Source organism: Mesoplodon densirostris, chromosome 11 (genome assembly GCF_025265405.1).
Source record: "Mesoplodon densirostris isolate mMesDen1 chromosome 11, mMesDen1 primary haplotype, whole genome shotgun sequence".
NCBI lineage: Eukaryota > Metazoa > Chordata > Mammalia > Artiodactyla > Ziphiidae > Mesoplodon > Mesoplodon densirostris.
The window spans coordinates 71,064,421-71,133,802 of record NC_082671.1 but is presented as its reverse complement, the minus strand read 5'-3'; the positions used below and the strand labels follow the sequence as shown (position 1 = coordinate 71,133,802).

Below are 69,382 nucleotides of genomic sequence, written 5' to 3'. Positions count from 1 at the left end.
GGGCTTGCGGAGGTGATGACATTTGGTTCTGCTATAGCCCCTGTGCCCCAAGACCTCGAAGCCCAGTGGGCAAGGCTAATAACTGATAAGCACTGTGATCAGGGATCACTCAGGGCCAAGGCTGTCCCCCAAGTCTGAGAAGTCTTCCTAGAACCAAGATACCCTGGCCAAGGAAGATAGCCGCACCTGATGATGTGGATGGAGGGCTTTGATGAGAAATGAACCAGCAGTGCTCTTGACCACTTCTCCCCGGCCACAACACTTCTGATCTCACTCGGGAGTTCAGCCTAGACCCTTGGGGCTCACAGGCAAATCTTGCTTCCCATCGTCCTGTTCTCCTTCCCAGGGGTTGGGTTAGTTGTGGTCATATGATCAGTTCTGGCCAATGAAAAGTGAGCAGGTGCTGCTGGGTGAAAGAATCTCTAGCTCTGTGGGAACGGATGTATATGTATGACTGATTCACTTTGTTATAAAGCAGAAACTAATAATAATTAAAAAAAAAACATAAAGAAAAAAAAAAAAAGAATCTCTAGCTCTTCTTTCACTCCCCCTCGTGATGCCTGATGTGACACCTGGACAGCCATCTTGTGGCCACCACCTTGTGGCTGCCATCCAGTGGCCCTGAGGGAAGCTGGCTTGAGAACAAAGCTGTTGCACTAAGTGGGCCAAGTGGAAATATGGGACAGATCAGGGTCCTCAGTGATTTTGCTGAGCTGCTGAATTAACCAGCCCCAGAGCTGCCCCACCCTGGGATTTAGGGTTATTTTTCCTTTTTTTTGTTTTGTTTTGTTTTGTTTTGTTTTTGCGGTATGCGGGCCTCTCACTGTTGTGGCCTCTCCCGTTGCTCAGCACAGGCTCCGGACGCGCAGGCTCAGCGGCCATGGCTCACGGGCCCAGCCGCTCTGCGGTATGTGGGATCTTCCCAGACCGGGACACGAACCCGTGTCCCCTGCATCGGCAGGCGGACTCTCAACCACTGTGCCACCAGGGAAGCCCTATTTTTCCTTTTTTGAAGCTCTGTGTTCAATATGTGTTCCCTGCACCCAAGATCATCCTAACAAACACAGCAAGGATATGTAACAAAAAGCAGAGAGAGGAAAGGAGTCTTGTCCAGGTACGTGTGTTTCAAAATAAGAAGTAAAGAGCTGCATTCCCAGCCAAGAGCTTTGGGGTAGGATGCTCTGAGTAGACACATGGTCCCCTCTACCCAAACACCCAAGATGCCCCTGGAGGAGGCAGGCAGAGGGGAGGAAAGGAGTGTCAGTGTTGGGGTTCCTGGTGAATGTGGATCCTGGCCCCTCCTTCCCAGCTGAGCCTGGCAAGGGCTCCAGGGAAGACCCCCCAGCAGGTCTGGGGCATCTGAGACTCAGAGGGGCCGTTCCTCTCTTCCCAGGTAGAACCCCGGGGAGGTGGCTGAGACCCCAGGGAAGAAATGGCCAGATAGTGCATCCAGGCAGATAGGGCTGGGCTCAGACGGCCCTCTGAGGGATACAGAATTTGTGAGATAAGCACGCGTGCAGAGAGGACCCAGATGTCCCAAGAGGAATGAGGACCCAGGAGGCTCTGCGGAATGGGCGTAGTTCAGCGGGTGTGTAGGCGGAACGGGGAGACTGGAGCAGAGGGGATATTGACACACTCAACAAATGTCCTTTGGACTTGCACTGCCAGGTGACCCCTCCCGCTGCTGGGATGTGGCGCTCAGATGCAGCCCCCCAGGAAATGTGGTAAGAGAAGAACCCCAGCTGGCCAAAGTCACATTTCTTCAACTTCAGCAGAATGGAAATTAAGCTTAGTCATGGAGAGATAAAGCAAGTTCTATTCTGTGTACATCTGAGTTTGCGGCATCAACTCATTCCCCGCAGCGGTGAAGAGCAGTCAGCCAGATGAAGGTCAGCCACCAGCGACCCCACCACCACCAACACTGCTGCTTCCCTGCAGAGGGTCCCCTGTTTCCTCCATGTGCCTGCACCCCAATGACTACTTCCTCCTGTCCACGCCACCACCTGCAGGCGACCTCACACCTCATCCGGACCCTGAGCTGCAGCCCCAAGCCTTGTTGCTGGCCACCCAGCCTCCCATCTTCCTGGGTTTGCAGACCAGCTGCTCCCAGCCACGCTGGCTTAGCTCCGTGCCTTCTTGACTCATGTCATGGAAATCCCTCCTTCCTTTCTGGCGCCTGCAGCCACCCGCTGGCCCCAGCTCTCCCCAGCTCGGCCCCACCCATGATGTTCTTGACGTCTGTTTCTGATCTCTTGAGTTTCTGCCCGTGTTTTTCCCTTCCTCCAGATGTACACGTGGCAGCATGTGGCTACTGGGACAGGCCTGCGGAGCTGGCCGGAGGGGAGGGAACAGGAGAGTCGCAGGATTTTGTCCCCTGGCCCAGGATTCCTGGTTCTTGCTTCCCGCTGCTCCTCTCCCCCTATGCTCAGTAAAAGTCATTCATCCAACAAACGCTCTCCGCTCTTCAAGGACCCACATGCCAGCTGCTGCTAATGCACAAACACCATTACAGTTGGTCCTCACTCAGGACAAGAAAGGGATGGTCCCCGGGGTGGGGAGGCGGCTACACAGGCATTTCGCTAGCTCGCTGGGGTCACCAGGACTACACGTTGCAGATCCCGGGGGGATGTTGTCCCCACAGACCTGGCAGCGGGCTGAGGGGGGCCTCCAGTTTCCCAGGGCCCTTGCCGAAGGACCTTCACCAAGAACTTACCTGTTGGGAGAGTCTCCATAACAAAGATCTAGTGGCTCTTACCACCCCCACTGACCATATGCCTCCAAGTTAGGAACTGGGATTTCATGGGAACTACTGGCCCAGACAGACCAGAGGCCGCCTCTGAAGCACGGATGGAGAAGTGTTTGTAGCAGGTCCAATTAGACAACGGAAGGCTGCCAGTCTTGGAGCCCTGAACTAATGTGGCCTGGAAATGTCTGGGGCCTTTGGCCTCAGCTTGCGAAGGGCAAGCTTCAGTCCTCCTGCAGGTGCTTGGCAAGTAGTGTCAAAAGCTTTTCTGCCTCAGTAATCAGCAAATCAAGTCCTCATGAAGTCCATGACCAAAGGCTACTGCCTGGCACTGGAGGTGACCTTTACCACCAATGTCGGAGCAGGGGTACTGGTGAGGCCAATGATACTTCAGCAGATCCTGGGCCAAAAGTGGGCGGTGGGATGGCTCCCCTGAGTAGCCTCTGACCTGTTAGGGCCTCTTGGGTGAGAGCTGCGAGAACTTCAGGTGTGGTAGGAAACCTCCTTCGGGGGCCAGATGGGCTCCAAGGAAACTAAGACTTATGTCTCCCCCTGCCTGGGTGGCTGCAGGCTCAGGTGAATCCTGGGGCAGTTATGGTGGATTTGTCTTTATAGCATCCTCTTCCACGTGGTACCCAGAGAGCCATCAAACACAGGCACACAGGCAGGGCAGATGCCCCCATCAAGCCAATAAGAGGAGTCGCCACGGATTACATTAGGTATTTTTATGTGAGTAGCTACTATGCTAGCTTAGAAGTCAGAACCCACCAAGACTGCCTGTTGTAGGACGTGGAGCTCTTTCCACCAGAGAATATCCAGCTGTTCTCTGGCAAACATTACACACAAAACATGAGACAGGAGCCCCAAGTGAGGATCTGTGGTTTGTTCAGCACGTCCAAGTGCCTCACTAGAACATAAACTCCATGGGTGTTCTCCATGGGGAGGTGATGGGTTGTGCCTCCAATTGCATCCTCTAAGCCTAGCGGCGTGGCCAGCACACAGTAGGTGCTCAGTAGTTGTGGTTCAAAGGATGAATTCAGGGACTTCCCTGGTGGCGCCATGGTTAAGAACCTGTCTGCCAATGCAGGGGACACGGGTTCGAGCCCTGGTCCAGGAAGATCCTACATGCCACGGAGCAACTAAGCCCGTGCGCCGCAACTACTGAGCCTGCACTCTAGAGCCCGCGAGCCACAACTACTGAGCCCGCGTGTCACAACTACTGAAGCCCACGTGCCTAGACCCCATGCTCCGCAACAAGAGAAGCCACCGCAATGAGAAGCCCATGCACCACAACGAACAGTAGCCCCCACTCGCCGCAACTAGAGAAAGCCGGCACACAGCAACGAAGACCCAACGCAGCCAAAAATTAATTAATTGATTGATTGATTTTTTTTTATTTTTTTATTTTTTTTTTGCGGTAAGTGGGCCTCTCACTGTTGTGGCCTCTCCCATTGCGGAGCACAGGCCCCGGACGCGCAGGCTCAGCAGCCATGGCTCACGAGCCCAGCCGCTCCACAGCATGTGGGATCTTCCCGGACCAGGGCACGAACCCGTGTCCCCTGCATCGGCAGGCGGACTCTCAACCACTGCGCCACCAGGGAAGCCCAAATTAATTAAAATTGTTTAAAAAAAGGATGAATGCAGTGCTCACCGGGCAACCTCTCTTCTAATCCTTGTGGCCACCCCATGAGATAGATGATCATCATTCCCATTTTACAGACAAGGAGACTGAGGCTCCGAGATGTGAGGACTTTCCCAGGGCCACAGCCAGGGCACGGCACAATAGCCCCTGAGCTGGTTCCACTGCCATCAAGGCACACCAGCTGAGTGAGTGACCGAGGCCGGCTGGTTCTTTTGTGGGTGGCGAGCACTTGGAATGGACCCCTGGGCTGCCTTGGTCCCTCTGGGGCCCTGAACCTGGGCCCAGCAGAACAGGATGGGCTGCCCTCCCAAGGTGGGCAAAGGAAACCTAGCAGAAAGAGCCAGGCTGAATTGCCAAGAAGACGCACAACTTTTAATCATGCTGGACAAGCAGGGCTGGGGTGAAGTTGGGCTGGGGGTGGTTGTACAGGACCAGCCTTCACGGCACCGGGTCAGGCCCTGCTGCCATCCCCCAGCCGTGCAGCCATGGCTCCCCTGGCTATGAGTAAGCACCAGAGACCACCACCGGGGCCACCTCTGCCCCGGAGCCCGCATAAGCACCAATGGGCGGAGGCCGTCTCCCTCTGGGGAGAGGTTCGGGCCACCTGGGGTTGTGGAAGGGGAAGGCTGGGGGCCACCAGGCTGTCCCACCCTGGGAGAGGGGGAAGGGACAGAAGTCCTGATGTCCCTCACTTGGCCTCAGCCTTGCCCAGCGCCTCCCTTGGCATCATGGCTCAGAGGAGGGTCCCCCAATTGACCTGGAATGTTGCTCGCTTTGGTTCCCCAGACCTGCTGAGGGGTCCAAAGCCCGGTGCCCTCTGTCCTGGCTCATTGCCCGGCAGCGTTTGTAAAGCCAGCAGCACGCCAGAGGCGGCTCTGCTGAGCAGGAGCTGCCCGCTCGGGGCCTCAGCACCTGGAGAGCCGGAGGCACTGGGCTGGTGAGAGACACCAAGGAGGTCAGAGCACCTGGGGACAGACGTCAGTGTCTGACAGTGGCTGGGAGCCTGGGAGAACTGAGGCCCAGGCACCTTTGACAAAACGGGCTGAGCACGGCCCTGACAGCCGCCCGGCAGCAGGGGAGGGAGGGCATGTGCTGAGGAGGGTAGGAGCCCTCACAGGCTTCCATCCCAGCCGTGTGGGGAGCTATGGGTCTGGGCCCCCTTACCCCAAAATGCCCCCTAACCCCTGGGTCCTCTCCTCACAGCACCTTTCCCCTGACCAAGGCCCCCCTGGGTTTGCTTTAATGATGGGCATTGGGCACAAGAGAAAGGAACAGGCAGAGGATACCCCCCACCTGGGGTACCCTATCCTGCCAGCCTTGGGGAGTGGTGGGTAATGGGGGGCCACAGTGCCTGAATGCCCAGAACACAGACTTGTGTGATCAGAGACACATGTGTTTCTCCGGGTCTGGTTTCAGAATCTGTGTCTCCCCACCCTGGCTGGACTGGGTGCTCACCGAGAGCAGGGCCTGTGTCTGGTTCACCTCAGCCTTCCCAGAGCCTGGCACAGAGCGGGCGCTCAGTGAGCGTTTGATGACTGAATAAATGAACTGCGGCTGCACAAGTCGGGGCACAGACAGGAGGTCAGAGAGACGGGAGAAGGCGCAAGAGAAAGAGGAGGGGGTGTCCTAGAAGGGTGAGAGAATTTAAGGATGTTGGGAAGATTCTAGAATGTTTGGAAGATTCCAGAATGTTGTGAAAGTTATAGGACCTGGTTACTCAAGTGGGGTCCATAGACCAGCAGCACCAGCATCACCCAGGAACGTCCTAGAAATGCAAAATCCTGGGCCCGTGCCACACCTGCTGAATCAGAACCAGCATTTTAGCACAATCCCCAGGTGATACAGATGCACATTCAAGCTTGAAAAGTGCTGGTCTAAAAGGTTGGGAAAGTTCTAGAAGATTTAGGTTAAGAGGTTTCTGAAAATGTCCAAGAGAGGAGAGAGGCAGGAACAGACTGGGAGGGGTGATGGAGGGAAGGAAAGAGGAGGAAGGCTGCCCAGAATGCCAGGTCCCAGGGCCAAATTTACAGACAGGCAAACTGAGGCCCCACAGGGGACAGACCTGCCCGTGGCCACCCCAGGCCAGAGCTGCCCCATGGGAGGCACTAATCGTCCTCGGGCTTGATGAGGTGGCCGCTGAAGGTGATGTAGGTGTCGATGTCGTCGCTGTAGACGGCATTCTCGCGCTCACGCTTGAAGAGCCGTGCCCAAACACGGTCGCCGGGTGCCAGGGCCAGCATCACACTCTGGCTCTGCATGATGCTGCGGTCGCTGGGCTGCGCGTACAGGATGACGGCTGCCTCGTCGTTGTGCACGACGTGCACGTAGGTCTCCTTGAAGTTCCAGCTGTGCACGTTGAGGCTGAAGAAGTAGAGGCCGCGCAGGGGGGCGACGAAGTGGCCGGCAGCCAGGTTGAAGTGCCCGTCTGGGTTCACGAAGACCGTGTCGAAGAGCAGCGGCTGGAAACCCTCGCTGCTGTGCAGGGCTGTCTTGCGGCCCACCGAGAAGGCTGAGAAGCGCATCTGGCACGGGCCGCCAGGGCTGCCTGCTTGCCCCTTGGCGCCCTTGGTGCCCTGGGGGCCGCGCTCCCCCCGGGGGCCCTCCCTGCCCAGCTTCCCGGGCGAGCCCAGCAGGCCTCGGTCCCCTTTGTCACCTGCGGAGACAAAAAGGAGAAAAGTCAGGGCAGGCACCCACGCCTGCACCCAGGGGGCTCCTAAGCATTTGCAGAAGGCTCGCCCCTGCCCAGAGACGGCAGGCCAGAGAAGAGCCAGCACCTACTGAGCACCTACTGCATGCCAGGCATCGCCACCCCGAGCACCCCTCTAAAGGAGACACCATGTCCACCTCCACTCACAGAGAGGTGAAGGGACTCTCCTGGTGGCACAGCTTGGGAGCAGGACTCCAACTGTGGTCTGTCTCCACGCCAGCCTGCTCCCTCCTCAGCAGTGAGGGTCTGACTGTGGTCTCTGCCAGACCAGGCCTGGACCCCAGGTGTCACTGCACCCAGCAGGACTCCAGGGGGATGTGGGCGTGGCATTTCTGCCCCAGAGAAGGGATCACCCGGAAGGAAGTGTCCAGAGTCGGAGCCAGGCAGCCCTTGGTGGGCGTTACCGCCCCTCTGCACGACCTGGGGCCTTCATGTTGGTGTCTTGGGATTTTTTTGTTTGTATCTTGAAGAGGATCATGCGCACCTCACAGGGGTGTTCCTGAGCCCTCTGGGAAAGCACCGGGTGAACTCTGCAGATACGAAGCAGGACGATTCACCCAGCGCTGCCCAGCCCACCTCCCCCTGCTCTGGGCTCCGACAGCATCTGCCCTGGTTCCCAGGCAGGCACGCCTCTGGCCAGCCCTTGTTCCAGGCTGACCTTGAATGCAAGAAAAGCAGGTGACCACCTACTTTTTATTTTTTTACCACCTACTTCTTGAGGGACCAGATCCCAAATATTTCCCTGCTGCCTGTCACAGAGCCTGCAATCACACCCTTAGCCACGTCCCTCTGAATGAACTAGACAGCCCTGTGTTGTCCCGGGGTCCCCTATGACCACGGCAATGCTGCTGGGAAGAGGGGAAGAAGGGGCAGAAAAGAGGGCACAGGTCCTCGGAGGAGAAGCCTGGAGAGAAGCAGGGAGGAGGGAGTCCATGGCTCTGTGGAGGTCTTCCTCACTGGCCTCGTTGGTGAACTACCTACCTCATCATGTGCCCTGCACTTTATAGTTTGCAGAGCACTTGCTTCGCCCCAGCCCCGAGGAAGGGCGTGAAGGGTAGTTATAAGAGGGGGTTACCTTCTCCTTTTTACAAATGAGGCAGCAAGCCCAGGGAGGGAGAGACAAGCCTGCCCCACACAACAAGGGAGCTGAAGAGCTGGGGCTGGGACCCAGGACTCATGACACCAGCCAGATGCCTTCTGCCCAGCAGGCAGCTAGCCTGGCCCAGGAGAGGTGACATGGGGTTTTAAGGGGGATAGTGAGGGGGGAGTACAGTCAGCATCCAAGCACCTCGTCAACCTCACACAGAGGGCTCTGTTGGCCTTGGGGAAGCGGTGATGTGTGAGGTGGTGGGCAAAGTAGGGAGAGGACAAGAGGGGTCCTCAACCACAAAATCTGAAGGCCCGAGGGTCTCAGGTGCCAGCTGACCCTCTGGAGTCCTCAGCGACAAATCCTAGCTCTGCCCCTAACAGCTGTGTGACCCCAGGAGAGCTCCTCCCCTCTCGGAGGCTCAGTCTCCCCACCTGCAAAGTGGGAGGAATGACAACATACCGAACTTGCGGGGTTGTCGTGAGCAAAGACAGAGGTTAAGGATGTCAAGGTCTGGCCCCAGGACCAGCCATTCACAGCCCCCAACAGCAGAAGTAGCTTCCTTGAGATTTGGTTTTAGAGGACAGGCAGCCAGCTCTCGCCTGGGCGGCCCTAGTGGCCCCCACGGCTCTCCCTGATTCTACCCTTGTCTATTCTCCACAGAAATTAGAGTGATCCATTTGAAACCTAAGCTGGGCCAGGTCCCTCCTCTGCTCAAACCCTCCCCCACTCCCCATCTCACTCAGAGGAGGAGCCCCCATCTGATCTGTTTTGTCTCCAACCTAGCTCCTCCCCTTGCCCCCTGTTCCTTAAACACATGAGGTCTGCTCTGGCCCCAGGGCCTTTGCACCTGCTATGCACTCTGCCTGGAATGCTCTTCCCCAGATATCCACGTGGCTTCTCCCCACCTTCTCAGTGAGACCTACACTGACCACCCCCATTTAATATGCAACCTGCCCCCCACAGCTGCACTCCAGACACCCCTTACCCTGCTCCACCTCGTCACTTCCATAGCATTTATCACCATCCATCTCATTAACTTGGGTGATATGTTTACTGCTCACTGTCTGCCTCCCCCACTAGAACAGAAGCTCCACAGCGGTGGCATCTCTGTCTGATGTGTACACGCTCCATCCCAGAATTCAGAATGGTCCTGGTATGCAGTAGGTACTCAATAAATGTGTGAATGAAAGAAAAGGTCTGGGACAGTTTTTTGTCCTGGTTTCTTCTGCTCCTTCCACCTCACCTCCCTGAGCCCAGGAAGAGATCCCCACGCCCTCCCTGTCCCCGACCAGGCCAGTCCAGCCCAAGCCACGTGTGGGTCCTCACCCTTCAGGATGGTGATGTTAATGTAGGGCCTGACCTCAGGCAGCATGTACGGGAGGGCGGACGGAGAGGCCAAGGACGCATGTGCAGCATCAGCAAGGACCAGGGGGTCCTCAGAGTCACAGCACCGTCGACAGAGCCCAGGGGAACTAGAGGCCACGGCTTCCCCAGAGGTGGGCTCCTCGGTGGGGATTCCAAACACAGAGAGAGGGAGCACGAGCACTGCCCAGAGGAGGCCCAGGGCAGCTATCCCCATGGCGACCTGGAGCAGGGAAGGAGGGACAGAAATATATTACCTTGACATCTACACTCTGCTGATGCCCACCGTGGATGCCACCACCCACAGCATGTGTGTTCCTGACATAACTCCGGGAGGGGGCTTTAGTGCCCCCATTTAACATATGAGAAGACAGAGGCCTACCCAGGGAAGCAGGTTCTCCAAGGTCACAAAGAGACTTGTGGTAGTGCAGGGCCTGGAGGCTGAGTGTCCTGGAACCCAGTCCCTGGGCATCTCTGGCACACATGGGCCCACGAAGAAGACGAGGGTCCTGGGAGGCCTTTGCTGGGGTGGGTGAGGAAGATGCCCTGCTGCCCATGTGTGATAGCCAGTAAGACTGTAAAATGCTTTTCCCACCCTCCCAACCTCCCTCTGGCTTGTTTTCTTGCCCCAGACTCCACCATCACTGGAGGGCAAGGTAGAGGAAAGTGCCCCTCAGGACGGACAAATTAGAAACAAACAAACAAAAGAAGTCCCTGCAAAAATGCACGCTGAAGGTGTGTAGCTGGTGTCAGCCCACCTCCTCTCTCAGCATGTTTGTGCAGTCAACAACCTACCAACTCAACCTCACACAAGAAGCCCTGCAGGGAAGGGAGCAGGAGGGAGTAAATTCATTGGAAGGTGATTGTGTCAATCATCATAGACCTGCCAATCAGCTGCCAAGGTGGTCAGTTGGAACTAAGGGGCAGGACCCAGGAGGTCTGGAAAATTCAAAAGGAACAGGGAAGCCCAACGGTTTGTGAGGATCTGTCTTTGGCCTTGGCCAAGAAGGGATCCAGAGTTCACGGAGAGGGGCAGAAAGCAGCCTGGACAGCAGTGACTGGAGACAAGCTGGGGCTGGGTGGGCAGGAAGCCAGGCAAAGAGCCTTTGAGGTGGTGGCAGTCTTTGGGGGCTGGCACCGAGTTATCGCAGGATCAGAAACACTTTTGAAACCAGACTGGTTTTTACACTTCTGGTGTTCTTTGTTTATTTCCTTTTTGTTCTCCTTTAACATTTAGTACAATGCAAAAATATTTTTCTGTGGTTAATACGTGTAGAGAAGGTAAAATTATTTTTTTTTAAATGCCATTCTAACCTAACCTGAACACTGAGGTAGGAGTTGGGTTTTAAAGGGGCAGGAGCCCTCCCCCCGCAACAACCCCCTCCCCGCTCCCTGGGGGCTGGGTAGTAGCAGGAGAAGAGAGGGGTGGGCAGGCAGTCTCCAGAGCCATCACCCCTCTCCTGAAGGTGACCGTTCCCAAGCCTCCCCCGCCTCCCCGGCCCCTGTTCTGCTTTCCTGGTTCTGATCAATAAGGCACGTCAAATCTTCAGAGATCAACATCCCTTCTGTCCGAGATTATGACCCTTAGCTTTTATTTGTAAATTACACAACCCAGTGGTTTTGAGAAGAGCAAAATTCCCTCTTTTTCTTCCCACAGATGTGACCTCATGGGAAAAGATGAGGCTTTGGAGTCAGACTTGAGATCCCAGAATAGTTTACAAGCTGTGTGACCTAGGGCTAGTGGCTTAACGTCTCTGGGCTTCTTGCTCCTTGACATTTACAAGGAGGAGACAACACCACCTTCCTCCCCAGGTTATTTGGGAGGATTTAAATGCAGGGAAATTGCCTGACTTGTAAAAGACTCTTGTTCCTTTCTCTGCTGCCCAACACGACCTCTCCCCGGGGCCTGCATGGGATAGGAAGAGCAGAACTGTTCCCAGAGGATTAAAACTGTTTGGGGACATTTCTGTTGGCCTAGCCAGCTGAGAGTCAAAAAATCTGTGACACAGAACTGTGACCTGGTGGGGGTGGGGGGTGGGGAGGGGGGATGCAGGAAGCAGGAAGCAAAGCAGCCTTTAACAAAAGTAATAATAACCACAGCCATGGTCACTGACTGTCCCTAGAGGAAGGTGTCACACAGGGATCAACTGAGTGAGGGACACGCCCTTGGGGGTGATTTGGGGGTCCCTGCCGCCTCCATGAGGGAGCTGGGGCCTCTTTGGGGTGGGGGAAGGGCCAGGCCCTGCTGAGCTGAGTTGGTGCCTGTCCAGGCAGGGGTGGGCCCAAGACAGGAGCATCGGAGGGCAGCCCTTCACCAGGGCTAAGTCTCAGTCAAAGGAGGGAATGGGGAAGGGAGACCGTAGAGGGGCTGGCCGGGGTCAGAAGGAGAGAGCAGGGCCCCGAGCTGTGAGATGTGTCCAGGAAGAGAGGAGAAAGGAGAGGAATTCCAGGCTCTGACCCCAACCCCCTCCGCCCTGCTGGGGAAGTTGCAGGACCTGCCATCACTCACCCAGTGTCCTGCAGCCCCAAACAGCAGCTCACAGACCCCGGGCCTCTGGGCCGCCTCTGGTTCCTTGGTCCATGTTTGCAATTATAACTTGTTGCTGGCCCAGAACCCCAGGCCCTGCGGGCTGGCCAAGGAGGGAGGGAGAAAGGGATGGGGGCAGAGCAGAGGGAGGGAAGGAGGGCGGAGGGGGCGGGCTGAGCTGGCTTCCCACTTCCCCTGCTCCCTGCTCCCTCCCCTCCAGCGTCTGGGTTCTCCGGTGATAAAGGGAGCTGAGGATTTCCTTGGCTTAACTCTCTGGTGGTCCTAGAGGATCTTGTTTCATTCAGAGACCCCATAAAGCTCCCGCAGGAAGGGGTCTGAGGCCCCTGATGGGAAATCGAGGCTGGGAAGGGGGAAGGGCAGGGAGCCCCAGAAGTTGCTCAGGAAGGGAAGGCAGTGCTGGAATCCCCATGCCGGGGGCTCCAGCCTAGGCTGAAGAGCTCGTTAGTTCTGAGTCACTGAGGCAGGCGGCACGGAGAGGGCATGGGCACCAGCCCAGTAGCCTCAGGTTCAAATCCTGGCACTGGCACCCACTGGCCAGTCCCTTCCCCTCTCAGACCCTAGTTGTCTGTAGAACTCCAGTCCCCAGCCCCATCCGTGCCAGTCACAAGAGGAAGTTTGGTAAATGTTTGTTGAGTGAAGGTCTCACCTCCTCCGAGATCAGGTAAGAGTATCAGGTAAGGATGGCAGCCAGGTCAGTAGCCCCACCCACAATGGACACCAAAGTCGTCCTCCTCTGCCTGGAACTGCTGCCATGATTATCCATCTTCTTGGTATTCTACAGCCAATCCCCCCGTGGAAATGACCCCCAAGAAGGTCACAGGAGGGCAGTCTGTACAGAATGCCCCTGGGCCTCTGCTTGCTTCTGGTTAGGCTGCAGGAGGCTTTGCAAAGGCTGCAGCCCTGGTTCCCTGGGGTCAGAGACCTCTGTGCAAAGACTCTCTCAAACATCCCTTGCCCTCTAGCCACCTCTCATTCTACATTTGTTGAGTACTTACTGCCTGGGCCAGGCTTCATCTTTGCAGGGGTTTTTGGGAGCCAAAGGGTATTTACATCCATTTTCTTACTCTTCGTGGGAAAAGGAGCTAGTGGTGGGAGCTGATGTGACTTTCACAGGGTCACACAGTTGGTGAAGAGGAACCACACCCTACAGAACGGAAGTGCTCTCCTTCCTACCGGAGTTCCCATGATGGCACAGCTGGGTACGGTTGTGGGCAAAGGCTGCAATTCAGGGCCTGCCCCCTGGGCAGAGAGAGGTGGTGACATTATCGCTCTCAGGAAGCACTGGAATGCAGCGACCTAGGGGGATTTACTGAAGTCTGGGGCTTTGGGCACTAACCCCCAGGCCCCTCTCACAGCTGGGCAAAGTGTGGAGGATGGAACAGCCCTGGCTGTGTGTCCTTGACCATCTCCCATCTCTGAGCTTCTGCTTTTTTATTACTTTGGGGGATAAACACACAGCAGAATATCCAGGCCTGGAAGGACCCTTAGAGATGATCTAATCCAATTCCTTAATCTGTCCAGCAGGGACACTGTGACCAGGGACACTGTGACCAGGGAGGGCAGGGAGTCTTTGGCTTAAGGTCAAACAGCAGACTGGAGTCCAAGTTGGGATGAGAGCCAGACTCTCCCAGCTTCTAGTTTTGTGCTGCTTCCCCCTCCCAACCCACTTGGAGTACCCCACCCTCACCCCAGGCCTACTTAGGGGTTCAAGGGGCCCCAAAGGAAAGCAGATGGAAGGCCTAAGAACACTGGGAAAACTCTCAGGTCCACACTGGCTGTGCCCTCTATGTGGCCCTGCCCCAGGCAGCATTCCCAGGGCATGGAGCCAGGGTTGCAGAGGGAGGGAGACGGGGGAGCCCCCTCCCCACTCGCCTCACTGCAGCCTCCAGAGGGAAAAGGGCTGAGTCAGCAGCACTGGAGCGGGACACAGCTCCTGGCTGTCTCACTGAGATCTGGCTTAGGAAGCCTAGCATCTGAGGAAAAAGCGAAGAGAAGGGAAGACGGATGGGGGATGTGGAGAAGCAGGGCGGGGACACAGAAGTGGTTTGGTCCAGGGCCCATTGTGTGCTCCCTGCCACGCTCAACAGCCCCTCTGCAGAGAAGGAGCCTCATCTCACTTGACAGGTGAGGAGGCTGAGGTCTGGAAAAGCACATGATTCTCATCAGGTTCTAGGACCAGCTCCTTTGACTCCCAGCCAGCGTCAATGCCCCAGAAAAGGGTCCCTTATCCCCGTTGGTCCAAGGCAGCTGGCTGGGGGCAGGGCAGACAAGAGAGTAGGACTCAGGAATATTATACACTACTCTAACATTTTTCCTCCCTCTCTCTTTCATCATGTCGCAAATTACCCCATCTGTGCATCAGCCCTTGGTCTCCCAGCCATTCTGAGGATCTCCCCAGCAGGCCAGCCAGGCAGCGTGGAGACAGAGCCCCAGCCCTGGGGCAGACAAAACCGGGTTACGTCTCAGCTCCACCTCCTTCTAGCTTTGTGTCCTTGGACATGTCTCCCTACCTCTGAGCCTTGGTGACCCGAAGCCAGATGAACATGAGGAGGCCAAGACCATCTGAGCAACCTGGTGGGATAACCAGCGGGGGTACTCTACACCGGCCACCAAGCAGTGCTTCTCCCGGGTTAAACCCTGAAGATGGTGAGGGCATGAGCCCATTCGACTCATGCACACAGATGAGACACACACTCCCCAACTCTCAGAACCAAGCTCCTAGCCACATCCACCTTCCAGCCCAAGGTTGGGAAGAAGATAGAAAAATAGTGACATTTAGTCAGTGCTTACAAAGCACCAAGAACCCTTCATGCATTTTTAAAGAATAAAATGTGTGCCTGTCATAAAGTGAGACAGAACCCAAAACATGATTCCCGGAGTCAACGATGCAAGTCGTGTTTGGCTAATGATCTAATTGTTCTAGGACGGTAATAAAGAAACTAAACAAAGGAAACCGTGAGCGCCACCTACTGGGGAGAGGCTATGCGCCTGGCACCCACCCCATTCCACCCCGGGCTTGTGATGCTCCCCACCCGTCCCCTTCTTAGGGAGCTAAGGAGGGGAGAAGGGGGAAGATGAAGGGCCCACTAAGACGTGCTAGGGGCTGGCTGGGGCGCCCGTTCCCTCACTTCTTCCTCCAAACCCCACTTCCTGCAAAGTGGGCAGAGGGTCCAATGGGACCCTCCCTCTCCAAGGCAGCTCGCTCACTCGGCTTCCTGGCTCTGCATACCCCTCCTTCGACTAGCTGGCTCATCCCGGGTGAACTTCGCTCTCCGGACTCAGTTTCTCCGTCCTGGGCTTTTCAGCAACCCATGTCTGTTCCTACGGGTGTTAATCCGAGTTGGGCGAGTTTAATCCCATTTTACAGAAGGGGAAAGAGAATCCCCAAGGGGCCCAGAGAAGGAAAGAGCCAGCCCCATCCCAGTCCTCCTGGACCCTGACGAGGACCCTGTTGTTAGAGTGGGAAACTGAGGCTCAGGGAAACAGATGAAGCAACTGACCCCCTCCCCACGGCTGACTAGTGGCAGAGCCAGATGATGGGGTCGCCAAGGCACGCGGGAGGCCAGCGCCATCCTCCCCGCTTCTCTCCGCAGAATTAAGGGGAGTGACTCCCACACCCAAGCCGGGGAAGCCTCTCCATGCCCACCCGCTTCGGGCTCAAACCCTGGGAAAAGACTGCCGCCAGCTGCAGCCATTCTTGGCACCACCTAGGGCTCAGCCAGATCAGACCCCCGCCACGGAGAAACCCGCCAGCTTGTGGACGGAGGGAGCGGCTCTGCTCCGGCCACCGCGGCTCTATCCGGCAGACAGCGAGACTAGAGAAAGGAGCCTCTGCGGCGCCGGGGAGGGGCCTTTGAGAGTCCAGCTCCCGGCGGAGTCGAACAGAACCGAGCAAAGCCGAACTTGGCCGAGCGGACCCGAGTCCGGCCGAGCCTAGCGTGTCCGTCCGATTATCGCCGGGTCTGACCGAGTGGATCCGAGTGGTGCCGAATAGAGCCGAGTCCGGCTGAGCGGAGCGGCTGAGGGCGCCAAGCGGAGAGGGGAAGGTTACGCGGCGCCCCCTGCCGGTCACAGAGCACAGCGCTGGCGCCGGCCGGAGCCAACCCGCCGCCTCCCGACCCTGCGACAGTCCTGTGAGATGGGGCTACCGAGCCCATTTTATGGATGAGGAAATTGAGGCTCCAAGAGGTTTTGAGGCTGGCCCAAAGGCACGCAGAGCTAAGAAGTGGTGGCTGTGAGGCTCGAAATGGATTGTGTGATCGTGAGCTCACCTGCCACACCACCCATGTCAAAGGGCATTTTGTGTTTGCTTTGTTCTCCCCATAATTGCTGCCATTTATCATGGTCAGCAAGGAGGAAGGACCCACCCTGTCTGATGAGCGGGCGGAAGGCCCGCGCCAAGCACAGAGACAACCCCTCCTCTTACAGATGGTGAAACCAAGCAGGCTCTGGGCACACTGACCAAGCGCAGCAAGGCCAGCAGTTCCTGTGTGCAAATATTGACATATTTCCTGGTCATTAACGCAGGACCGAGAGGCCCCGTACTCCTGCAGGCCTCATTTTCCCTTCCTGTTAACAAGATGACCAGAGGGCAGGAGCTCCTGGCTGTGTACAGGCTGTGTCCCTGGGCTGTGTGAGCCAGGACCTGGGGTGTCTGGGACCCTGGAGGAGACCAAGTGTGGCCCCGGGCACTTTCTCTGAGCCTGTGAAAAAGTGAAGACTGGCCCTGCTCTCCGTGCACACGTATGTGCATGAGTATGTCACTAACATTCACTCCTGTGTACACACCACCTTAGCCTGCCAGGCAGGCCTATGCCAAGGCTGCAGGGCTTGCTGGAGGGTGCTCACAACAAGTGAGTAGTGTCAGAGGAAGCCGGCGGTCAGACTGCATTAGCGGGAGCAGCCGCCCCGCTAATGAACTTTGCCCAGAGAGGGCAGTGAATGGCCAAGGCTGTGTGGTAGGTTCATGGCAGAGTGGGCCTAGGTCCCAGGCCTTCTGACTTTGGGTCTCATGACATTTTGGGGATGTGTTTACCCCATGGCCTTCCAGTAGAATCACCAAGAGTCTCACCAGGGCCTGCCAGTGACAGGGGAGCACCCTGAGGTTTTGGCAGGAACGTGGCCTTGCACAACTCCAGGGAAAGCTCCTCACATTATAGCCTGGGGTTCTTGCCGCCTTTAGAGTGCTTTCTTCTGTGTCTGGAGTCCTGTGGCACCCAGGCTGTCACCTCCCCATGGGACTGTGGCCTCTGTCTCCCCCACCCCTTGGAGGTGAGGAGGGCCTGAAGCCCTTGGGCCTTGGCCTCCCCTATCCCAGGGCCTACAGACACCTGACTCCTTTCTGCTGGTGCTGAGGCTGACATATGAAGTTCTGGTCCAGAGCCTGGTGGCCATGGGCTGTTGCCAGGCAACAGTCTCTGAGAGACAAGTTCAAGGTAAGGTCTTGGGTCTGAGCAACTTGGATGTCTGGAGAGACGGAATCAGGCAGAGAGGATCATCGCCACCCCTTCCTGCCAGCTCGGGCTCACAGCCCCAGAGCCTGCCCTCAGCCCACAGCCCCTGTAGTTCCCATAACCCACAGATCCCAGCCCCAAACCCCCATATAACTCCTTCCATTCCCCTGATGCCCCCCCATTTATTCAGGGTCACCACATTGCACAGATCCAAAGGAGGCTAGAGTCACAGTGTGAAAATTCCCCCCTGGAATTGAGAAATGGAATTTCCCCCATTCAGTCATTTATTCCAAATAGTCATATGAGGGGCCCACAGCACTGCCAGGCCCTGGGAACACAGATGCATCAGGCACAGCCCCTGTCTGGAGGGACAAAGCTATTGGGACACCACACACACACACACACACACACATGCACAAGAGCGTGCACAGGTAGTGACATATGGTGAGACGGGAAAGCTGGAGGGCTGTGGGATCCAGAGAGGGGACCCTGGCCCAGGCCCACTCCCCACACAACCTGGGCTTCAAGCAGTTCCTCTGCTTCCACCCCGTGCACACCTGCCACACACACAGCAGGCCCTCGGTGTTACGTGCCAATACACATTCACTCGTGGATATGGCTGAGATGCCCTGAGCACCTATTATGTGCCCTGCACTGTGTTTACACACCCCTCCCCCATCCCGTTATTGTTGCTGCCTGGCTCTTCTGTCCCTGCCATTGATAGTCAGTCCCTGACCCAACTCCTACCCCACTGGTCAGGCCAAACTGTCCATCACAGTGTCCCACCTTCTCTCTAGCTGGAAAGATGGGCACATGACCCACATCTGGCCAATCATGGCATTCTATCACCTTGTCTTTGGTGATTGGCCCAAGGGGCCATCATGTGACTCAGTTAGAACCAGTCAGCTCTCTTGCATGAGATCTGCTCTTTGGACACAGGAAGAGAGTCTATCTACTGCCTTTGGATCAAGATCTGTAAGGGCGCAGGCCGAGGCTTGTCAGGAACGTCTTCTGTGACTCCTGGAGGACCAGGATTCTGGGAGGCTATACACAAAGAGGCCTGGGCACGCAGAGCTGAGAGACAGGAGAGAAGGAGCATCCCGATAGAGATGGATGCCCGTACCCACCCCCACCCATGCACACCCATCTAAAAACACAGCGCCCGCCAGAGGAATTGGCCCAGGCCAGTTGTCATGTGTCACTGACTTTATTGACAAGAGTTAGAGTCAGAATTTCCCTAAGGGGCCTCCCAGCCACCCTTGTAGAACAGGCTCACTTGCCCCAGGAATCAGGAAAGTAGGGTTGGCCAGGAAAGCAGGAAATGCTGGAATGCCAGGGGCCCTCTTTCCTCAGACCCCCAGATCCCCCTCAGGGGAACACCAGACTGAGGACTGGGCCTCCAACCTCCACACAAGCTCTAGTTTTGTAAACTTCTTTCCCCTGATGGGGCCTCACTCTCCCCCAAGCCCTGCCTTCCTGATCCTTGGTCTCTGACCCCCAACTTCCCTTCCTCATGTCCTGTAGTGCCCTCACCCTCAAGGGCTGGAGACAGAGAAGCCACTTGATGAAGGAGAAGGGGTTGGAGGCCACGCCTGGCAGGGGGCTGCCTCCACTCTATAACCTGTTAAGGCCCACCCCCAGCCATTGCAGTGTGCATGGCAGTTTACCCCAAACAACTCCTTTTCTTCCCACATCCCAGGAGGCAGGCACGTTGGGACAAGCACTTCCATTTTATGATGGGAAACTGAGGCCCAGAGAGGTCAAGGCTAGACAGGATCTGAAGGTGAGTTGAAGATCTAGGCCTCCCAACTTGTGGTTCCCATGCTTTCCCTGAGGACCCCCTACCCTCTGCGGGGTGGGGGGTTGGGAGATTTAACTGGAGGTACCACCCTCCCCAGGACCAGTCTCGCTGTGGCTTTAAGGGGTCATCTCTGGGAGGGAGTCCAGGCCAGCCCAGGCCCAGCCTTGGACAGTGGCCTCTCCCTGTGGCCTCCCTCCAGCCTCCTCTAGTCTTGTCTTCCTTGGGCCTTCCCGACCTGCTGCCCCGGGGCATGTAGAGGACCAGGAGGCCTGCTCCCCAGCCTGCAGCGCTGCACCACTCCTCCCGACCTCTCTGGGGAGCCAGGCCTTGCTTCTCAGCTCTGCCCCCAGGTTTCCACCAAGGCCTAGCCCTTCTTACCAGCACTGCAGGCCCTCAAGGGGGCTGAGCCTGTACCTTTCAGAGCGTTTGCTTTTCTACCCTGATGGCATCCTTTCCTTGAGTTTGATCAGGCCAGGCACCAGCAACCATGTTTCGTTGATGCTGCAACTGAGCTCAGTCCAGAGGGGCCAAGGTCGGCCCCAAGGTCATGGAGCAGATCTGTCCTCCACCTCCTCCTCCTTCACCTTTCTCTTCCTCCTTTCTCTTCCCCCTTCCTCTCCCTCCTCTTCTTCTTCCTTCTCCTCCCAGCTCTGTTTAGACACTCTGCCGTTCCAGTCTGCCTGGGCCAGGTCCCTGCCTTAGTCGCCGAGGGAGGAGAAGCAGGGAGGATTTCTCCTATGAGGAGGTTCCTGAGCCCTCAAAGACCCTGAGACCCCCTCCAGCCACAGGACACAAAGTGAGCTGCTTTGAGGATTGATTAGCTGCCCCCAACAGGGCCTGAGCTAGCCTTTGGGTGGCCTAAGCTTATGCAACATGGGGTCCCTCTTTAAGAAAAGGGATACAAAACTACAAGTACAAAATTAGACTCAGGGCCTCAGAAGGGCCCGAGCAGTCAAGGACCCTGAAGCTCGACTTAATTAGCTTCCTGGAAAATCACCTCTTCTCCTCTTGTCCGGGAATACAAGAGTCCTGGCATTGATTGTCTGGGCCAAGAGGGCCTGGAGGTTACTGGGTTGCTTAGCAGGTGAGGCCTGAGGCCCAGAGAGGAGAAGAGCTGGCCCACAGCCTTGCAGCAAGAGGGGGAGAGCTGCTGGGGGCCTGGGCAATCTCACACCCCTTCTCCCTACCAGGTAAGACTTTATCCTATTTGGGGGTGCAGTACCACTCCCTGTGAATGTGGGCCCCCACTCTCTCTTTTGTGAACCTGACTCTGAGCCCGCAAAATCCAGGCCTTGGTTTATCCCTCTGAGGGCCAAGATTGAGGATGCTCTGTTTCGGAAGGGGAAAGCCAGTCGGTACCTGTCCCCTTAACCTGACCCTACCCAGCCCAGCAGTGATGCCCCTCCAGACTTCTCATCTGATAGAGCTCGTCCAGGCCATATCTCCCGTCCCTGAGTCACAGAGGAGAACACAAGGCCCAGAGAGGGGAAGTGACCTATCTGAGGTCACACAGCAAGTCTCGGCAGCAATGGGATCAGAGCCCAGGCCTCTGAACTTCCCATGATGGGCCCCTGGCACCTCAGGTGGCATGCCCTAGGTGTACCCACAGTCTTTGCCCTGTCCTTGGGCTACCCTGGCCCTCCGCAGGCCCTTACAGATAGCTGATGTGCAGGGGGCCTGACTTCTCTGCAGCTGAGGGTTCTTGGGGTAGGAACTGACGCTCCTTTCTGGTGGGGCCGCTGGGAGGCTGCTCCTGTCCGCTGGGACCCGGCTGTGTGATCCGGTTGACCCGGCCATTCATCTCCTTCAGCCCGTCATGCTTCCCTGCTCCCTTCTGCCCATCCTCCCCACCTCCACCCTCTTCCTCATCCTCCTCTTCCTCTCTCTTCTCTGGAGGCCCCAGGGGAGGCTCCTGGTTGCGCACACGGCGGGAGGGCCGCAGCAGGACCCTGCGGAAGCCCTGCTTGAAGCGGTAGGAGAGGAAGCCGTAAAGGATGGGGTTGGCACAGCTGTTGGCATAGGGCAGTGCCACCACCAGGAAGTAGAGGCCGAAGAAGGCGGGTTCCTCGGGCAGCGGGCACACGACATTGATGATGTTGAGCACGTAAAAGGGCATCCAGCAGAGGACAAAGAGTGCCACCACGGCCACCACCATGCGCGTGACCCTGCGCTCAGAATGCCGCCGCCGCTGGCACGAGGGTGCCCACACCCGCCGCCCAGCTGAGCGCACCTTGACCACGATGAGCAGGTAGCAGAGGCAAATGACCAGCAGCGGCCCAAAGAAGCCCAGCACGGCCGTGTAGATGATGAAGCCAGCCCGCCAGGCCGCTGCCGGCTCGGGCCACTGCATGTGGCAGGTGCTCATGCCACGGGGCACGCCCGAGAAGACCACCACGGGCAGCACTACCACGGCTGAGGCCACCCAGACGGCCGCACTGACTGTGCGGGCCACGGGCGCCGTGCGCCAGCGGGCTGAGCGGGTGGGATGCGCTACCGCCAAGTAGCGGTCCACGCTCATGACGGTGAGACAGAAGATGCTGGTGAACTGGTTGATGCCGTCCACAGCCATGACCAGGCGGCACATGAGGCCCCCGAAGGGCCAGTAGGACAGGGCGTTCTGGGCGGCCAGGAAGGGCAGCCCCAGCATGAAAAGCTCATCAGCCAGCGCCAGGTTGAAGATGTAGATGTTGGTGACCGACGGGCTGGCCGTCTGTCGCAGGACCACGTAGATGACCAGTGAGTTGCCCAGCAGGCCCACCACGCACACCACCAAGTAGACCAGTGGGATCAGAATGCCGCTGACAGCCAGCCCTGCTGCACTCTGCGCTGCGGACGCGTTTCCGAGGATGGCGTCCAGGGGCCAAGCCGAAGAGGCGTTCCAGGGTTCCGAGGGCGTCGGCACCAGTGAAGGATAGCCAGGGGTGTCCATGGCCAAGAGAGGGTGGTCAGCAGTCAGCTACTGGCCTGGAGGAGGGAGGACACAGTTTGGTCATGGCAGGGCACGGCTTTCTCTCTTCAGCCCCTCCCCCATCACACTGAACTTGGAGACTTCCTGGGCACCTGGCCAGAGTTTGACGTGTCACGGCTCATTCACTCTGCACAGGCCAGCAAGGGAGGTGGGCAAGGTATCCCCACTTCTCACATGAGGAAACTGAGTCTCAAAGAGGTGAAGCGACCACTCTGTACCACATAGCGGGGTGTGGCATGGGACTCCGGCTTGCCTGGCCCCAAAGAGCAGAACCAGCACTGACCTGGACACCAGTGTCCCTTCACCTGTGCACAGGACAAGTGCTCCACAAATGTTCAGTAAAGGGATCATTCGATAAGCTGATGACAACATAAGCCCTTTCCTCCATACCAGCATTTTCCAAACGTTTTTGACACCAGTGCGGTTTACATTGCAACCCGATGACGTCATATTGTTCCATAAAATAATATCTGCCCTTTCTACCTGTGATTAGCCTGCTGGCAGAGCCCCAAGTGGATCACCCACTGTGATAGACTGAATGTGTCCTCCCCCACGCCAAACTAATAAGTTAAAATCCTAACCCCCAGGGCTTCCCTGGTGGCGCAGTGGTTGAGAGTCCACCTGCCGATGCAGAGCGGCTGGGCCCGTGAGCCATGGCCGCTGAGCCTGCGTGTCCGGAGCCTGTGCTCTGCAACGGGAGAGGCCACAATAGTGAGAGTCCCGCGTACCGCAAAAAAAAAACTAACCCCCAGTGTGATGGTATTAGATGGGAGGGCCTTTGGGGGGTGATTCGGTCACGAGGGTAGAGCCCTCATGAATGGGATTAGTGCCCGTCTAAAGGAGACCCCAGAGAGCTCCCATGTCCCTTCTGCCATGCAAGGAAACAGCCACCTATGAACCAGGAAGCAGGTCCTCACCAGACACCGAATCTGCCGGCACACTGATCTCGGACTTCCCAGCCTCCAGAACGGTGAGGAATGAATTTCTGTTGTTTATAAGCCACCCAGTCTATGGTATTCTGTTACGACAATCTGGACAGACTAAGACACCCCCCAAACAGGTCTCAGCTCTCACACTAGAAAAACACTGCTGCATATCACAGGTCCTTAACCTTGAACCCAAGTCTCTTGATGAACTTCAGAGGATCCATAAACCCCCCAAACTCTGGTGAAAGTTAATACATCCTTGTTTTTTCTGGGCAGAGCCCAGCGCTTTCATCAGATTCCTCAGATTCTGAATGGAGTTAAGAACCACAAGCTCAGAGGTGTCCCTTCCCCTGGAAATCAAAGCCCTTGAGGACTCTCTCAGCCCTGCTCATCCCACTGCACCCCGACAAAGGCCCTGCTGTGAAGGATGATTGGCTGTGAACCTGGGGGGGTGGGCAGCTGGGGCCCCTTCTGCCCCAAAGGCTGACCCATGGTGGAGAAATTCACAACACCCTGGAGGTAAGGACAAGAATAGCCAGCTCCCCCCTGCGCTGGTGGGGCGGGCTCCCCCGAGAAGAGGGCACTTCAAGTGGGTCTTGAAACGTGAGTAAGAGCTTGCCCAGCGGCACAGTGGGAACAAGTGTCCCCATTCACTCTGTGAGCACCTTCTTACTACACTTCTCGTGTGTTACAAGGAGCTGAGACTCCTCCTGGCTACCCTGCTAGACTTCACTCTCAAGCGTGGAGATGCTAGTATTCGGCTCTGGTCCTTTCCCTCGTCCCTTTCATATAAGCGCAAGTTCTGCATCAGTGTTTGAGGCATCGAATGAATCAGAGGAACCCCGGTGGACAAATCTTAACGCAAAGGGAGGATGCATTGCTGATAGTGGGAATTCAGGCCCTGCTGGGAGAGACCTCCTGCCCCAGGATTGGCTAGCCTCCCTCAGCAGGGAGAGACCTCCTGCCCCAGGATTGGTTAGCCTCCCTCAGCAGGACTTTCTGGCTCTCCGGAGACCCAGTTAGAGGCCAGGGCTGGAAGTTGGAGCCTCTCTGCGACGGGACCTCCTCCCCTCCATCCAAATGACCACCCCCTTCCCCAGTCCCTTGGCTGCTGGCTGCCCTGACTCTCCCTACAGAAACCCCAAGGGAGAAGGAAACCTCTCAGAGGAGCCTTCCTCCCGTGTTCTCCTGCCCGCCGAACACTGGACCTGAAATGCCTCCAGTGAGACCTATGGTCCCCACTGCCCTGTCCGGACACCACTTTTCACATGCGAAGCTCCTGGAAAGGGGAGGCACCCCAACTCAGAGCAAACGTCTCTGGGTGGGTGAGCATGCCCGGTGCCCCTGCCCAATACCTGGGACTTCCAAGGGCTCTGAGCACCAGGCGGGGTGATGCCAAGAATGGCAAAGAACCCCTTGGCCCTGGCACTTCCTGATGCTTCCCCAGGCTGGCCGGGCTCAGAGCACCCTCTCCCTGCTCCTCCAAGCCTGATGAGAGCCCTCAATCTGCCCTCACCCCAGGCACTAAGCAAGGGGCAGTCTGGACAGTGGGCGCATAGGGTCTTAACCGTCCTGCCAGCCCTTCGTCACGGAGCTAAGGTTCCACGCTAAGCAGTGACATGCAGCATCCTATAGGGTCTTATGAAGGAGGCACTAGCGTTGTTCCCAAAGTACAGACAGGGAACAAAATTGGGGCCATAGGGCTTCCCTGGTGGCGCAGTGGTTGAGAGTCCGCCTGCCGATGCAGGGGACGCGGGTTCATGCCCCAGTCCGGGAAGATCTCACATGCCGTGGAGCGGCTGGGCCCGTGAGCCATGGCCCCTGAGCCTGCACGTCCGGAGCCTGTGCCCCGCAACGGGAGAGGCCACAACAGTGAGAGGCCCGCATACTGCTAAAAAAAAAAAAAAATTGAGTCCATACACTCTGGTCACATAGCTAGGAAGGGACAAAGCTGGGAGGATTCGTAAGGCCACCTCCCGCCCGCTCCATTTCACAGGCCGGCAGACTGAGGCCAGGCCTGGAGAAGGCACTTGTCTAAGGGTCATAGCTGGTCCGGCCAGCCAGCTGGGATCCAGCTCTCCCACCAACCTATTCAGAGCTCTCCTCACTGCTCCTCAGGCTCTTGAACTATTAAGATCATGGGCCCACATCCCTAAACCCTTAGAGACCTAAAAATAGAATTTTAGAGTCTTAGAACTGAGTTGTAGAGTCATAGACTTTTAGACTCTGTATCTTTGAATGGAGAAGGTCAGAATTCCAGAACGCTGGAATCAGCCCTTCTTAGACCTGGAATTGTGAATCTGGGACCTTAGAGTCCAGACTTCCTTGGCTGGGGAGTCCTACGTCACCTGCCCATCCACCTTGCCTCCGTGTGTGCACATCCTCTTTATACCATCCCCGCCAGGTGACAAATCACAGCCCAGGGCTGGAGGAGGGAGGGGAGCAGCAGACTCCGAAGAGAGGAGCAGTGAGTCAGGCAAACCTAATTTCCAGGCTGCAGGGACAGTTGCCCTGGGGAAGCCTGAGGGTGAGCTCTGAGGACGGCCCCTCCTGCCCAGACACACACATGTGTACCCACAGGCACACGTGCTAACACACATGGCCCTGGCGGGAACACAGTGTACCAGCCAGGCCCTGCCTTTGTACAGGAGGGTGAAATAGCCCCTCCCCAAGCCCTTGGTCCCCCCAGAAGACTCCCTGCCTCCACCCTTATCTGGGCCCATCTTCCCTGTCAAAGTTTAATGGGCCAGAGTGCCAGAAGCAAGGAAATTATAGCTTTCCATTGGGGTAAGTCAGACCTGCAATTTAGATGCCACCTTTCCTTTAAGCAGCTAGGGTGCTGTGCATGATCTAGTTCATCCTTTGGAGAGGAGGGCCTTTTTCTCCTTGTCTGGTTTATCTTTGGCACAAGCTTGCCTGAAAGCCGGAGGCGGACTCCTCAGAGGACTATTCCAGAGGGAACAGAGGTCCAGAGAGGGTGAGTGGTTGCCCTGAGCCCCACAGCAATTCAGAATAGCCCCTCAGGGATGCCAGACACCCCAGTCGTTCTCCATTTGTCTATCTCCCACCCCCTTCCCCTCTAGATTGCTGGCTCTTGGGCGCAGGACCCTGAGTTATTTATATCTGTAACCCTAGCGCCCAGCACAGCACGCAGGACATCTGCAAATGTGAGCAGACCAAGCCCTTCAGCAAGTATAACCAGGAGTGAAGTAGGAGGGCGCTCCTGGGCAGAGGCCTCGAACTCACATCATGAGATCTTCACCAAGCCCAAGGCGGGGGGGCGGTTTAGAGAGGAGGAACTTGAGGTTCAGAGAGGTTCAGTAAGCTGTGCAAGGTCACTCAGCTGGTGAGTGGGAGGCCAGAAGGTGAGCCCAGTTCTGTTTGGTCCTAAACCATCCATACCTCCCAGCCCTGTGGGCTTCCCTGAAGGCCTCGGGCTGAGAGACATCAAGGACTGAGACAGCCCTGGACAGTGCAGGCTGATAGTACCTGGCTGACTCTAAGTCCTTCTTTCTCTCTGCTCCCCTGGGCCTGCCCCCAGGAAAGAGGCCCAGACCTTCAGTGCCCGCCCCCCCAGGCCTGGGGTCTGACCCACAGGAACACACCCCACAAGCCCACAAACCCTAAGTTGGGGTCTTGGGCTCTGCCACAGAGGGAGGATGCCAAATTGCTGTGTGACCTTGGGCTACTCACTTCCCATCTCTGGACCTCATTTTTTCCTATAAAAATGAAGACAAGGGCTTCCCTGGTGGCGCAGTGGTTGAGAGTCCGCCTGCCGATGCAGGGGACACGGGATCGTGCCCCGGTCCGGGAAGATCCCACATGCCGCTGAGCGGCGTGAGCCATGGCCGCTGAGCCTGCGCGTCCGGAGCCTGTGCTCCACAACGGGAGAGGCCACAACAGTGAGAGGCCCGCGTACCGCAAAAAAAAAAAAAAAAAAAAATGAAGACAAGCCTACCCACCTCCCAGGGTTGTTGTAAAGATTAAATGGGAGTGTGCTGAGCACAGTGCCCAGCCCAGAGGGGGAGCTCAGGAAAGCTGGCATTTGAGCCAAGGAGGCTAAATGCCATGATGCATCTGGTTTTGTCCAGCTCCGACACTCTGCTCTTCCGTGACTCCAAGATTCTGGAATCGTGGTATGAGATTCCGAGATTAATGCCCACCCTCCAGCCCCCAGCTGTCCACGAAGAGGTCGCAGGATGTCCTCCTTCCTCCCTGGACCTTCCACCCTCTCCCAGTCCCCAGCCCCAGCCTCCCAAGTTCATCCTGCGCAGAGGGTGAGCTCCAGCACCCCACCCTCTGGGACCCCATCCAGGCCCCAGCCTCCTTACCTGCCCATGGGGTGAGGGCTCCCCTCCTTGCCGCCAAGCCGGTTATCATTCTGCTGCCCCCTCTCCCTGCCCAGTCCCCAGTGCCCCCGAGCACCCCTTAGCCGGGCTCCCCACACTGTGCCCACTTTTAGACGGCTGGTGAATGGAGCCCCCTCCTAGGCCTGCAGCGGCCACGTCTGCCCAGAGCCGCTCCCATCTGGTCTCCGGCCCTGACTTCCCACCAGCGCCTGGTGCGTCACCCCCCCATCTCCAGGACACGTCTTGGGTGGTGGTGGGGGGGTAGGGGCACAGATTGGGGGTCTGCAAGCAGGAGCCTGGGGTTGGGGAGGAGGGAGAAGCCTCCCAAGAAAAAGAAGAGAAATGGGGAACAGGGGACCATAAAAAACCAATAGAAAGAGAGGGAAAAGGGGGGTCGGTCGGAGGTAGAGAGAGAGGGAGAGACAGAGAAGATGGCAGTGGGTGGAAAGCCAGAATGAGGGGGAGTGATGAGAAATGCGTGACGGATGAAGAGAAAGAGGAGGAAAGAGAGAGAGAAAGGGTGAGAGGGAGGGATGCAGAAAGAGATGCAGGGAGAGAGAGCGGGGAAGGAGGGAGGAGAAGGAGGGGGTGGCAGGGAGAGTGACAGAGAAGGATTGTGCCACAGATGGTGACATGGAGAGCCAGGGAAGGAGGGAGCAGGAGTGGGGTGCGGGAGGAGCCCGGAGGAGGGGCCGGGAGGAGGGGCCGGAGCGCAGGTGCGGGTGAGAGAGGAGGGGCGGCAGGTTAGGGGAGGAAGCTGGAAGGGGTCGCAGATCCTGTTACCGGGGAGATTTCAGCCACCCACGCTGGCCTTGGCTCCCGAAAGGGGCTGGAAAGGAGAGCGTGGTACTCAAGGCAGCTGGGGGCCCAGAGCCAGTGGTGGGACGCCGCCCAGGCCACCGTGCACACGTCCCCCAGGGTGACAGCTGGGTTCCAAGGCCAGTGCCGCAAGGAGGGCTGGGAGCACGGGGCGAGCACTGGGTGGGGAGCACACAGTCCTACGGTCTGGGTCCCCCAGCCGCAGAGGACGGCCGGGTGGGGGTTATCAGCCCTGAGACTGGTTGAGTCTGGAGAGCCCCGGGCAGGGTGAGGAATAGAAGGACAGGGTAAAGAAGAACTATTTCAGGCTTTGGGGGCCAAGATGCAACATCAAAGCTAGTATACAGGAGAACACAAATTTCTACTCTTTGTAAATTGACAAAATTTCAAATGTAATGATAAATAATCAAGGACTTTTTTGTTGTTGTTGATGATGTTAATACAGATCTACTACTGATGAGGGTGGAATTTTTTTTTTTTTTTTTTTTTGGAGGGGATAACATTTTGCTTCATTGGAGTTCAAAGTTAGCATTTCCTTCATCAAATCGATTGCAAATGGTTTGTAAAAAACAACCCTAGCCGGCAGGCTGTACAAAAACAGACGGTGAGCCAGACTTGGCCCCTGGACCAGATTTGCCAACCCCTAAGATCTCTGTCTGGAGCCTGAGCACAGGCCTGGCTGCCGCTGGACGCCGTACCCCAGCTTGTGCCAACCAGCCATGTGACCGTGGGTAAGTTGTCCCCTCTCTGGGCCTCAGTTTCCTCATCTGGATCATGGGGAGATGGGACTAGATCACTCCTAAGTTCCTCTTTTGGTAAGAGCATCATAAGCGCATAAGGATCAGTGAGTAACGACCGCTGTTTTTATGAAGCCCTCATCCGAAGCGGGCTGCTTCACATACATCACCGAGCTTCATGGCCACCACACCGCCTATGGTGAGCAGTGTTAGCATATCCGGTTTCCAGATGGGGAAGCCGGGGCTCAGAGAGGACAAGCAGTTTACTCAGATCATACAGCTAGTGAGTGGAGAGGCTGGATGGCTTCGTGCCAAAGGCATGCTCTTAAGCACCTTGCCCACCTGAGCAGCCTGACGCATTTTGAGAAGGCAATGGGGGAAAACAGCCAGGAAGGGAGAGAAGAAGGAAAGGAGTGTTTATTGAGCACCTACTATGTGCCAGGCCCCTTTCCACACTGGGCCATTCTTCAGGACCAGGGCTGGACTGACTTTGTCCCTAGGTCCCCAGGGCTGGTGTGTTATAGGCCCTCAGAGAGCCTTGCTCTGGCAGAGGTGGCGCTCTGGCTGCTGCAGCACACAGTAGGACAAAGGTGGGGGAGGGGGGACACCGATTCCGCCTGGAGCCCCCCCACCCCCCAGCAAGGCCCTCCCTCCAGGCGCCAGTGATCTGTCTGTTCGAGTTCATGAGGAGTGGGTGGCCTCTGAGGCAGCTCCTGAGAGTGAGGGGGGCAGTGTCCACGGCTCTGTCCCTCCCCCGCCCAAGGCCCTCCTGTGGCTTCTCAGAAGCTCAGAATAAAGCCCACCCCTTGCAGCCCACCAGGCTTTACACCCTCCCTGCCTTGCCACCTGCCCAAGTCTCCTCCTCTGCTGATTTCCTTCACCTACCTGTGCTCCAGGCACACCCAGCCTCATTAGTTCATTCATTTGTTTGGTCTTTCATTCGTTCATTAGACGGGTGAGCTCAGAAGACCTCTCTGAGGAGGTGAGAGAGATGGGGTGGGATGGCGGCGCTCAGCTCTGAGGTGAGGACAAGTGTGTGTGTTTGAGGGGCCAGAAGGAGACCAGTGTGGCTGGAGAGGAGGGAGGCGGGGAGGCCGCCGAGGCCAGACCGCGTAGGGCCTTGTCCTCTCAGGCCGAGTGTGTTGGGAGCCTTGTGGGGCGTGAGCAGAGGAGTTTTGTGACGCGGTTTATGTTTTTCAAAGGCTCACCAGTCAGGAACCGGTGAGAAAGTGTTGGTCCTCCTCAGGGCCTTTGCACAGGTGGTACCCTCTGCCCGGCCACTCTCCTCACCCTTTCCCACCCCCACATGTGAGAGGAAGTCCTCCTTCAGGGTGCCTCTTCCTGGATGCTTCCCTGCCCTGGACCAGCTGGGCCCCTCCCCTGGACTTCCCAGAGCCCCCCACCCCGACCCTGGCCTCGCATGGCCTCTAATCCAAGTTCATCAAGATTCAGCTCAGGGGGCCGTGTCTTCTGTGCTCAGCTGTGAGCTTCAGAGGGGCAGACTCTGTGTGTGTCCCCACCGTGTCCCCAGGCCTGGCACCAGCCTGGCTCCACATGTTCAATGAGGAGAACAGGATGGGTGGATGGATGGATGGATGAATGCATGGATGCATGGGTAGCTTCAGGGTAGGGGAGGAGGGGAGACTGATCTGCTGAATGTCGGCTGGAGGTTGGAGAAGTGGCGGGGGTTCCTGGGCACCAGGCTAGGGGAGCTGTGACCTGAGTTAGACCCTGACCCCCACCCAAGCGCCTTCCCCAAGCAAAAGTGACCCTGGCGCCCCTGATCAGCCCCTCCTCCTGGGGATGGCAGGGCAGAAAGAGAAAGTGCAACTCCATACCTGTGAGCTCTGGGGAACTGGGACACTGGGTGTCTGGGAACCGTGAGGTGGCCCTGCCCTGCCTGGCATTGAGGTCCTGAAGCCTGAGCACCTCTAACCTCAGGCCTGGACCTGGCACCTCAGTCTTTCCCTGGTGTCCTGGAGGGGCTACCGGGCCTGCCTCCCCAAGGCAGAATAATGTTATGTCTCCCCCATCAGACCCTGGCCTCCTCAAAACTAGGGCCATCCACCCTCAGACTGGAAGTCTCCCCAAGACCAATGACTGTGCCTCTGCCGTCGGACAGGTGGTTTTGCAGGAGCTGGGGCCCAGGCTTCTCCCTCCCTGAGAGCCAGGACAGAGCCTCTTCCGCCTCCTTCTCCTCCACAATGCCCAGGCCAGAGCCGGCCACAGGGCAGGGTGGGGGGATCAGCTACCGATGCTGAGGTCTGTCCTCTCAACTAAGATGAGCCAAAACGCCTTCCCAGCCCAGCCCCTGCGGCTTCGTCACTGGAGTCCCTATTAAGGGCTTCCTCTGGTTCATCAGCCCCGGCTGTCTCCTGTTGGGGTTGAATCTCAGCTTTGCCACTTACTGGCTGTGTGACCTTGGATATGTGACTTAACCTCTCTGAGCCTCAGTCCCTCTTCTTCAAGACCTACTGCATAGGATTGCTGAGAATTAGAATCAGTTAACCTCTTTACCCAGCAGCCCTTCCCAGGGACACCTCCTGCAGTTGGGAGAGATGGGCTTGCAGACTGGGCAGGTGAGTTTGAGCCCCAGATCTGCTTCAGTCAAGCAGCATAACTTTTTTTTTTTTTTTGCTGTGTTGCGTCTTCGTTTCTGAGCGAGGGCCTCCTCTAGTTGTGGCAAGCGGGGGCCACTCTTCATAGCGGTGCGCGGGCCTCTCACTATGGCGGTCTCTCCCATTGCGGAGCACAGGCTCCAGACGCGCAGGCTCAGTAGTTGTGGCTCACCGGCCCAGCCACTCCGCGGCACGTGGGATCCTCCCAGACCAGGGCTCGAACCCATGTCCCCTGCATTAGCAGGCAGATTCTCAACCACTGCGCCACCAGGGAAGCCCAAGCAGCATAACTTTGAAAAGCTCCTCTGCACACCTTCTTCAGTATAATGTGCTCCCTTTCCCACCCAGCCCTAAAATTTCACATGAAGGTCAAATGAAGGAAATGCCTGGCAGCTTGTCCCCACCACTCCCCGCACCAAGCCTTATTGCTTTTACTTCAAACTCTCATCTTTCTAACCTGTCCACTGCTCTCCATCCCCGGAGCCTCCCTTCTGGGCCAAACCACCATCACCTCTTGTTGGGCCCCCTGCTTCTGCCCTCACCCCCTCCTCAGCAAGGAGAAAGAGCCTGTTAAAAACAAATCACGCCAGTTACTTCCTCCTTGAGACCATCCTAGGGCCACCTGTTGCTGCAGAACAAAATCTGCAATGCCTACCATGGCTGGGTGCCCATGTAAACTGCCTCTGCCTGCTTCTCTTCCCACTCACCCTTCCTCTCTTTCTAAGAGCCATGGCCTTTGGGCTGAACACACATGCCCCAGGCCCTTTGCACAGGCTGTTCCCTGGCCCTCTCTTCATCCTTCAACAGGTTTAGGGCAACAGCCGCTCAGGGGAGCCCTCTCTGAAGCCTTTTCATTCTCTGACGCTCCCTCCTCTGGGCTTCCTTTTCATCTGTAACGTAATTATTTTTAATACATTTTTATCAAAGTACTGTTTGCAAGTAAATTTTAAAAACCAATAGTGCTAAAAAAGACTTATAACAGCAAAAACTAGTTCTCCCATGGCCCTGACCCATCCTCTATCCCAGAGGCAATCCCACCCTCTTAGCTATTTCTCCTTGTATTTACCTCCATCTTGCTAAATATCCAGTTTATTTTTCTACCACTTGAATCCCCAACTTTACCTATTATCTACTGACTTCATATTAAGGAAAATGAAGATTTTAGCTTTCTTGCACACTCTGGTCCCTTTTCCCTATCCTCAACATAACGTATTTTCTGTTAACTGCATATTCAGTGTTTCCATTATTAATGCAATGTAAATATTATTTCCTGTTCAGACAGGAGTTAATAATTGTCTCATTTTTTCATTTGCTCAGGGTTTTTTTTAAAAAAAAATTTTTAGTTTTCTTGGACTAAGTATTTCCATACACTCTTGTAGCTTCATAAAAACCTCACAGTGGGATTTCCAGGGTCTAATCTCAGTGATAAATTTTTCTTGGAGACTCCTAAACTCTCCTCTCTGCCCCAGCTGTCCCCCAGGCCTGTGCACAGCTGACACCCTGGGATTCTTTCTCCACCGTCGGATCAGGGATTCCCTTCAGCTTCTTCCTATGTTCTGTCCTGTTTCTGGAATCCCACATTTTCCTCTTCAATGGTTTACTCCCTTATTTTGTTGGCCTACACCCTCCAGTAACTTCCTGAGAAAGGATGCAGGTTTGAAAATTGTTAATTCTCCTCTCACACTTGTTGATAACCCGTCTGGGTTTAGAATTCTAGGTTGAGAATCTAGACTTTGACTCAGATGGTAGAAGACATCTGTTCATGTCTCTAGCTTCCAGCCCTATTCTTATTTTCAATATTTTGTGTGTAACTTTAGGTAGCTTTTTTCATTATTCTGGAAGCCTCTAGGGTCTTTGCTTTATGCCTAAATTTCTGAAATTTTATAATGCTTGGGTCATGTCCCCCCCCCAACAGCAAGTGTTTGGGGCATTCAGCAAACTACTTTAATCTGAAGATTTCTTCAGTTCTAGGGGAGATTTTTTATTATTTCCTTCTAGAACTTTTGTTATTTTACTACTGGCCTCCTAGGTTAATCCTTTAATTTTTTTTTAATTTTTATTGAAATACAATTGATTTACAATGTTGTATTAGTTTCAGTTGTACAGCAAAGTGATTCAGTTATATATATATATATGTATATATATATATATATATACACATACACACACACACACACATATATATATATAGTTCCCTGTGCTATACAGTAGGTCCTTGTTGGTTATCTGGGTTTGGTTTTTTTTTTTTTTGTATAATTTTATTTTTTTTAACATCTTTATTGGAGTATAATTGCTTTACTATGTTGTGTTAGTTTCTGCTGTATAACAAAGTGAATCAGCTATATGTATATATATATATCCCCAAATCCCTTCCCTCTTGCATCTCCTTCCCACCCTCCCTATCTCACCCTTCTAGGTGGTCACAAAGCACTGAGCTGATCTCCCTGTGCTATGCAGCTGCTTCCCACTAGCTATCTGTTTTACATTTGGTAATGTATATATGTCAATGCTACTCTCTCACTTCGTCCCAGCTTACCCTTCCCCCTCCCCTTGTCCTCAAGTCCATTCTCTACGGCTGCATCTTTATTCCTGTCCTGCCCCTATGTTCATCAGAACCTTTTTTTTTTTTTTTAGATTCCATATCTACGTGTTAACATACGGTATTTGTTTTTCTCTTTCTGACTTACTTCACTGTGTATGACAGACTCTAGGTCCATCCACCTCACTACAAATAACTCAATTTCGTTTCTTTTTATGGCTGAGTAATATTCCATTGTGTATATGTGCCACATCTTCTCTATCCATTCATCTGTCAGTGGACACTTAGGTTGCTTCCATGTTCCATTGTGGTACATGTCTCTTTTTGAATTATGGTTTTCTCAGGGTATATGCCCAGTAGTGGGATTGCTGGGTCATATGGTAGTTCTATTTTTAGTTTTTTAAGGAACCTCCATACTGTTCTCCATAGTGGCTGTATCAATTTACAGTCCCACCAACAGCGCAAGAGGGTTCCCTTTTCTCCACACCTTCTCCAGCATTTATTGTTTGTAGATTTTTTTGATGATGGCCATTCTGACCGGTGTGAGGTGGTAACTCATTGTGGTTTTGATTTGCATTTCTCTAATGATTAGTGATGTTGATGTTGAGCATCCTTCCATGTGTTTGTTGGCCATCTCTGTATATCTTCATTGGAGAAAGGTCTATTTAGGTCTTCTGCCCATTTTTGTAATCCTTTAATTTTCTTATTATTTACTTTTACCATCTTATTCTATCTTCTGAGAGGTGGTTTGTTTTTTTTTTTTTACTCTATTTTATTTTCCAGCATCTCTATTTTTTAAAAAATTTAATCAACATATTTTTAATTTCTAAGAACTCTTCTCTGTTTCCTGATTATTCATTTGTTATGGCATTCTGTATTTATTTGTGGATATAATATGTTTCCTTTTCTCTCTAAGGATAGCAGTGATGGTTTCTTTAAAGTTTTCTTCTGATCACTGCATTGTATCTATTTCTTGCTAGTTCCTTTTTTTCTATTTGTTTCATTGGATCTCTTTCATGTTAGAACTTTCCTCAATTAAATAGTCATCTTTGGTTATCCATTCATTTTACAGAATAAAGCATTAAAAATTGGACTGGAAGCTCTATGTAAAATAGTGAACAGGGCTTGCAAAATAGTGAACACCTCTGTAGGAACAGCTGAACGTTTTGTCAAGAACATCCAGATGTCACCAGCTGTCAGCATCTGTAAGACTTTTCACTGAGGTGGTCAGATCCCATCCACAGTTTCCTGCCTGGGATGAATGTATGCCTGGGTGCTTGCATTCCTAAATTGGGTGAGGGAAGGAGGCTGGGATCACCCTGTTAAGCCTTCAGACTTTCACTGAATCCTCCCATATCAGTCAGCTACTACTGTGTAACAAATAACCACAAAAATCTCTATGGTACACAACAATAAGCATTTATTTCACTACACACCTTCAGGTCAGCTGGGATTGGCTGATGTAGGCTGGGCTCAGCCAGGCTGATCTGCTTTGAGCTGCAAGTCTGCAGGTCATCTGGACACCCCTGCTCCCTCTTTCTTTTATACTCTTAGAACCAGCAGGCTTGCCAGGGCCTGTTCTTTTGTCAGCACAAGAGAACATGGTGCAAGCACATCAAATCTCTCCTTGTGAGGCATATGCTAATATCCCACTGGCCAAAAGCAAGTCACATGGCCAAGGCAGCATCAGTGGAGTGGGGAAGTATGCTCCTCCTCCAGAGGTAGAGGATGGAGGGAGTGATTATCTGCTAAGTGTAATCAAATCTGCCACATCTCCAACCATCAGTCTGGAGCCTCACCCGCACCTGCTCTGCGGCTGGTGTCCTTGGGTCCAGAACTCTCTAGCTGGATTTCCCTGCCCGCGTTAGGGAGGGGTCGTTGCCTGGCTGCATAGTGCAGGGGAGAGGACCAGGGGGTCTAACTGCTCCTTATACAGACTTCCAAACAACCCACCTGTTTTTAGCCTCCTGCCTCACCATCTGTGGTATCTGGGTCCCCTAATTTGGAGCCCCCTTGTGGTTCTGTAAGGCCAGTTGGTTGCATCTTCCCCATCTCCAAGCCTCCCACCCCACCCTGCCATGTAACGGCAGGCACTTAGATTTGTCTTTCCTGGGCTCTGTTAAATCATCTACCACCCCTCCATCTGCTCTTCGTGCTTGCGTGCTGCGGTTTGGGGTCACAGGTGTCTCCTGGTTTCTTTGAAGATGAGAGTTTGTGTTCCTATTTTGTGTTCTCCTTATTGTCAGGCTGCTTTTCAGCCGGGGTGAGGGGGCGGAAACATCTCTACCTGGCATCTTGAAACCAGGGTCTCTTCCGTTTGCTGCTGAGTACACTTTTGTGGTATGTTGATCAAACCCCATGGCAGGTGTTGATTTACATACGTCTGTCTCTCCCACTGGCTTCTGGGCCCCTGGGGAGTAAGCGGCTGGGTCTCACCCCTCTCTGCACCTCCGGCTCCCAGCGCCACTTGGCACAGAGCATAGTCTTAGCACATGGGACCTGAATTGATCTAGACGTCAGATTATATGGATGGCTGATCATCTCACTTTCTCAAAGCCTTCAGACGTCTTCTAGAACTATCCTAGATCTCTGTCTCACTCCCCAGAGCTTACTCTGCCCTGCCTCGCACATCCCACGAGGCCTAGGTGGAGTCAGATGTCCCCAGAGGTGAATATTTCTTGGGCAGTGGAGGAGTTAAGAGGGTAGGGGGGAGAAGTAAGAGATCAAAGGAAGAGACAGCAAGGACTTTGGCCCCAGCAGAGGCGTTGTTTCCGTATACCATTGTGTCGTCTCTCGAGATTACGTGAGTTGGTTGGGCTCAGTGGGGCAGCTCTCCTGCTCCACACAGCGCTGGCTGGGGCTGCAGTCATCTGGGGACTCGACTGGGCTGGCACATCCAAGATGGCTCATGCACATGACTGATGCCATGGTGAGGATGCTGGAAAGCTGGGCCCAGCTGGGTCACTAGAAGGGTTGGGTCTCTCTCTCTCTCTCCTTTAAAGTCCATTCTTTCACCTGCTTATTCATTTACATAAACAACAGACATTTATCAGCATCCACTAGGTGCCAGGTACTTGCTAGGGTCATGGGGACGCTACACCGAGGCATCTGAGTGGCATAATTACGTTTGTAAATGAGGAAGATTCCGCCAGGCTTCCTGATGAAGGTTGGAGAAGGCAGGGAGAGTGGAGGCAGGGAGGCCAGTGAGGAGGCCGTAGCTACTGTCCAGGCGATGGTTGCAAGACCTATAGTAGGGAGTGGCAGTGGGCCAGATGAGGGGTGGGTTTAACAGATATTGGGAAGCTGAATTTTCCAGGCTTGGTGACCAGTGAATGCTAGGGGGACAGAATGGGAGAAGTCAGTGGGACCCCAGGCCTCTGCTTTGGAAGAAGACACAAGGAGAAGCCAGGCTCCAAGACAGAGAGCTCCAAATGAAGTAGGCTTATCTGACAGGTGCTTTCCTGCTTTCCTTTGCCACCAGATGATGATTTTATTGCAAGAGGCCAAATATAATGCACCCAAGCCCTGATACCCAGCCTGGGCCTGGCATCAGGTGGATCCATGGGAGTGGCTGCTGTCAAATGAGTGAGCATCACCATGTTGTCAGCTCCTGCCCACAACTAACAGTTCTTCCTGTTTCAAAACTCCTCACTGACTTCCCTCGAGGTTTCTCTTTCCTAACTGAAGGGGTTCTGGTCCTCAGCCAATTTGCAAAGCAGAAACGAGTGACTCACCCCATGCCCAGTGAGTTCTGGACACAGTGATAGAGCAGAAGGAACACAGAGCTGGGAGTCCTAAGACCTCAGTTACAAATGCTGTCAACTAACAGTAACAGAAGGCCTAACAGTGACATAAACAAATAAGTGGTTTCATTTTTGCTCTCTTCCCTTAACAAGGCAGCCACTGGCATTTGTTCAGCTGCTGCCCAAAGTTGTGAAGAATCCAGGCTCTTTTTATCTTTCTGCTACTCCATTCTTAGCATGTTAGGTTGTATTTTCATGTTTGTGGCTTCAGGTTCATAAGATGGCTGGTGCAGCTCCAGACATCTCATCAGTATTCATCAGGGAAGGGGCCAGGGCAATGGTCAGTGTTGGCTGGGTCCCTTATTTTTTTATGGAAGAAAACAAAAATTTTCACAGAAGCTACCTTTCCAGCTGACTTTCACTTATGTCTTGTTAGCCAGAACTGTTCGTACTTGGAACTCCAGTTGCAAAGCAGGCTGGGAACAAGTATTTTTGTCTGGGGCTAAATACACTGCTTCTTTGCACAAAACTAGAATCCCTTTAGCAAAGAGGATGGAAGTAGTGGTATCAGGTGGAAAAGTACAGTGTCTGCCTTAGTGAATTGAGCTCTAACTCCTGTGCCTCTATTTCCTTCTTCGCAAAACAGAGCTGTTAGTACTACATTGGAAGGCTGCTAGGAGAATTAAATGAGATCATATGTGCTGGGTGGAACCACACAATGGTGAGAGAATTTATTTCCTGAATTTATTATTGGTATAAAACAAGGACTGTATCCACTGGGGTAGGCTCAGGGGAAGAGGCACATGGCAGAGGAGGTGTAAGCACAGGAGAAGCGAGGGAGGTAGGGTGCAGCCAGGCCTTGGGGCCACCAGGATGGTCCTGCATTTATCTTGAGGCCCTGGAAGAGCAGGAAACAGAAAGAGGCTCTCCTCGACTCTGGCCCACTGGAAGGGGCTTCTCAGGGCTTTTAAACATTGGATGTTTTAGGGTGTGAGTTCTGACCCATACATGTCTGTATCTGTGTAGTGTGTTGGGGGGTGGGGCAGGGGTGTTAATGGGTTTTTGGTTTGTTTCAGAGAAGTAACTTTAAAAGCATAACGACCTTGTCTGAGCTGAAATTAAGAAAGGCCACGGGATTTCCCCCCTGCACCCCATCCCTTTCAAGAGGGTTGGGCTCTCAGGAGGCCAGTGAGCTGAGATCTTGCATCAGAACTTCAGGACTTACGAGGGGCAGTGGAAGTGGCCGGGAGCCTGGAAGAGCAGAAAATGAAACCCAAATCATTTCACTGGCTGGGAATTGGGGGAACTTCTGTGTCGTCAGGGGCGGGGTCTTATATCTCTTTTTTTTAATCCTTTATTTTAGCTTCCCTAGAGTGTCAGCCCCTGAGGGCAAGAACTTGGGTGTACCGCTGGACCACAGAACAATGCCTGGCACAGAGTAGGTGTTCAGTGAATTTGTGTTAAATGGATGGATGACATTTAGATAGAGAAGCACAGTCGTCCGCAGGATTGGAAAGTCTGGCGTTCGTGAATTAGCAAACACTGAGGTGGGACTGGCTCCATGCCTGTACCGTGGCGCTTTAGGGATGAGCTTCGTAAATCCTTACAGCAGCCCCATCTCTCTTTTAAAGAAACTTCCCTGTGTTTTGTGCCTGCTGGGTCCGGCATTGCTTCCTTACACTGTTGGGACACTTTCCTGGGACCTCCAATAGTGGAGACTAGGGGTTTCTGGCTGCTCATCACCCATATTCCCAAATTCTGGCAAAACCCTCAGTCTCCCTTTGAGAACCAACCCCTCCCTCCACTCTAGTGGGTATGGTTTTGAAAGGGCTGCCTCCGCTCCATGCTCTAGTGTGGCATGTAGTACAGGCTTGACCAATCAGAACACAGCATTCTCCTGACAAATGCGATTGGTTGAAAGGACCTGAGCTGGTCCAATCAGAGTGAACCTTAATTAGAACTTTGCCTGGGGCAGACACTTGCTCTTTTTTTGCTGAACTTGAAACTGGAAGGACGAAGCCCTTGAGGGTCACCTGCCTAAGAATGAACCAGACATCAGAAGGTACAGGAAAGTGAGCTCTGATGACATCATTTGAGCCCCCTTGATCAAGCTGCACCTGAAGTCATCATATTTCCAAACTTGAATCAGTAAATTTATTTTCTGCTTAAGCAGGTTGAATCGGGTTTCTATTTGCAATGACAGAAATCCTGACTGGCAGGGTCTGAAAGTTTTAAGACTGTCACAGGTAAATGCAGCTCAGGATCCTGTGAGTGGAGCAGAAAGACTTGAGAGGTGGCAGGAGTCAGCAGGACCCAGCCTTTTGATTGGCTGGGCAGGTGCCCACAGAGATTTAGAAAATCTGAATGTTTGATGTTGTCCCCAAAAGGAGGACTAAGACCAGAAGAACAAACTTCTCAGACACTTAATTTAGCTCAGTAGCAAGTAGCTCAGACAAGCAAGAGCATCAATATTGGAGTAGACTGCCTCACGGGAGAGTGAGAGACCCATCCCTGAAGGTATATAAGTGGTGGCCGGCAACCATCTAGCCCGAAGTTTCCAGAGGGGATTCAGGTTTTAGGAGGGAGGAGTAAACAGGTAGATGATGCCATGTGTGGTATCTGATCACAGCAACACAGGGGTGGCTTATCGGTCCTGGGGCTCCCCTCTGGCCCCTGGGAAGGCAGGAGCATGAGGGGATGGGGACGCAGCACCTACAAATTCACACTCTTCCCCGGGGGGGAACTCCAGCACAGAGAAGATGATGAACCGAGCTCTGCAGCCATCTTGCTAAGAAACGTCACAGGAAGAGAACAGCATGGCCAGCGGGGGTGCCATGGAGCTTTGGGTGGGGGCCCTGGAGGGTCAGAACCATCTGGCTGGGAGGGCTGGGTGTGTCCTGGAAGGGAGACAGGCAGTGGGTGAGAATTCGGGGCCAATCAGAATCCACAGCCCACTCCCAGCTCTCCTGGCTCACGGCTCATTCCAGCTCCCAGCTTTTGCTCAAGGTTGGCCAAGTCCTCTCTGTCCCACCCACACTGGAAGCCTTGTGGGTGCCTCCAACCCCTACCCATCCCTCTTCTGTCCCAGTAACCTCATAACTCAGCCTGTCCTACCTCCACCCCATATGTGGGTGTCAGGTCTCCCCGGCTCAACCGGCCTCTTCCAAGGGGTAGGGGCTAAGGTATCTTTCTGCCGTGATCCTCCCCGCCCTGCTGCAGGGACGGCAGAGGGGGAGCTCGGTGACACCACGCCTTGCCTCAGGTTACCTGGCATTTTCTGACACTTTGAACCTTCCTTCTGGGAATTGGGCTCACAGAGCAGGACCGGCTCAGGCAAATGGCAACCTGAAGCCCCTCTGATGGTCCCTCTTCTGTCCCAGCCTAAATGCCACTCCCGATGAAACCTAGGGCCAGAGCCTGCTGTGTGTGGGGAGCGGGGGGAGGGGGGAGGGGGCTCTTACCCCTAGAGGATGCTGCAGGGCCGCTTCTGTGGCCGCGTGGGCTGGGGGCACAGGACAGCCCGGATCGCCTCGTCAAAGACGGTTTTCAGGCCTCTCTGGGTGAGGGCTGAGCACTCCAGGTATTTCACTGAGTCTGGGTTAGGGCAGCAAGAGGGTAGAGGCTAGGTCAGGGCTGGGAAAAACCCCCTCCCAAGCCATACAACTGCACCAGCTGTGGTGGCCACCTGGGCTGTGTCACTCAAAGCAGGGTATTTACCCCTCTGTGCCTCAGTCTCCTCATGTCGGAAAGGGGGAGTTTTACTCAGAGGGAGAGGTTAAGACCCCTCACAAGAGCAGGTCTGTGTCTTTCTTGGACACAAAAGCCCTTAATTTAAGGAAGGATACCTTCCTGGCAAGAAAGGGGCTCAAGCTACGGTGACCAAATTTCTCAGCGCCTCACTTTCTTCTAGAAACTTCCCACATGCCTTCCTCCATCTTCCCCCGGGAGGCCTGAGGAACCCGTGGCCCACTCACTAGGACCTTCCAAATATCATCTAGCCAGTCCTTCGCATCTCCCCACTTTACAGATGAGAAAACTGAGGCTCAGAAAAGTCACTTATCCAAAGTCACACACTAGACATTTCCCCTGCCCCAGGGGCAGCTGGGGGCCCTCAGCAAGAGGAATGGGAACTGGGGAGCCCCCATTCCCCCATGAGGGGGACCAGCCTTCTCCCACGTGACCACTCAGGGCTGGAGCACGGGGCACAGACAGTGAGGAAGGCAGGCTGAGCCCCACTCCCAGGGGCAGTGTTCTGTGACGTTCTGGAAGGAACCTGTGAGAGTTCCTGTGTCCATTACAACCCAAGCAGTCTCCCTGAAGTGAGCAACTGAAAAACCCCCCTCTGCGAGAGGGCTGGGGGCCGATTTCAGGAACCAGAGAAGGAGAGGGGCCAGGAGGGGGAACTTTGCTCTTCCGTGGGGGGAAGGAAGCAGACCAACGCCGATCAGCACCTGCTCCCTGCCAGGCACTGAGCTGGGCGCTTCCGACAACCCTGTGAAGAAATTCTGTGATTCCCCGCGACCCAGGTGAGGAATCAGGCCCAGAGAGGGGATGCCCCGGGGCCAGAGACACACAGCTGGGAGAGGGGAGCCAAGATCTCAGGAGGGGCAGCCTAAGGACGAGGGAAAGAAAGTGTGGGGCAAGGACAAGGAAACCAAGGCTCAGAGAGGATGTCACTTGTCCTGAGTCACACGCTGGATGTCTCCCTTGCACGTGGGAGTATTGTCCCTCTAGGGAGCACAGGCAGTGGTCCCAGGGCTCGGCTGGCAGGTACGGAGCACCCCGAGTTGGGTCTGGGAGTCTCGTCACCATAACCCTCTGTGCCCAGAAGGGTGTCACTGGGCATTTGGCCACTGTCTCTCTGCAAGGGACCATAGCCAGTGTCCACCTCTTTCTTCCACACCCTCCAGCTGCGTCCTCCCTGGCACCTGCCACCCTCCTGCTTCCTGGATCAGTAGTGTCTAGAGAAAGGGTCCTGACTGGAGGCCTGGCCACTCCAGGACCTCAGCCTGTCCCCCGTCTCTGCTCCCCAGTCTCCCACTTGTGGAGGCAGCGGACCACCCTGATCATGACTGAGGGAGCCACGCAGCCCGGATTCGAGTCTCGGCTCTGGCACATCCCGGCTGGGTGGCCTTGAGCTAGTGACTTCTCCCTGAGCCTCAGTTTCCTCCTCTGTAAAGTGGGATGATGAGAGTCCCTCCTTCGTATGTGCTATGACGGTGAAGCAGGAGAATGCACAGGCCCAGCACCCAGGAAGCGCTCAATCCTGTGATTGGCAGCTGGGATCAGAGCTGCCCCACAACTCGTCACCCTGGACTGGTGGGCAGAGGCAGCTGCTGTCCTCGTTAGCCTGCAGGTCCCCCAGGTCTCCCCCTTGGCCTCGGCTTGTCCGAGGCAAGTTCAAAGTCATTAGTCACTGCCCCTGGCCAGCCCCAGCTGGTATTGGCTCCAAGATGGATTGGCTAGAGGCCAAGACAGGAACCCCAAGTCATCTCCTCATGGAGAAAGGACCTTTAGGGAGTGTGTAGTCTGGCTAGTACGGACGGGGAAACTGAGGTCCAGAGAGGGGGAGCCACTGGCCCAAGGTCAGACAGACAGTCAGTGCCAGGACCAGAATCCAGGCTTCCAGGCCCCATCTTATCCCAAAGCTTGTGCTTTAAGAAGGACGGGGTCGGACACAGGCTGGCGAGTCACTGTCTTGGGTGGAAGGAGTTCACGGGGACAGGCTGTTCAGAAAGAAGAGAAGGCAGGGGTGCAATCCCCAATATTTGTGCGGAAAGACCAGAGGGCCTGAGAGCCAGAGCCCCTAGGATGGGACAAAGGACCAAGGGTTTAAGTGGCAGCGGAGGCCCCGGGGAAAGACAGCCATGTCACTGGGCTAGTCACATGAAGGAGGGGGTGACGGCTGTGGTTTCTCTTCCTGCGAAGAGATGTGAGTCCCCAGGGCCCTCCCAGTTCCGGCGGAAGGAAGAGTGGTAGGGCTGAGGGAGGGGTGGTTTGCAGCAGGCCCCACCAACTCAGGGGCCAGACCCTGGGTCTGCAGGGCCCTGTGGTGACACAGAGCACCCTGGGCAGCTGGGTCACTGCTCATAGTGGCCAAACCCCACTGGTGGTCCCAGGCTCTTGGGCAAGGACCCTGTCCCCAGGCAGGTCAGGGCCTGACAAAGGACAGCAGACCTGGACGCCACAGAAGAGGCCAGACCCATCGGTCATCACCTCCCTGGTGCAGGCAGCCCTGAGCCACCACGGGGAGGCCCCCAAGCCAGCGGTTTGTGGTCCTGTGTTCAAATCCTGGTTCTGCCACCTACCAGCTGCGTGACCCTGAGAAGTCACTTCTCTGGCCCAGTGGCCGGGAGGCAAAGAGGAGTTGGACTGAGAAGCCAGGAGGGTGAGGACTGGGGGGTGAGAAGGATGCAGAGGGAAAGGCGTCACCCTTCAAACCCAAGCAGAAGCACCACCTCCAGGAAGCCTTCCCGGAAAACCCAAGCTTGACTTTGCTGCTCGTCCTCTGAGAAACCACAGCACACCCCGCTCCATCCCTTCTTCTGTCTGTCCAAATGCACTTATTTCAATATCTGTTTATGGATTATACTAATACTATAATAATAGTTAACACAAAGTGCTTCCTATGTGCAGTGCTGCTCTAGGAGCTCATGGGTGTGAATTCATTTAATTCTCCCAACCACCCAGAGCTACTACTGTTGCCATGGTTCACTGATGAGGAAACATAGGCCCAGAGAGGCTAAGTGACTCGTCCAGGGTCACACAGCTAGTACACGGCACACGCAGGGTGGAATCGCACAGCCTGGCCCTGGAAGCTATGTTTGCAATCACCCTGCACCCAGCTCCCCTGTCTGAGCCCGAGCCCTGTACCGATCTCCTTGGCCAGCGCCAGGCCCTGCGGGTAAGTAATAGGCGCCAGCTTCTTCTCCTTCAGCTTCTCGATGGTGTCCTTGTCGTCCCGCAAGTCCAGCTTGGTGCCCACCAGGATGATGGGCGTGCTGGGGCAGTGATGCCGCACCTCCGGGAACCACTGGGCCGGTGGGTGGGGGCAGGAGGTTGTGCAGGGGGTAGGGGGAGAAGAGGGGCACCAAGTTGGGAGGAGATAATAGGGGGTCATGAGGGTGTGTGGGGAGGAGAGAGGACAGGTTAGAGAGTAAAGCTAACTGTCACAGCCCCCTCTGAGACCCCCTCTGAGTCTCACCCCCAGTCCCCCCCGCCAGCCCTGGGTGGCACTAGAGACCCACCCTGCCCACATCCTCTGCTGCCCCAGAGGCAGGCCAAAGTCAGCAGTCCCTCCCTCCCATGCTCCCCTCCCTCAGGGTCACCTGCCCCACCCCCCCAAGACCCCTGCTCCATCCTACTCACCTTAGCCCGGACATTCTCATAGGAGGCTGGGCTGACAAGGGAGAAGCAGATGAGGAAGACGTCCTGGGAGGTCAGACAAGGGTTACTCGTGAGGGGAGGCCTGGAGGCATCCCACCTGGGCTCTCCCGCACCTGGACAGCCACTGAGGGCTGGAGCAGCCCAGGGGATGCTGGGCGCTTAGGATCCGGCAGAGTAGGGATTCCCTTCCCACCTCTACACCAGGCTGCTGCTTGTTTATCCAACACTTCCTAAAGGCCAGAGACTGTTCTAAGTGGTTAATCTTCACACAACACTGTAGCGGTGCTGCTGCTACCCCATTCCACAGATGGGGAAAGTGAGGCTTACAAGGATTAAAGCATTTGCCATCTGGAACTCCAGAATCCAGGCTCCTCACCAGGCACTCACTACCTACCCCCCACCCCCCATCTGGTCACCAGCCCCGACGCTTTCCTTGCCACCCTGGAGAGAGAGCCCAGCAGCCACAGAGCCACCTGCAGATGTGCCCCCATCACTCCTCCCCTCCCCTAGCACCCCCAGAGCTGGCCATCCTGAGCTCCCATTGGTCCAGAGTCTGCCTGCCCCACCCACTGAGAACCAGGTGGTGCCAGAGCCCAAGAGGCAGAGGGGCTGGGAAGACAGAGGGCACAGTAATGACAGGGGACTGATGGAGGGCGGGGACTCCTCGAGCTGGGCCTTAAGGGGAGGGTCAGGGTTCACCAGGCAGAGGCAACAGGGATGCAAAGCCCAGGACCACGGGGAGGGGGTGGGGCAGCATACCGTCTGCGGGTAGGAGAGCGGCCGGAGGCGGTCGTAGTCCTCCTGCCCTGCCGTGTCCCACAGCCCCAGGTTCACGGGCTTGCTGTCCACCATCACATTGGCTGAATAGTTGTCAAACCTGTGGGAACAGGTAAGATAGAAGGGTCAGTCTCCAGCCCCAGAGTCTGGGGACTTTTAGTCCATGGTTCCGTGGCAGAGGCCAAGACCCAGAGAGGGGCTACAACAGGACCAAAGTCACAAAGCACTATGCAATTGGGTTTTATTTTTTATTTTTTTTAAAATACTGATCTATTGGGGCTCCCCTGGTGGCGCAGTGGTTGAGAGTCCGCCTGCCGATGCAGGGGACACGGGTTCGTGCCCCGGTCCGGGAAGATCCCACATGCCGCGGAGAGGCTGGGCCCGTGAGCCATGGCCGCTGAGCCTGCGCGTCCGGAGCCTGTGCTCCGCAACGGGAGAGGCCACAACAGTGAGAGGCCCGCGTACCGCAAAAAAAAAAAAAAAAAAATGCTGCTCTATTACATAAGAAATTTTAAACGCAGTTAAGCATAAAGAGGAAAGCATTGTCTCTACTGTTTTTCTGCCCTTACCTACCTTTTGGAGAGATGATTTTTCGAGGCTGCATAACATTCTCTCCAAGGCATGATCAGAATCAACTTTACCCACCTCCTAGGCTGGTCACCCAATGTTTGTTGAATGAGTGTTCATTCCTATCTTAGGTTGGGTCCCCCCAGAAGCAAACCCTGAGCTGAGGGAGTGGCACCGGTGGTTTATTTGGGAAGTGACTCCCGGCAGCCGAGGGGGAGGGACAGGGGCTGTTGAGCTGTTACTGCGTGGGAACTGGGGCTCCGTCTGGCTGGGGCCACTGAGCTCAGGGCATCCCCCAGTGGAGGCAGGGAGCTGGGGTATTTAACCACCATCTCCATCTCCCGTTAGCAGAGGGAAGTCCTTGGGTGTTAATTCCCTGGCCTTCCAGCCCACCCCTAGTGCACACCAAAAACTGTCAGTTACTGGAGATTTCAGGAAATGCCACTGGCACACACTGGAAAGGCACATGTTGAAGGAATAGGGTGGGGCAGAGGCTAAAATCTCCCTGCCAACCCCAGAGAGGCCTCCAGGGCAATCACACAAGCTCCCACTGTGAGGAAACGTCCCAGACACCTCCCTCCCTGTCCCCGACCTGGAAAGAGCTTGTCGTCCCCTCTCTCAGGCAACTGCTTTGCCTTGACTATGAAGTGGTTTTAGTGTGTCTCTGTCCTGCCATGGGCTGTGGGCTCCGTGAGGGCGGGGCCAATGTCAGTTTCATCTCTGAAGACTCAGGACTGGCACCTAGTGAGTGTAGGTGGAACAGAGTTAAACGAAACTGAACTGAAGCCCTTGGGATGCCACCCCCTCCACAAAGTCCTCCCAGAACAGTGCTCAGTGACAGGCTGCAGAAGCCGTAATGCTTCAGAGCAACTCCAAAGACATCTGTCCTGTGACAGGCAACCCCCCCAAAAAACAGTGGGTAACCTGACATGTTTAACACCCCATGCTTGTCCAGCCTTAAGTTCCACAGATGGCCCTGCTCCTTCCTGCATGGAAAGTTCCCGCAAACGCCCCTCCCCTGGCTCCCCACTCTTCTTCTTTCCTGGTGCTGGGCTGACTCTTACTCATCCTCCCTCCAGTCGCATTTCAAAGTCACCTCCAGGAAGCCTTTCCCGAGCCCCAGCCAGGTCGGGGCCCCCACCCCGTCCCAACTCAGTAATCTGTGGTGAACTCAGCACCCAAACAGCAGACATCAAGCCTGGCTTGTTCCTCACTGCACCAAGGCCAGCATCGCACTTGGCACGTAGTAGGTGCTCTGTGGACCTACTAAAAAATTATGTTTAACTGCATGGAAAGGTGTAAGGAATGTATGAATTAGGATATGGGGGTTAACAGACATGTACTAATACATATGAAATATATAATCACAAAATACCTATGGAATACCAAGAGAGTTCTACTCAACACTCTATAATAACCTACACGGGAAAGGATTCAAAGATGAATAGACAGATACATTGATAGGATGAAACAGATTCTGTACACCTAGGAGAAACTACATTTTTATCAAATTTTCTCTGATAATTAATAAAAATTAAATTTAAAAAACAAACAGCAAGTAAGGAGATATAAGCTCTTGGGGGTTTGCGCTGGCACATTCCACTCTAATTTGCAGCCTACCACCCATACCGTAGCGGGATTTCAGGCGGAAGGCACTGCTCAGTGAGACAGCGCTGGGCATGATGGGGAAAGAAGTGCCCATGCACGGGGCTTCCCTGGTGGCGCAGTGGTTGAGAATCTGCCTGCCAATGCAGGGGACACGGGTTCGAGCCCTGGTCTGGGAAGATCCCACATGCCGCTGAGCAACTAGGCCCGTGAGCCACAACTACTGAGCCTGTGCGTCTGGAGCCTGTGCTCCACAACAAGAGAGGCCGCGATAGTGAGAGGCCTGCGCACTGCGATGAAGAGTGGCCCCCACTTGCCGCAACTAGAGAAAGCCCTTGCACAGAAACGAAAACCCAACACAGCCAAAAATAAATATAAAAATAAATAAATTTAAAAAAAAAAAAAAAAGAAGAAGTGCCCATGCTTTCTCTGGCTTCTCCCAGAAACACTCCTTTGGGATGAGCTTAGGATGCAGGGACACTCTTTCCCTTAATGTCCAGGCTGAAATTCTGACACCAAAAAGCCCCCCAAGATTCCTTGAGCCAAAGGCATCTGTCTTCTCTGAGCCAACTCCAGGGTCTCAGGGGCCGTGGCAATGGGGAAAGAGCTGGTTCCTGGGACTTGTAGCAGCACCAAGCACCTGCTCTGGGGCTGGTCAGAGGGCTAGGGACCTTCATACTTTAGGTCTTGAAGTCCCAAGTGACCCAAGACAAAAGAACCTCAAGTTATTGCCATTAGACAGTTGAGGAAACCGAGGCCCCAAGAGGTCAAATAACTTTTCCAAGGCCAGCCAGCCCACAAGCATAGGAGCTAGGATTTGAACCTGGCTTCCTCTGTACACTCATTTGTGAGAGTGGACAAATGCACTGCAGGAGGGTTGATTCGCCTGGGGATAGCCACCCAGAGGTGGGAGAGAATGGCAAGTTCCTTGTGAAGCCTTGTCCTGTTTGTGTGACCCTGGGTGAGTAACCCAGCTTCTCTGAGCCTCACTTTCTTCATTGTGAAAAAAGCCCTATCTCTTGGGGCCATTAGGAGGATCTAGAGACAGAGGACGTTCAAGACACCTCATGGGGACATGCTGAGAAGCTAAACAATCTCATCCTTAAACATCACCGGCCCCTCACAGGGGACCAGCTGCCAGAGCCTGAGGGATTACTGCAGGGACAATGATCCACAACTCCCGGGGTCCCCTACTTCAGAGACCGACAGGCAGCCAGGACCAGAGGAACCTTATACCACCACTGCGGCCAGCCCTCACTCCCATTTTCCAGATGAGGAAACTGAGGCTCACAGACAGGAAGGGACTTGCCCAAGACCTCACAGTCGGTTGGTGGCAGAGCCAGGACTAGATCCTGTTACCCAATTCAGAAAAGCTCATGGCGTAAGCATCACTGCGACCTCATGGCTGGAGACTCAGCGGAGCTTGAGCTAGGGTCTGGGGGCTGACTGGGAACTGTGGAGAGGGCAGGGAGCTCACACTGGCTGAGCACCCAGGGGTGCCAAGTGCTGTTTCAGGCCCTTCATACTTAGATCATTTCAGTGAGCCCAGGAATTGGATTTTACCATGGTGCCCATTTTACAACCAGGAAACTGAGAGTCAAAGCCCGAGAGTGACCTGCCCACGGTCACACGGCTGGAGTGCTTTCACCCAGAGTCTTTGTGTCTTCTTTCTGCACCCCCAGGGCTGCAGGCCCGGCCCTGACCCCAGCATGGAGTGGAGGAGGGGTATGGGGGGCAGGTGAAAGGGGGCTCAGCGCCGGGCATCACCTGACCACCACCCAAGCCTCCAGGGAAAAGAAGGTGGACTCACAGAACACAGAGACCACAGGGCATGCATGGCTGTGACTTGGGGACCAGGGGGGATTGATAGGTCAGGTGGGGCATGGACCACTGCTGGATTCAGGGCGTGGTCCTCCAGGCAATGGGGAGCCACCGAGGGGCTTCACCAGGCAGGGGTTACATGATCAACTTTGCATTTGGAAAAGGCCCTCTTGGCCACTGGGTGGAAAAGTCTTGGAGAAGCGTCAGAGGGGAAGCTGGGAGACAGAGCCACCGGTGAGAGAGGCAGGTGGTTGGAGGAGATGGGGGAGCGGAGAGGTGTCCCAGGTGGGATGCGAGGGGATAGAGGGCGTGTACGAGCAGTGGGGAGGCTTGAGCCAGCTGGACACAGTGAGGGAATAACTCACCTGGTGGCAGGAGTATGGGGCGAGGGGGAGGTGCAAGGCCAGGCAGGAAAGCTCAGCAGGGCCTCTGGTACGTCCACTAGGGAGGCTGCAGGTCATCCTGTCTATGGGAATCTGGGCTGGATTTGCCAGTTTACAAAAGGAAGGTGAAAGCCAAGTACTGGCCCATCCAACCTAAATTAACCACCTGTGTTCTTCCTTCCAAGAGACAAGCCCCCACAGAGCTGAGCCCCCTGCTGGTGGTTGAGTTCCAGCACCTTCTCAGGACAGGCTGGAGCATGCCCTCCCTGCCTGGCAGGCTGGCCCTGTCACTACAGAGCACCAGCGATGTGCTCATCTCTGTTCTAGAAGCAGGTCTAGTGCAGCGGTCCCCAACCTCTTTGGCACCATGTCTTCTTTCATGGAAGACAATTTCTCCACGGAATGCACACTGGGGGTGGGGGTGGGGGGGCTGGTCCAGGCAGTAACGCGAGCGATGGGAGCCGCAGATGAAGCTTTGCTCTCTCACCTCCTACTGTGCTGCCGGGTTCGTAACAGGCTGTGGCCCGGGGGTTGGGGACCCCTGGTCTGGTGAACTAGACAGACCAGGACCCTGTCCTCATGGAGCTTCCATCCCAGCAGGAGAAGTCAGATGGGGAAGGGCTACAAAGAATGTCAAGCAGGGTGGAAGATGGAGGGGGCCTGGGCGGAGGGAGGGGCTGCTTTAGACAGTGGGTCAGGGAGGGGATACCTCGGCCGGGAACTGAGTGATGGAAGTGGCCAGTGCAGAAGCCTGGGGGAGGCTGGCTGGTCCCCGAGGACCAGAAGGGAGTAAGTAAGAGGTGGGTTTTAAGGGAGGAATTTAGGCCGAGGTGTGGCTCCATCTAATTTTCGCTTTTGAAAGCTCACCTGGGCTTCCGTTTGAGAATGGTCATAAGGAGAGGGGAAAGGGGAGAACCCCTAGGTCACAGGTACCTGAGAGCAGGGTCTTCCTGCCTTGTCTTTGTATCCCCAACACCCAGCACAGGGCCATCCACAGAGCAGGCTTCGGTCTCCCCATCTGTGAGACAGGGCTTTGACCCTGAGCTCTTATCCCCCAACCCGCAGGCAGGAAGCTCAGCTCAGCTCTCTCGCTTATCTGATCTGGTCCACTGGCACATGCCTCCGGCTCCAGCAAACCCTACCACCCCCAGCTCCAGAGCTCTCTTGACCTTTATCTCTGTGCCAGAGATCTCAGGCTGCCTGTTTTCCCCAACTCTGCTCTACCCGGCTGTCCCCATCCTCCACTGTCAAGGGCTCAGAGTGGCTTATTTTCCCCTCCCTGTCACAGGGGTGCAAGCACTGTAGCAGGAGCCCCTCTGGGGGCTTGTCCAGAGCCGAGTAACTCCATATGGAAGACAAAGAGGGTGGGAAGCAGGCCTGGCTACATACCTGGCAGGGTCCAACACAAAATGAAAATGCAGGGACCCTTGTTCAAACATTAAGAATTTCAGGATGGGGGCATCTGAGCATTAAACCAAGTGCAGAACCCACCTGAGTGTGTGCCTGCCTAGATGGCTCACCCAGGAGCCGGCCCTGCTCTCTGACCCAACCCCTCAGAGTCCTAGGAAGGTAAACCTTGTCTGGTCCATTCTGTCTGTCCTTCCACAAGGTTGTCCAGGACAACCGAATCCACTCAGGGCCACCAGGGGCCAGTGTCTCCGGGCTGCTGAGCGCAACTGGCCCTACCTTGGCCTCTGCTGGTCCCGCCATCTTGCACCAGAGAACTCGCCTCCCATCTCCCTGCACAGGGAAGGCGCCTGGGCAATGAGCTTGGCATGTCCCAGCCCTGCCCCTCCTCTTAAAGAAAGGGAAACTGAGGCTCACCGAGGGGAAGCAATTGGTCTAAGATCTTTGAGCAAGTGGGCCCTCCAGCCCAGCTGCAACAGGCAGAGACAGGACACAGGTAGTGCCAGCACAGTCCTGGTGATAGTGGCCTTCTGCAGGAGCTGCCTTCACCGATTCTGCACCTGCCTTCCCGCTCGAGGCTAGAGCCAGCCCTCCCTCAGCACCAGCAGGCATTTGGTGATTGATGGTGAGGGTGCAGGTAAGGGCCAATGCGGAGAGGGGCACTGGCGCCATAGGGGGAGATGGGAAATGAACTGGGGCAGAAATCAGTTTTCCAGGCTTCCTACCCAGGTTTCTCTGCCCTCTCCTTGCTGCCATCCTCCTGCCCGGGCTGGGGTCCCTGAGGCAACTGGAGCCAGGGCCAGTGTCCCAGGGAGAAATATCAGTAGAGGGAGCCCAGCCCACCTGGTGACCCTGGGGGACAGGCCCCTCAGCTGCTGTGAGCCTCAGCTTCCCCCTCAGGCACCCTGGGGCTAGAATAATAGCCACCTCCTCCCATGAGCATCAAATGAGGTCACACATGTATGACATTTCATCCAGGGACCAGCACACAGTAGGGCCTTGATAGATGGTAGCAGTGATCCATCCTCCTAGGGCCTCTCCATGAAGTTCAATTCAGGTCGACTCAAAACAGATATATCGTGTCTAAGGCAATGTGTAGACTGCGCTGTGCATAAGACACTCTCCTAAGACAACGGGGAGACCCAAAAAGACCTGGACGTGGCCCCCTGCCCTCCATAGGCTCATGATCATGGGAAAGATCAGATAAAATCTCTCTGGGGAGTGAGAGACACTTTCAGGCTAGATCAGAAATGCTTCCTGGGGGAGCAGGCACTGGAGCTGGCCTGGAGGTCTTAGATATGTGGACATGGGAAGGAAAAGCATTCCAGGCAGCTGGAGCAAAGGCCCTGAGGTGGAAATGCCCAGGGAGTGTTTGGTGACCAGGGGCTGGAAGCAGACGGGACAAGAAGCAAAGTACTGGGCTATGAAGCTAGAAAGGAAGGTGGGAGAAGGCCACACAGAGCCTTGGATGCTGTGCTATGGAGTTGGGGGGCTGTCCTGAGAGGGGTGGGGCCACCGAGCATCGGTGAGAGGGGGCTGGAACTTCCCATTCACCCCACATACTCCTACATACCTGTGCGTCAGGTGACAGCCCTGCCGCCACATCCAACACGAGGGCAGGCCTCCAGGTGGCACTGCCCTCTCCCCCGACACACACGTGGGCCCTGATGTCTCTGATCTCCCGGTGTCAAGGCCCTCCACTGCTCGCCCCAGCCCCTCTTCCACCCTGCTTTTGCTCACACCAGCCCTCCGCGTCTCCCTGCTTGAAGGCCCCCTGCTCCCTGGCGCCTCTTCTGCACCTCCCCACCCCGCGGCAGCCTCTCTCCCCTCTGGGAGCCCCCGGCGCTCATCCCGGCGCTGGTTGCTGCCTCCCTGGCTGAATCAGTGGGCAGCTCTGCCAGGCAGAGACTGGCTGGAGGCTGGCTTTCAGGCTCACAGGATGTGCCTGAAAAGGGGGTGGGCTTGGTGATGCGTGTCTCCCCAGCCTCCGAGCGCCCCGCCCACGCACAGAACTCACACGGTGGGGATGTACTCTCCCGGGAAGGCGTTGGTGGTGTAGCTGATGAGCAGGCAGGTCTTGCCCACGGCTCTGAAAGACAGGAAGTTCGAGAGGACAGTGGTCATGAGCCCTGCCCGAGGCTCAGGGAGGTTTCTCAGCACCTGCCCAGTCCCCTAGCCCAGCCCCCAGAGAAGACCCAGGCCCACCCCTGTGGGCCTCAGGGTCCCCGTCTGAGAATCCCTGTATCAGCGTTCTCACACCTAAGAGTCCTAAGAGTCATCTGGGGTGTTTGTTAAAGGACAGACTTCAAGGTCCTACTCCAGAGATTCTGAATCAGAGGTGTGGGCTGGATCTGGGAATTTGTATTGTAACAGTCTTCCCCAGGTGACAATGATGTGAGACAGAGGGTTAAGAGCAGGGTCCCCAGGAGGCCCCTGGTACCTGTCTGGGCTCTGCCATCACTCCCCTGGGGTCCAGATCCCAGCTTCATCAGCCACCCAGTGGTAGCACGATCTTAGGCAAGTCACTTAACCTCCCTATGCCTCAGTTTCCCCATCCAGAAAATAGGGATAAGATGAGTTCATCTCATAGGATGGACTGAGAGGTAAATTAGACGAAGCCGGTAAAAGAACTGAGCACGGTCTTGCATAGTGTAGCAGCCAGCAAATATTGGGGAAAGCCTGACCCTCTTCTTTCCCTCCCACCTCACCATGGCAGTTAAGAGCATGGAGTTTAGGAATCAGAGAGACCAGGATTCAAATCCCATGAGGTCTCGGGCAAATGACAACTTCTTTGAGCTTCAGTTTTCCCAACTGTAAAATGGGCCTAATATTAGGGTTGGTGGGAGGATAAAACAGAGGAGTGTGACTAAGCCCAAGGCCTGCACATAGTAAGTACTAAGTTAGCAGTGATCGCCATTACTCGTGCAGTCTTCGCCCTCTGTCTGCTGGGCTGGGAGGGGGCAGGGGGCACAGGTAGCCCTGGGCCTTCCCCTACCCAACTTGGTTTCGTCACTTCCTGCTCCGAGAGGACCGGCTGCCCTCTTCTCCCCACCCCCTCCCCCGGGCCTGCCAACAAGGTAACTCTACGTGACTGGAACATTGCCCTTGGCTTCCGCCCTCCCCTCCTCAGATCAGATATAAAGCAGAAGTGAGCCGGGCTGGACAGGCGGGCAGATAATGTGCATCAGAATCAGCCCACCCCAGGCCAGGAAAATCGAGTCACTTAAGGCCTCAGGCTGCTCCTCAGTAGGATGGGAGGGTTGGATAAGAGGCCCGCCCAGCCAGACCACGCAGGAATGTGTCGGGGTTGCACCTACAGAAAACCCCAGGTGGTACCTGCGGGCTGGACCCTAAGACTGTGCTGCCGGCAGGCACGAGAGATGGGCATATCAAAGCTGTCATTTTACAGATGAGGAAACTGAGGTCCGTCGGGGGACACGACAACCTGAGGTCGCTGAGATCTAACAGCTGAGAAGGTGCCTCGGCTCAGCCTGGCCCACACTGACCCCCCAGTCTCCCTCCCACCCCTTCCTCCTCCTTCCCCAGCTCCGTCTCTCACGCCCCTCCCCCTTCTGCTCCTAACCCACGGACCCCACACAACCTCCCCAGCCACGCAGGCTGAGGCTCAGGAGGCCGGCTTCACTGAACACACTTACGTGCAGGACAACCCGTCAAAATATCTCAAGGGACCCCACATCAACCCTGCGGACATGGGCCTCTTTCCAGATGGCCAAGCTGAGGTTCAGAGAGGCACTGTGACTTGCCCAAGGCCACACAGCAGCGCAAGCCAGTGACTAGAGCCCAGGTCAGCCTGGGGACCCACCTCCCCAACCCCCGAGCCGGCATCCACAGAATCGAAGCCTGAGGGCCCATGGGAGACCAGCCTCAGCTCTCAGGGTGCAGGCGAGGGGCCCCAGGCACCCCCAACCCTAGTCCTGTACTCTCCACCCAGGCAGCTTCCGGGGTGAGGTGGGCAGAGAGAGTGGAGCTGTCCTCAGCCCACCCCTGGGGCTCCCTCTGGGCCTGGGAGAAAAAGGGACCTGTTCCTCTGGCGGCCTCCCAGGAACCCCTCCATCTGCAGGGCAGGGGGCTTCCCCAGGGGCGCCAGGGCGGGAGGGTCCAGGGCTACCCCGGGACGGAGCTGTCAGCAAGTCCAGCCGGGTACCTACCCATCTCCCACCACCACACACTTTATGGCCTGCATCGTGTCCGAGGCCTGGAGGGCGGTGGTGCTGACAGCTCAGGGCCCGGAGCGCTTCTGCAGACACGGGGGTGTGGAGAGCTGGAGAGGCACCCTGAGCAAGGAGCAGCCGCAGCGGGACAGGAGGCAGGAGGAAGCGGAAGGGGAACTTACCCAAGCTGCTGCCCCCACGGCCGTTTGCAGAAGGCGGAGCACGCGGTCTGGCCAAACGGCTCAAGGGTGGGGTGGCCCTCAGGGGCTGGGCTGGGCCTCTGCCACCCCGCAGGCATCCCTGCTCCGGGACACCAGCAGGAGACCTGGGGACCCTCTGGGCTGGAGACTCACTTCCATGGGCAGGGCCAGAGCTGTTCTCCAAGAACCTGAGGCTCCTAAGAATGTAGTTCACCTCAGTTCTGGTCAATAAGCATTTAATGAGCACCTACTGTGTGCCAGGAACAGGATCGGGTACTGGTGAGTCTAGGATGTGAGCGGGAAGATACGACTTCATCACAGGTGTTCATAAAACAAGGCAGGAAGTGATGGGGCCACGGAGGATTGACAGGGAGGGGACCTCAGAGTTACACAGAGGGCGAGCTAGGGCCTTTCAGGTGGCCTTGAAGCTGGCACTTGAAAGCTAGTGTCAGAGATAGGGCTCTCCAGAGGGGAAGACATGGATGCTCCCCAAGTGGGGGCCATTGTGGGACCCCCTGAGTGTGAAACGATGGGAGAGATATGGTGGGGGGATATGATGGGGCAGGAAAGGAGGTGGGGATCAGCTGACAGAGAAGGGGAAACGTCAAGGGAAATGATGGGCAGCGCCCCATGCCAGCCAGGCCCTGTGCTGGAGGCAGCCCTGGGGGACCGTGCACCCTGGCTCAGGAGCCGTGGCCCACTTGAATGATGCTGAAACAGAAGGTCTTAGAAGCCAGTTGATTCACTAGGATCACCCAGCCTGAACTCAAACCCAGGGCCAGGTGACTCCAAACTCTTCTGTCACCCCGGCTGCTGTCTGCGGGACAAAGCCTGAGTTCTGCAGTGGGTGGGGAGGGCGAGTGCGCCCCCTCAGCCTCGAGGAGCCTCGGGATCTGAGCAGCACTGGATCTCCGCAGCGGGCTTCAAGTTCACTCTTCTTTGCCACCGCTCCCCATGCCCAGCACCCCTCCGGCTGCAGGGACAAGGGACAGGAGGGGACGGGCAAAGCCACTCGTCACCCACCCCGGGTGAGTCACTCAGGTCAAACCAGGAAACCAGCCAGAGAATTTGGAGCGCCGGGTGCTGGGCAGCCAGAGCCACTCCCACTCTTTCCCCCCCACCTCCCCCCACTCCACCCCCGTCACTCCAGCATCTGGATCTGAACCTTCCCAGACCTTCCACACAAGTTACAGGGTTCCCAAAGACAGCTTCTGCTGAAATGGAAATGCTACCTCCCCAAGGACCTGCTCCAAAAACTTGGCCAGCCAATGAGTAAAACCTGCCAACAAACTTTGATGTCTTTGCTCTGTGCTTTGCATGGGCTGAGCTGAGACAGTGGAAAGCACTTCACGGCACCCAGCCGGGGTCAGGAAGGCCAAGCATCCCCCCATGACCCACCCTGGGCACCTCACAGGCCACCTAAGGACTTTGTTCTGACTACTCCCCCAAATCCACATTCTTTTCCCAACCGCTGCAATCCCGATTCCATAGGAAAACCTCTGTGTTCATCTAATAAAAACAATGTACTAAGTGCAATGTGGGATCCTGAATTGGATCCTGGAACAAGAAAAAAAAATTAATGGAAAAAGTAGTAAAATATAAGACAAGTCTGAAATTAGATAATACTATTGTACCAAGGTTAATTTCTTAGTTTCGACAAATGCACTGTGGTTATGTAAATGCTGTGAATGTAAGGGGAAACTGGGTGAAGGATATGGTGAATTCTCTTACTGTCCCTGCAATTTTTCTGTACATCTAAAATTATTCCAAAATAAAATGTTTATTTTAAAAAGAAGAAAAGAAAAGAAAAAAGAATAATGCACCTCTTTGGGAAGACACAGCCAATGAGTATGGTCACGTGACTCGGAAAGAGCTATATGTACTGGGTTTTATCCCCCATTTGTCCCCTGGGGTGGAGCTTCCTTGTGCAGTAAACAACCTACTCAACCATACCTGGCCACGACAGCACTAAAATTGCACCTGCCCTCCACCCTAAGAAAGCCGCTTCTCCAGGAAAACCCAAGCAAAATTCTTCCGAAATTAGGTCCACTCGACTCCCTCCTTCATTCCACGTGCACCCATTATACACCACTTGAATACCTGGCTCTGGTCTTGGTACTGCTGTGGATACAAAACAAGGAAGACAAGAAGTTGCCCCTGAAGAACTTGTGACCTGTAATGAAAGTGACCCAGGGACCTTGAGATGGCCCCGATCTGCCGGTGGCTCTGGGGCTGTGAGGATAGGCCAGGGTTGGCAGGGGAATAAGATAGGGAGTGAGGCAGCCTGGACCACAGCCACCAGGTGTCTGCGAGGCTAGAAGGGCAGTGGCAGTCTCTGCGTGCTTCCAGCTCAGCGACTACTGCTCTAAGCCCAGGCTGGTGGTGGCTCTATTGTGCCCCCACTTTACAGATGAGAAAACCAAGTCCCAGAGAAGTTCATGAATCTGCCCCAGATGACGCGGCACGCTTGTAACCACTACACTGGAAGTGAACGTAGGTCTCCTTGTCCAATACTCTCATTTTACAGATGGGGAAAATGAGGCTCTTGTGCATGAGACCAAGGCCAAGATTCAGCAGCCCCGGTCTCCTGTCCAGGCAGTGCAGCAGCCCTGGCCTCCTGTCCAGGCCTCTTCACCTTTTCTTTTTCTTTTTCTTTTTTGTTTTTAAATATCTATATTGAGACATAGTTTGCATAAAATAAATGAATCCATTTAAAGTGTACAATTCCACTCATTTTCACAGATACATACACCCATGATATCTCCACCACAGTCAAGACGCCAAACATCAGAGAACATTCTCATTTCCGTGGAAGGTTTCCTCGCACCCCTGCGCTGTCCATCCCCCCACCCCCTGCACCCTCGCATGGAAGCTCTGAGCTGCTTTCTGTTATTACAGATTACTTTGCATTTTCTAGCGTTTCACATAAATGGAATCACGGCGTTCGGCCTCTCGCACAGGGTTTCTTTCACACGGCGTGTTTCTGAGATCCATCCGCTTGCTGCTGCATGAACCGTGGTCCGTCCCCTTTCATTAGCGAGCAGCCTTCCATCTGGGATGTGTCACCCTTTGGTTATTCATCCAGTCAGTCCTCTTCTAACCACATTTTGCAAACTCACTGAATCACAGAAGCACGGGGCCTCTGGGCGTGTGTAGAGGCATCATAAAGGCCATCTTCATCCAACCCCACCTCTGCATTTCTGGTATCCATTGCTTGGTTCATTGCTCACTAAGCAGTCCCGTTCACATACCTCCAGTGACAGGAAACTCATTCCCTTAGGAGAGAGTCTTTTTCACCCTTGGGCAGCCGGGCCTGTTAGAAAACCCTTCCTCATTTTCAGCCCAATCCACCCCCTAGATTGTGTCCACAGAGATCCTAGGACTTATCCAGGGGCTGCTCATATCAGTCACCTCCCTCCTCCCCACCACAGGCCTTAGGTTTCCCGAAGTACAACCTCCACCCAGCGGTGTGTTGGTAAATGTTTAACCTAGAGCCCTAGTTCAGTTATCTCTGCTTGTGTGTAACACTGCATGATATGACTATATCAGAATGCATTTATCCAATCTCCTGTTAATGCATATGCATGAGGCTTGCGATGTTTGCTTTACAACCAGTTCTGCTGCGGATATATGTGGACTCCTGGAGCTGGTGGGTGAGGTTTCTCCAGAAGTGGGACAGCAGAGCTGTAGGGCACCTACATCTTTCACCCTAATACAGAGTGAGAAGCCATTTTTCAGGGGTCCTCATGGTACACACCTTCGGCCACATTTGGCCTTGTAAGACTTTACACTTTTTGCCAACCTATGGGTGTGAATTGGCATCTCACTGCAGTTTTAATTTATATTAACGTTTTTCTGGTGTTGTTGTGCATCTTTGCAGGTATTTATTGGACGCTGGTGTTTCCTGTTCCATAAATTATCTTTTCATATCTCTTGTCCATTTCTCTACTTTCTGATACTTATTTGGAGAAGTTCTTTGTATATTCTGATTTTCTTTTTTTTTATTTAATATATTATCCCATTGCTTCTATTTATTTATTTTTGGCTGAGTTGGGTCTTCGCTGCTGGACGCAGGCTTTCTCTAGTTGCAGCGAGCAGGGGCTACCCTTTGTTGTGGTGCATGGGCTTCTCATTGCAGTGGCTTCTCTTGTTGCAGAGCACGGGCTCTAGGCACGCGGGCTCCAGTAGTTGTGGCATGCGGGCTCAGTAATTGTGGCTTACAGGCTCTAGAGTGCAGGCTCAGTAGTTGTGGTGCACGGGCTTTGTAGTTCTGCAGCCTGGGAGATCTTCCCGAACCAGGGATCAAACCCATGTCCCCTGCATTGGCAGGGAGATTCTTAACCACTGCGCCACCAGGGAAGTCCCTGTATATTCTGATTTTCAAACTTAAATTTGCTATATGCATTACAAATCTTTTTTTTCCAGTCTTTGGGATGTCTTTTAATCAACTGTGACTTTTAATGCACAAATTTTCACTTGGATGTAGTCTAATTTAAATTTCTTCCCTAGAGACTTGTGCTTGTGGAGTGAGTCTTGCTTACGAAGTCCTTCCCTACTCCCAATTTCATAAAGACGTTCTACCGCATTTTCTTCTAAAACTTCTAAAGTTTTGTTTCCCATATTCAGGTCCTTACACACTTGGGATGGATTTTAGGGTGTGGTAAGATAGGATTTCTTCAATTTTTGTGAGATTAAGGATTTAATTTCCTCATCTCCATGACCAGTTGTTCCAGCACCACTTAATGAGGAGAGCTGCCTGCCCTGTCCCTAGTGAGCTGCAGCCAAGCTATCTCATGGCAAATATGTCTGTAGGTGTGTGAGTCTGTTCTTGGTCTATCTGTCCATCCTGGAGTCAGTCTCACACTGCTTTAATTACTGAAATTCTATGTCAGGTCTTTATATCCAGCAGGGCAAATTCTCCTCTCTTGAACTTTTTCAAAATTGTTATAATTGTCACTGACCATTTGCTCTTTCATAGAAATTTTAGAATCAGCTGGTCAAGTTCCAAGAAAAATTATGTCAGGATTTTGATTAGAATTTTATTCAACTTATAGAGGAACGTGGGGGAGAACTGACATCTTTGTAACATTCAATCTTCCTACCCACTAACATGTCATATTTCTTCTTTACAGCTTTCAATAAAGTTTTATAATTTCCCCCAGAAAGGTCATGCACTTTTTTTTCATTAGATTTATTCATTGATACCTTATTACTTTCAGTGTCATTGTAACTAAAACTTTTTAAAATTGCATTTTCTGTTTGTTGCTTATATGTAGGAGAATGTCAGACGTTTCAGACTGAATTTATGTATATGGCAACTTGGATGGAAATTCTTATTATAATTTATCTAGAGTTTACCTATTGGAGAGTTACTAACAAGTCTAAGACCGTCTTTGTAGACAGTCTTATCTGTGGAAAATGACAGTTTTATTTCTTCCTTCCCAATTTTTGTAACATAATTCCTTAGGTTGAATAGAATCATTGATGGCAGGCATCTTTGCTTATTTCTGATTTTTAAAAGAATGTTTCTAGTGTTTCACCACTGAGGCTCTTGGCAGATATTACCAGCATACATTATTATCAGTTAAAGATAATTCTTTAATTCTGCTATTTAATTCTTTAATTCTGCTATTCTGCTGATAATTCTGCTATTCTTAGTAACAACAGTTTTGTTTTGATCATATGTGTTTAATTTTATTGAGTGCTTTTTTGTTCTGTATCTATGGAGATGATGTGGATACATTAATACACACCCGTGAATTCTTGCATAAACCTGACTTAGTCGCTCTGGGGAATACTGCTGGCTCCCAACAGCCATTCTCCACTTCTTCTTTTTAAGAACAGAGCTCTGGGGCTTCCCTGGTGGCGCAGCGGTTAAGAATCCACCTGACAGTGCAGGGGACACGGGTTCGAGCCCTGGTCCAGGAAGATCCCACATGCCGCGGAGCAACTAAGCCCGTGCGCCACAACTACTGAGCCTGCGCTCTAGAGCCCACGAGCCACAACTACTGAGCCTGCGTGCCTAGAGCATGTGCTCCGCAACAAGAGAAGCCACCGTAATGAGAAGTCCACGCACCGCAACGAAGAGTAACCCCCCTTCGCGGCAACTAGAGAAAGCCTGCGTGCAGCAATGAAGACCCAACTCAGCCAAAAATAAAATTAATTAATTAATTAATAAAAAATAGTTAAGGGCTGGTGGTGTAAGGGGAGAGTCCTGGGTTCAATCTCTACCCCACTACTTATTTCCTGGGGCCTTGGGTGAGGATCTGAACGTTTCATAACTGCATTCTCCTCACCCGACAAATGGGGAGAATCCTCTTCTGGTCAAGTGATTAGGTACATCATAAAAGTCTCTCTCTGTTACTTTACCCCCTACACACACACACACACACACAGACACACACGCATGCACGCACACACACATGCACACACACACAGGCTCAAAAAATGCAGTCCATCTGGTAGACCAAGCCTTTAAAATTTGGTATTCATGACAGGAACACAATAAAAAAAAAAAAAAAAAAAAAAAGAACAGAGCTCCAAGACTTGTAGCCAGCCTCAGGCTCACCCAGCTGAAGACCACAACTCTCAGTGTCCCCGGCAGCAAGGTGTGGCCCCATGATTACATTTGGGGGGGAAAGGGTATGTGTGGAAGTGGTGAGTGCAACTTCCGTTACCATCTCCTTGAAGGCTATGCCTCATGTCCTGTACATCTTTCTTCCCTCCTCACTGGCCAGGAAGTAGAAACACTGGTGTAATCCTGGATGTGTGGGGGATGATGGATCAGAACCACTCACCTCTGGATGTGAGTGGCTGTCTTCTTTAAGCCACTGTGTTTCGGGGTCATTTTGTTATAGCAGCTTAATCTATACCCTAACAAATTCAGTCATGATGATTGTCTTTTATATGTTGCTGGCTTCATAATGCCAATATTGGTGGGGGATCCCCAAGTTCATCGGTGAGGTTGGCCAGTTATTTTCCTTTTTCACACTGTCTTTGTCTTTTTTGTGTGTGTGAGGGGAGCGGTGTCAAAGTTAAACTAGTTTCATGAAGCAAGTTGGTGATATCTTTTTTTCTATTTTTAGAGAAGTTTGGATAATGTTGAATTATCTCTTCCTTGAATATTTTGTAATATTTGTAAAGCCATCTGGGCCTGATTTGGGATGATGTGGGAGGAGAGAGTGGTAGATTTTAAGCTACTAATTCAATTTCTTTAATGGATATAGGATTATTTGGAATTTATATTATTTCTTGAGTCATCTTTTATCTATTTTTCTAGAAATATTTAATATATTTTTCTATTTTGCTTGGGTTTTCAAATTCACTGATATAAAGCTATTCATAGTATTACTTTATATCTTTTTAATCTCCACTTTTCAATTTCTGTTATATCCCTTCTTTTCATGCTAATATTATTTTTGCCTCCAACCTTTGCTCTTAATTCCTCCCCAAATTTGTTAATTTTATTCATCTTTTCAAAGAACCAAATTTTGGCCTTGTATATCCTTTCTACTATACAATTTTTTCCACTTAATTTCTGGTCTTATATTTATTTCCTTTCTTTTTTTCCTTTGGGTTTATTCTACTGTTTTTATTTTACTTCTCAGTTTTGAATGCTTAGTTCATCAATTTTCAGCCTTGTTTTGTTCCTCATATAAGCTCTTGAGCCTATAAATTTTCCTCAAATACTACTTTAGCTGCAACCTATAGTTTTTTTTTTAATTGTGGTAAAATATACATAACATTTACCACAACTTACAATTTTGATAGGTAATATTTTATTGTGTTTTAGTTCTAAGTATCTTAAGATTTTCCTTATTATTTTTTGATCAATGAGTTATTTCAAAGTGTGTTATTAATCTTCAAATGTTGGGGAAAGGGATTTTGTTCTGTTTTGTTTTGTCTTCCTAATGGTATTGTGGTCAAAGAACATGGACTGTATCACACTGATTTGCTTAAATTTGTTGAGCTTGCTTTATGTATGACTTAGTATGAGGTTCTTTTTTCATAAATGTGTAGACAGTGTTCTATATGTGCCTAATGAATCAGAGATGTTAACTGTGCTGCTTAAATCTTTTATATCATTACAAATCATTGCTTTCATTTGTCTCACTTGATCTATCAGCTCTTGAGAAAGATATGTTAACTCTCCCACTATGATGGTGAATCTGTCAATTCTCCTTGTAATTCTATCACTTTTATTTTATTTTATTTTTGCTTTATAAATCTTTAGGCTATATCATCAAATGCTTACAACTTTAAAATTATTAAATCTTCATAAAAATTTTAACCTTTTATTAAAATAGCAGCCAACATTTTCTAAGTCTTCACTGTATTCTGGCACAGATCTGGCACTCAGTGAATTGTTATAGAAATAAGATTTTTTAAATTAAAAAAAAAAGAAAACCCATGAGGTGGGGGTGGCCTGGGTGTCTCTGGCAGGCCCCCTGGCGGCAGCACTGGGAACTGGTCTGAGTTGAGGCTCACTCAGCCTTGGTCAGTCCCAGGCTCAGCATCACAGCAGGGAGGTGTCAGAAGAGGGGTGACCAGGGACTCCCTGGCGGTCCAGTGGTTAGGACTCTGTGCTTCCACTGCAGGGGGCACAAGTTCAATCCCTGGTTGGGGAACTAAGATCCCACATGCCACAGGGCGTGGCCAAAAGCTAAATTTAAAAAATAAAAAGAAGAAGAGGAGTGGCCAGCTCCGGGCAGTCCCCAGTGACTGGAGTCTGGTCCCCAGCCTGGTACGGTCCTCCCACAATTCCAGGGGTCAAATTCCTCAGGGGCTGGTTCAAACAGATGCTTTCCCCACCCCTGGGCCTCAAAGCAGCTCCCTCTGCTAACCGCCTCAAGCTACTCTTCAGTTTAGTCACCTCCCTCCTTCCTGCTGGAGGAGTCAAGTTCAGGCCCAGAAGGCTCCATGAGGGCAAGTCCAGGGCACAGGGAGGGGATTTTCTCCCAGGAGATTTTCCATGAAGCCCTGGATCAGGAGTGCGGACCCCTTTCTTCATCAGGGGCTCTCCTTCTGCCCCTGGATCAGGTTCTGTGTCCCAGACACACCCAGAGATCAAGCACAGCCAGGCTGCTATTGCTCCCCAGCCCTCAGAGCCCCGGAGTCCTCCCTGCATGCCCCCAAGGCCACCCTCCGACTGATGGATTAGGGAGAGCCGCTTCTCCTGGCACCCATGCTGGCGCACCCTCCTCCTCCTCACACACCTGCTCCTCAGGGTGCTGTCTTGGCCTTTCTCTTACACCCCCTGGAGCCCCACGCCGTGGGTTCCATCGCCGTCCCCAAAGTATGGCTCCTGGGTCTCGCTTCACTGCCTGCCAGAGATACCCCACCCCCACCCCAGATGGCCCACTGGTCCCTCCAACTCAACAGTCTTCCCCATCTCCCATCCCAGTGCAACACAACCATCCCAGTCCCCTAAACGGGGGCCTAGACAGCATTGTTTTAAAGCTGTTAAAGTTTTTCATTATTTTAATATTTTCATATTACCTTTGAATGAGTAACACATTCACATGTTCCAAAAGGCACACAAGAACTGACCATGACAAATCATGAATAAGCCTATCTTCCAGCCCAGCCACCCAGTCCCCTCCTAGGAGGCCACCTCTGTTGCCATTTTCTTATGTGTCCTTCCAGAGATATCCCAGCAGAAAAAAAGCGTTCTTTTTTTTTTTTTTTTTAATTTGACCCTGGTGTGAAATACATTTTTTTTAATTAAGGGTACTTTAATTTATTTATTTATTTTTGGCTATGTTGGGTCTTCGTGTCTGTGCGAGGGCTTTCTCTAGCTGTGGCAAGCGGGGGCCACTCTTCATCACAGTGCGCGGGCCTCTCACTATCGCGGCCTCTCTTGTTGCGGAGCACAGGCTCCAGACGCGCAGGCTCCGTAGCTGTGGCTCACGGGCCTAGTTGCTCCGCGGCATGTGGGATCCTCCCAGACCAGGGCTCGAACCCGTGTCCCCTGCAGTAGCTGGCAGATTCTCAACCACTGCGCCACCAGGGAAGCCCTCAAAAGCGTTCTTTATTTCCTTTATCTCACCCCAAAAGGAAGCCCACGATGCCCGGAGTCCCATACATTGCTGATTTCCATTTACTATTTAACTTCAAGTTTGTTCCGTGTTTGCTTATAAAGAGCGTCCTCATTCATCTTTGCAGCTGAACAGAATTGCATTGTTTCGGCTGCTGGAAGTGATCTGATTAGTTTCCACTCAAGGATGGCTGGGGTTTCCCCGCACCTTTTGCTCCTGCAGCTGGGCTGCCGTGTATAACGATGTGCGTACACCGTTTTGCCAGGTGCGAGTGTCTGGAGGCTGCTGGGCGACAGAGTGTGTCACCTGTGTCAAATCCCCTCCGCGGCTGTGCCCATCCATCCTCCCACCAGCAATGAATGAAAGCGTGTTTCTCCACGTTCTCATCAGCAGTCTTTTTTTTTTCCATTTTTTTTATTAGTTTCTGCTTTATAACAAAGTGAATCAGTCATACATATACATCTGTTCCCACATCCCCTCCCTCATGCATCTCCCTCCCTCCCACCCTCCCCATCCCTCCCCTCCAGGCGGTCACAAAGCACCGAGCTGATCTCCCTGTGCTCTGCGGCTGCTTCCCACTATCTATCTACCCTACGTTTGGTAGTGTATATATGTCCATGCCCCTCTTTCGCTTTGTCATCAGCAGTCTTTTAGGTCACTTTCTTATGTTTGATATTCCATGGAGCCGAAAAGGATACAGCAATGGCGTCTTAATTTGCATTTCTTTTCATCCGAGTGAGCATTTTTTCAGAGCGTTGAGAGCCATTTGCATTTCCCTTTTCTGTGAACTGTGTTTTCATACCCTTTGCCCATTTTCTTATTCCGGGTTGGTCTTTTTCATTGATTTCCATTTTAGGGAAATTAGCTCTTTGTCACATGAGTTACAACCATGTTTCCCCAGATTGTCACTATGTTACTAACAGTGGCTTGAACCACGCAGACTTCTTCATATTCTTGTCATTCGGTCCATCCAGTCTTTTCTTGTCTGGCTTCTAGGTTCTTTGTAATTCTTAGAAAGGCCTTTGCTACCCTAAAATTGCATTCCTAGAACCTTCTTCTATGATTTCTTCTTGCTGCCATTGTCTAGCTTTTTTTTTTTTTTTTTTTTGGCTGCATTGGGTCTTCGTTGCTGTGTGCGGGTTTTCTCTAGTTTTAGTGAGCAGGGGTTACTCTTCATTGCGGTGCACAGGCTTCTCATTGCAGTGGCTTCTCTTTGTTGCAGAGCATGGGCTCTAGGCGTGTGGGCTTCAGTAGTTGTGGCACGCAGGCTCAGTAGTTGTGGCTCGCGGGCTCTAGAGCGCAGGCTCAGTAGTTGTGGCGCACGGGCTTAGTTGCTCCGCGGCATGTGGGATCTTCCCGGACCAGGGCTCAAACCCGAGTCTTCTGCATTGGCAAGGCGGATTCTTAACAACTGTGCCACCAGGGAAGTCCTTGTCTAGCTTTTTATGCTTGACTATCCTGCTGCACCATGTGAGGTACGGATCCTACCTTATGCTTTTCCAGATGGCTACCCCTTGACCAACGTCATCTACCCCAAGAGTGTATTTTCTCCCCACTGACTGAAAGCGGCCTTCATCTCGTGCTATGTTCGCCCATGTGTTTAGTTAGCCTTGGACCGGGCAGCAGCCCTGGGCTTTCCCTCCTCTCAGTCCCAGCATCCAGGGCCTGGGGTCCTCCCTCCTGAACAGTTCCTGAATCCACCTTCCTCTCTCACTGTCCACCTCGCAGCTTGGCTCCGAACTCAGCTTTTCTCCCCAGGAGTGTTCAGATATGTCACTGTCAGTGCTGAGGGGAGTCTTCCAACATCTCGATGGGACCCTGTTTTCCCCGGCAAAGGCCCTCTCCCATCTGTTTAGGGCAGGAGAGTCTCCATGCTGGTCCCCACGCACCTTCCTCCTCTATCACAGCCAGGCCAGATCCGCTGAGGTCTTCCACTACCCATTCAGTGTGGTCTCACACCCGCCATTCTTTCTGCCAAAAACCTGTGCTCCTCTTCCTGCCTGGCCAGATCCTATTTCTCCCCAAGACTCCACAGTGAGTGTCCCCCCTGGACCCCAAGTTCCCACCACTCACCTCCCCCTCCTCAGCACAGCCCCCTACACTTACCATGGACAGATAGGAGCAGAGACACCCAGCCAGCCTGCCTGTCGGCCTTCAGGCACCCACACAAACTGCACAGCACAAGCCAAGGTACAGACAGGGCTTTGCTCCAGAGGACAGAGGCCAGGAGTCTTGGAGCAGCTTCTCCACTCCATCCAATGCGTGCCCCCATCTCCTTTTGACTCTCAAAATCCCTTCCCTCCCACATGGACCCCCAGGCCATTCAAGCCCTCTGTTCTTGCGTATCTCCTTGTCCTCCAGCTCTGCCTGTTCCCATGGGTGTCCTGGGTGGGCCAGAGGCTCTGACACTAAACAGGAAAGGGGAGGGGAAGACACCTTCAACAGGGCCTGGCCTGGCGGGTGGGGAGGATGCTCCCTGCCCGCAGGTCTCCAGTGCCACGCCAGGCTGACGTGCGCTACTCAACACATTTTTAATAACTCATCCTGGGTGCTGGGCCCTGGGGACATGCAGTGGACAAAGACAAGTCCCTGCCTGGGAGAGCTCACAGCTGGCAGGGACACAGACTATAAACAAGGTAATAAATAAAAAGATAATACCAGTGATGAAAGTGCCGTGAAAAAATAATAACAGAGGCCGGGGAGAAGAGAAAGACACAGAAGGGAAGAGGCAGACCTGACTAGAAACCTGGCTGAGCTCTCAGAGATCCGGGGAAGAGCACTGCAGGAGGGACCTGCCAAGGGCAAAGGGGAGGAGGAGCTCGGAGTGTTCTCAGGGGCAGCAAGAAGGCCTATGGGGCTTGAATGAAGCGCACCAGGCAGAGTGGCCCGCAGGCCTGGAGGCGCCAGGAACTGCTGTGCATTCAATCTGTGATCAGGGAAACCACGGGATCCGCATCTAGATGGCGCCCTCTGGTGGCCATG

The 69,382-nt window shown here is 53.9% G+C and overlaps 3 protein-coding genes across 4 annotated transcripts; all 3 read right to left on the bottom strand.

Moving 5' to 3' along the window:
* Positions 1-4,731: 4,731 nt before the first annotated feature.
* C1QTNF6 (C1q and TNF related 6) lies at positions 4,732-12,217 on the bottom strand. Its single transcript, XM_060113321.1, has 3 exons — positions 12,054-12,217; positions 9,509-9,767; positions 4,732-7,038 (listed from the first exon to the last, which is right to left on the bottom strand). The coding sequence occupies exons 2-3, from the start codon at positions 9,759-9,761 to the stop codon at positions 6,491-6,493; spliced, it is 801 nt and encodes a 266-aa protein (XP_059969304.1). The 5' UTR covers positions 9,762-9,767; positions 12,054-12,217; the 3' UTR covers positions 4,732-6,490.
* An 8,780-nt stretch (positions 12,218-20,997) lies between these two features.
* Positions 20,998-22,275, bottom strand: SSTR3 (somatostatin receptor 3). The gene has a single exon (XM_060113673.1). The coding sequence runs from the start codon at positions 22,273-22,275 to the stop codon at positions 20,998-21,000; it is 1,278 nt and encodes a 425-aa protein (XP_059969656.1).
* An 18,575-nt stretch (positions 22,276-40,850) lies between these two features.
* On the bottom strand, positions 40,851-56,195 carry RAC2 (Rac family small GTPase 2). Of its 2 annotated transcripts, none has more exons than XM_060111817.1 (7): positions 56,161-56,195; positions 54,009-54,080; positions 46,191-46,308; positions 45,414-45,476; positions 44,919-45,078; positions 41,507-41,639; positions 40,851-40,942 (listed from the first exon to the last, which is right to left on the bottom strand). In XM_060111817.1, exons 1-6 carry the CDS (start codon positions 56,193-56,195, stop codon positions 41,509-41,511), a joined length of 579 nt encoding a protein of 192 aa, XP_059967800.1. In that variant the 3' UTR covers positions 40,851-40,942; positions 41,507-41,508. The 2 variants fall into 2 exon arrangements, with proteins under 2 accessions (XP_059967800.1, XP_059967801.1); XM_060111818.1 differs by lacking the exon at positions 40,851-40,942 and adding an exon at positions 42,981-42,984 and having other exon boundaries at positions 41,533-41,639.
* Positions 56,196-69,382: the final 13,187 nt, after the last annotated feature.

Excerpts from the sequence above, each read along its gene's own strand:
- C1QTNF6 (XM_060113321.1), bottom strand. The coding sequence starts at position 9,761 with ATGGGGATAGCTGCCCTGGGCCTCCTCTGGGCAGTGCTCGTGCTCCCT. Across the intron at positions 7,039-9,508 it reads TAACATCACCATCCTGAAGG|GTGACAAAGGGGACCGAGGC; the intron begins GTGAGGACCCAC and ends TTGTCTCCGCAG.
- SSTR3 (XM_060113673.1), bottom strand. The coding sequence starts at position 22,275 with ATGGACACCCCTGGCTATCCTTCACTGGTGCCGACGCCCTCGGAACCC.
- RAC2 (XM_060111817.1), bottom strand. The coding sequence starts at position 56,195 with ATGCAGGCCATAAAGTGTGTGGTGGTGGGAGATGG. Across the intron at positions 54,081-56,160 it reads TGTGTGGTGGTGGGAGATGG|AGCCGTGGGCAAGACCTGCC; the intron begins GTAGGTACCCGG and ends CCTGTCTTTCAG. Across the intron at positions 46,309-54,008 it reads GGAGAGTACATCCCCACCGT|GTTTGACAACTATTCAGCCA; the intron begins GTGAGTTCTGTG and ends CTGTTCCCACAG.